We start from the raw sequence: 72089 nt of genomic DNA on the forward strand, positions 1-72089 counted from the left end.
GGAAGTTCGATGGAACTTCAGGGTCCAATAAGAAAAACAAGTTCTCGAAGTCTGGTTCGAGGGGAAGTGGGGGTGAAGCGAAATGGTGCGACAAATGTAAGAAGAAGCATCATGGAAAGTGTGAGGTAGTGACCACATGCTACAAGTGTGGAAAGCCAGGTCACTATGCCAATGAATGTACCCTCACTAAGAAAGTTTGTTATGGTTGTGGTGAGGAGGGACACATGTCGAGGGACTGCCCAAAGAAGAAGGAGGCAGCCAGACCCAACATTCCGCCAAAGCCAAAGGCGAGAGCATTCCAGATGACACTGGAAGCTGCTAAAGATGAAGCTGATGTCGCTTCAGGTACCTTTCTCGTAAACAAATTGCCTGCCCAAATTTTATTTGATTCTGGAGCCAACTACTCCTTTATATCGCATGAATTTGGTAGAAAACTAGCCTTGCCTGTTGATAGACTAGATAATGCTTTATTAGTCGAAGTTGCTAGTGGCAAGTTTGTACCTGTTAGCCATCGTATGAAAAACATCTTAATCGACCTTAATGGGAATAAGTTCCACGAGGAATTATTGCTTATCGAACTTAATGGTTTCGACATCGTGTTGGGAATGGATTGGCTTAGTGCCAATGATGCCGAGATATTATGCAAGAAGAAGATAGTGAAGGTAAACCCACCAGGGAAGGAATCATTTATGGTGTATGGGGACAAACGCCGAGTGAATTCTGGAATCATTTCCCTAATGAAAGCCAGAAAATGTTTGACCAAAGGATGTACATCATATTTAGCATTCGTGATTGATGCTAAGAAGGAAAAGAAGGTGATGCAGAGTATTCCAGTGGTGTGTGATTATCCGGAAGTATTTCCCGAAGATCTTCCTGGATTACCACCTGATAGACAAGTAGAGTTCAGAATAGACTTGTTACCAGGAACCACGCCAATAGCAAAAGCACCTTATCGATTAGCACCAACGGAGATGAAGGAGCTGATGATGCAACTTCAGGAATTGTTGGACAAAGGTTTTATTAGACCTAGTTCATCACCCTGGGGAGCTCCGGTGTTATTTGTGAAGAAGAAAGATGGAAGTATGAGAATGTGCATCGATTACAGAGAGCTAAATAAGGCAACAATAAAGAATAGATATCCGTTGCCGAGGATTGATGACCTATTCGATCAGCTACAAGGTTCAAGTTATTTCTCAAAGATCGACTTGAGGTCAGGATATCATCAGCTAAAAGTGAGAGAGCAGGATATAGAGAAGACTGCGTTCAGAACTAGATATGGACACTACGAGTTCTTGGTTATGTCGTTTGGACTAACCAATGCTCCGGCAGCATTCATGGATTTAATGAATAGGGTTTGCAATCCGTTCCTTGATAAATCTGTGATAGTGTTCATAGACGACATTCTGATTTACTCGAAAGGCCAGGAGGAGCATGGCAGACACTTGCGAGAAGTGTTAGAAGTCTTGAAGAAGGAGAAGCTGTATGCTAAGTTCTCCAAATGTGATTTTTGGATTCGTGAAGTCCAATTCTTGGGTCACGTGGTCAACCAAGAAGGGATAATGGTTGATCCAGCGAAGATCGAAGCTGTGATGAAGTGGGAACAACCGAAAAGTCCCACGGAGATTCGAAGCTTTTTGGGATTAGTCGGATATTACCGAAGGTTTATCCAAGGCTTTTCTTCGATTGCTACTCCATTGACAGCTTTGACCCACAAAGGAGCTGCTTATGCTTGGAGTGAGAAGCATAAAGAAGCATTCGAGAAGCTAAAGAAGAAACTATGCGAGGCATCGATACTTTCTCTACCCGATGGAGTTGAAGACTTCGCTGTTTATAGCGATGCGTCTGGGGTTGGATTGGGTTGTGTTTTGACCCAAAGAGAAAAGGTGATAGCATATGCGTCTCGACAGCTGAAGGAGCATGAAAAGAATTACCCGACTCATGATTTGGAGTTGGCAGCGGTAGTTTTCGCTCTGAAGATATGGAGGCATTACCTCTATGGCACTAAGTGCAAACTTTTAACTGATCATAAGAGTCTCCAATATCTCTTTAATCAAAAGGAATTGAATATGAGGCAACGATGCTGGCTGGAATTACTCAAGGACTACGACTGCGAGATACTTTACCACCCCGGTAAGGCTAATGTTATTGCTGATGCTCTCAGTCGGAAAGTCAATCTTGAAAGGAAAAGGCCAAGAGCGTTGAGAATTGAAGTTGTCTCGACCATTGTGGAAAGTATAAAGAAAGCTCAAGAGGAAGCTTCTGAGAAAAATGACCGAAAGGAGGAACGTTTGGGTAAAACATTGGTGTTTGGTACAAACGGTCATGGACTGAAGGTATTCCAAGATCGTATTTGGGTACCTAAGTCAGGAGGAATTAGAGATCTTCTGATGGAAGAAGCTCACAAGACCATGTATTCGATTCATCCCGGTAGCACTAAAATGTATAGGAACCTGAAACCCTACTACTGGTGGCCGACGATGAAGCTTGATGTTGCAAAGTGTGTGGCTGAGTGTGTGACTTGTGCGTGAGTCAAGACACAACATCAGAAACTGTATGGGAGTTTAGAACCTTTATCTGTGCCTATGGGTAAGTGGGAAGACATTGCTATGGATTTTGTCACTAAACTGCCTAGAACAAAGAATGGTCACGACATGATTTGGGTGGTCGTTGATCGATTCACTAAGAGTGCGCATTTCATAGCCGCCAGGGAGAAATGGTCTATGGAAAAGCTTGCGAATTCTTATGTGAAGGAAATTGTGAGACTTCACGGTGTTCCGCTAACAATTGTGTCAGATCGTGATAGTCGTTTCACCTCACGATTTTGGAAAAGTCTACAAGAGGAATTAGGTACCAAGTTGTGTTTAAGTACAGCTTACCATCCGCAGACTGATGGTCAGAGTGAAAGGACGATACAAACACTTGAAGATATGCTAAGAGCATGTACCTTGGAATTCCTAGGTAACTGGGTTGAACATTTACCATTGGTAGAATTTTCCTATAACAATAGTTTTCACTCGAGCATTAAGATGGCACCTTACCAAGCTTTGTATGGACAAAAGTGTCGTACGCCGTCTTGTTGGCTTGAGGCTGGGGAAAAGCAGTTTATGGGACCGGAGATGGTTCATCAAACTGCTGAAAAGTTGAAAATAATTAGGGAAAGAATGTTAGCAGCTCAAGATCGTCAAAAGAGTTATGCTGACAAAAAGCGAAGACCGATGACTTTTGAAGTTGGGGATTCGGTTTTGCTTAAAGTCTCGCCGTGGAAGGGACTTATAAGATTTGGTAAAAGGGGAAAGTTGAGTCCAAGGTTTATTGGACCGTTTAAAGTTCTTCAGAGGATTGGGAACCAAGCTTACAAGCTTGAACTACCAGAAGAACTGAATGGAATTCATAACACTTTTCATGTGTGTTATTTACGGAAGTTCACGGGGGAAGTTCCTGACATGATTCCACTTTAGGAGTTGAGAATTGATGAGAACAAAAGGTTGATTGAAGAACCAGAGGCAATTGTTGACCGAAAGACTAAGAAGTTGCGATGCAAGATGGTCGAGTTAGTGCTTGTCCGATGGAAACACACGAATGGGCCGAATCTCACCTGGGAGACGGAGAGTGACATGTTGAGTCGCTATCCGTATTTGTTTGTTGATGTGTGATTCCGGGGATGGAATCATTCTAAGGTGGAGAGAATTGTAACGCCTGTGTTTCCGGGCTTGCCATTTTTAGCAATGTAATGGTCTAGGTTAACCTTTGTAACCCGTTTTGAAATAATATAAGTGTATTATTTGAGTATTATGTGTTTTGTGCTTAATTGCTTAATTATGTGGTTTGATTAATTAAGAATAAAAATAAGCGTCAAAATTAAAGTGTAAAATAAACTTGATATCTTTAGATAATGTTGTATTAGTTGAAACAAGGTTTCCGAAGATATAAAGAATGCCGAAATCCGAGTTATAACGAGGAAGTTATGACCTGTCGAAGTTTCGCGACAGAACCGGCAACGCTGAATAACGTAAAAAGTGAAATTTACGTTAAAGCGATATTTAGCCTTAGTGATCTAAACGAGAATCGAAGATCTCGTTGTTAGTATCAAAGCGATAAAAAGTTAGGCGAGAACGGACGTCGGACGAAGAAGTTATGAATTTATAACGAAATTTTCTGTCCCGGCCTATTAAAAATAAATAATAAAAATAAAGTCAAAATTAGCCGACGGAGTCTAAACGAAAGTTGTAGATCGTAGTCTCACCTTTCCGTGGATATAAAGAACGTCGAAAACGGAGTTCGTATGAAGAAGATATGAATTTCCGAAGTTTATTAATTAATTTGTATTTATTTTTAATTAAAAATTCGGAGGCATTATCCGAAGACGAGTCACAGCTCTGATCCGAGGTACGCGCTGCGTACTCGAGTACGCCCCGCATACAGCCAAAGTGTCGACACTTCGGATGACGCATGCAGTGACGCAATTCGGAGGCAGTACGCGCTGCGTACTGCTGTACGCCCCGCGTACGAGGGGGTTCCAGCCTCCTATAAATAGGATGCGAGGGCAGCCGGCCAAATTGTGAAGTATTTTATACGAAATACGTGTTATGTAGTTACTTTCTTCTAACGCATAATTATGAAGTATTTTATACGAAATACGTGTTATGTGTATAGTTTTGTTGTTATGTAAGTGAATGTATATTCACTCTCTTTAATCACATAGATCTGATTTGTTTTCTATGAAATACGTGTTATGTAGGTATGCCTCATCTGTTGTGTGGAATATATATTGAATGAAAATGATATATACAGGTTTTAAACTATGTATAAAAATATATATTTTTATCTACTAATATGTTGGGTAGAACATGGGTAGATAGTTGGTGTGTAATAAACAGATGAGAGGCCTCGATGTTGTTGTTGTTGACCTAGTTATTCAGCGGAGTATGGATAACGACCACAGACTCCTTCTAGACAGTCTCGTGGAACGCTAGCAGGTTCATAACCTGTAGGTGTTGTGAACGATGTGTTCACCGGTGTACTCTATCCCCCTCATGGTTGCCTTAGGATATCTATTGTTGAGGAAACCCCTTGGCTGTAATGTCCGTCCCGATGAAAATCCTAGATTAGGTCCCTTGAGATAGATGTTGTTTTAGGGACGTAAAGTGAGGATAACGGGAATGGGTAATCGGGATAGTGATTGGTTGGTGAAATTAAATATAATTTATTTATTGTGGGTTGAAAACCCTATATGCTCACCAGGCTCCCAAGCCTGACCCACTCAGTTTTATTTGTATTACAGGAAGTGGCGCAAGGGCGTAAGATGGACGAACCATCAAGTTGTTTTGTTTACAAGTCTGTATATGTATATATTTGTTGAATGACTTGTAATGTTATTGTTTATGCTTAATGGTCTGTATCGGAACATGACACCCCGAGTTTTAATTATATAATGAAAATGCATCTCTTGATGAAATGCTTTGATAAATATTATTTTATCATGTTTTGTTTTGGGAACAAATTCCGCAACTCTTTCAAATCAAAAGGATTTACTCTGAATTTATTTTAAAAGCATAAATGAAAATCGGTCTTTTCTGGCCGTGATTTTGGGGATGTCACAGAATGCAAGTGTAAATCTTTAGACTTTAGGATGTGAGTTATGTCCCTGGTTGACACAAAAGGGTAGAGACTTGTATTGGGAGTCACCCTTGATCTTAATTGAAGGATTCAACAGTGATGAATGGTTGGTTGTGTTAACTTTGGTTGGATTAGGGGGGTTGTTGGAGCCATTATGGCAGGCATCCTAGGACAATCTTGCCAGATAGACACTTGTTCAGGAGTCGTGTGGTGTGACTGTATGAGGCTATAAGCCTTAGTAAACAGTTGGAATTTCAGTATATCGGTTATTTGGTAGGTAAGTACAAGACCAGGGAGGTCTCGGTTGCATCAAAATTATAATTATGGGACAAAATGGTGAGCCTAAGATTGTTCTAGCATTGGAGACTCGTGTTGGGAGTTGCCTGGTTATCAAGCGAAGGGTTTTTGGCGGCGACGACGGCCAAAGATTCCGTTTCCTAGTAGAAACGATAAGATAATCCAGGGTTGGAAGGGTTTATGCTTAGTTGGGTTGCGAAGTGGAGTCGAATTGGTAGGAATTCAGAATGTCGGGAAGTCAGAAGGTTTTAGGATGTCATATTTTGGGCAGAGTAGTAATGGTTATTCTTCAGTGGCTCACGCTAGTGGGGTAAGGATCTGTTCGTCGTCAGGATTTGAGAGCTCTACTAAGAATGGGTCCAGTTATAGTGTAACGACCCCATTTCTGTTATGTTATTTAATGTTTATTTTTCTAAGTATTCAAGAGGGACTCGACGAGTCTGTTGCCCGACTCATCGAGTAGAGACGGGATTTCCAGCACGTGAAAGTGGGCGACTCGACGAGTCCATATCCTAGACTCGGTGAGTCCGCCAGTCTGGAAGAAACCCTAGATCCACGGGTTTTGCACCCTATATAATCCCCCTTATGCACCCAATCTGGCCTCCCTCACCCTCAGAACGTTTCATAGCAATACCTTAACCTATCTTGAGCGTTTTTGGGCATTTTTGTGTAAAGAGTGAAGATTGGAAGAGAGGAGGAAGGCTAGATCCAAAGGAGAAGAAGGGGAACAAGATCTTACATCCATTTCATATTCATTTGAGGTATTAATCGGACTCTTTCTGTTCTTTGGTTGTTTCTCTTTAAGAATCTCATTTAGGTTACCTTTTTGCCCATTTATGAGTTTAATCTAGTAAGGGAGCTTGTGTAAGTGATATAGTTTTCAGATCTAATCATATTTCTATCCCAAAACCCAGATCTTATACCTTTATTGAACCTTGTTGCATATAAACCCTAGATCTAACCTTATTCATTCATTTTAAGCCTATAAACCTCTTTAGGAGTATATATGCACGTAAAAATGGAACCTTTACGTGCAAACTAGGCCTTAGGAGCCCAGATCTATCAGTTGGATGCGTTGGTTTTGAGCATAATCATATGAATAATAATTTCATGCATGCGACTCGGCGAGTCATTCTTTGGACTCGGCGAGTCGAGTCGCAAGTCCAAGACAGTCTTCATACCTCTAGATCATACTCGACGAGTTGTTCATACAACTCGGCGAGTCACAGCCAGAGTGTTCATACGTTGAAGGAGGACTCGACGAGTTGTTCATACAACTTGGCGAGTCGGGTGCAAATTGACTAAGTGATAGCATTGAAGGGGAACTCGTCGAGTCTATGCCAGACTCGACGAGTAGTAGCGATCAGAAGCAAAGAAGCGAGGGTGAGGACTCGACGAGTTGGTGACCCAACTCGACGAGTTAGGTCAACTTTATGTTGACTTTGACCAATAGGGTTGACTTTGACCAGGGGTAAAATAGTCATTTTACCCTCAGTATAGTTATCAGTATTTGATTCAGTGTGTTATGGAAATTGTAGCCGTGGAGATACCGGAGCAGCAGCAAACATTTTCCAGAGCAGTTCATTTACCAGCCAGTTTACGAGGTGAGTTTCCTTCCAGTAGGAACGGGTCTAAGGCCACAATGCCGGCCCGTTTAGCTAGTAGTAGTTTCCGGACTTCGGTCCGATGCAGTTTTTAGTATGTTTGATGCCTTCGTGGCTCAGACAGGATTTATGTGCTATGTGTTATGGGCTACGGTCCGATGCAGTATGCATTTTATGTGTTCATGCTAGTTGATATGTTTATGCCATGCTATGTTATGCTCAGTCAGTTTCCGGACTTCGGTCCGATGCAGTTAGTTCCGGAGTTCGATCCGATGCAGGGGACAAGGTGCCAGTCAGTTCCGGACTTCGGTCCGATGCAGTTTCCAGAAATCTGTTCGATGTAGAGGGCAAGGCCCTTGTTAGGTCCGGACTTCGGTCCGATGCAGTTTCCGGACTTCAGTCCGATGTAGGGGGCAAGGCCCAGTATGTGTTTATATGTGGTTGTATGGTATGTGGTAGTTTATGGGAGCTCACTAAGCTTTGTGCTTACAGTTTCAGTTTTGGTTTCAGGTACTTCCGCAAGTAAAGGGAAAAGCTCAGAATGATGTCATCGCACACACCACAGCTTCAACTTTATTCCTGGGAGTTTTGTTCAGATACTTAGATATGATTTGATACAGTTCTTGATATGACATTTTTATTATGGCTTTTGAGATACCCGACATATGGTTTTATTATATGACATTCAATGTTATGACTTTTATTATTATTTAAAAACAAAATTTTTGGGTTGTATTTTTGGGTTATTTCATATAGTTTTGGAAGGCTGTTGTATGTACGAGTTGACTTCTCAGTCCGTATCGAGGTTGTGGAAGTATCACCTATGTTGTTTGGCGTTTCCGGAAGGTAGTAAGGAGTGATTTTGAGGATGAAATCTAACTTAAGTGGTGGATAGTTGTAACACCCATTTTCGTAGATGAATCGATTTAGGTTTCAAGGAGTTAAAAGGTTGGATTTTGGAAGAAAGGAGCCTCACAACATAAGACATGGAGACTCACGACGTGAGAATGGGCTAGATGAAAACGTTTGTTCGGGACTGGTCTCACGATGTGATACATAGAGGCTAACGTCGTGAGAGCTGAGGCAGTCCAAATCCATGATCATTTTAGGGTTTCCTTCATATTTAAGTATCTCTAAACTCATTTTATGGTTTCTTATCAGCCCCAAACCCTCTTTCACCTTAGAAAAATCCTAGTCTTCATACTTGCTTGATCTTTGGTCATTTTGGAGCTTTTCTTGGCTTGGAAGAAGGAGAAAAGAAGAAGAAGGTGATATTGTGTTGAGGATTGCAAGGAATCGTCATCATCATCATCATCTTACATTGTTTCTGGACAATTATAAGTATCAAAGATTTCTCTTTTATTGTTCTATGATGATAAATCTAGGTTTTGTCCCACTTTTCCTATTGGTTGTGCAAGTTTGATGAATGGTGTCACACCCCGAAAACCAGAGGCGGAAACGTCTGCGGGGTTGACTACCACGTTGTGTATAAAATCCAATGTACATAGTATTCACAGTAAACAAACATTACATTACATATATATGAAAGTTTACATGTGTTTCAAAAGTAAAGTTATACAAATATACATATGCATCATATTAACAAAACTTGAGACGAGTCTTCTACGCACTCCGTCTTCGCCAAAAGAGATCACCGGGTACCTGTCTAACTTGGACCTGAGAATACAAGCGGTTTGAAAATCAGCATAAAGTTGGTGAGTTCATAAGCGGTTTTGTTTTGTGAAAATGTATCGGTTTCCTTTAGTTTCCGAAAAGATTTGTTATCCAAGAAAATCCCATATTTTCTTATGTGAAGTTGGTTAAGTTATCGTTTGTTACCAATTCGATTATGTATTGTATTTACCCCAGGAAAATCCCATATTTTCCTAATTGTAAGATCAATAGTATATCACTAAGTATAGTTTAGCACACAAAACTATATAATGAAAATCTTGGGATCACTATCCCGAAAGACATATAAGTTAGTTTGAGATATTCGAAAGTACGGTTCAAGATCATGGGACTATTATCCCGAACTAACACGAGATAAGTTTATGTATGTATGTAAATATAGATTTGAAACCATGGGATCACTATCCCGAATAAGATACAAATTTTAGAACCCATGGGATCACTATCCCGTATAAGATATAGATTTAGAAAACCTTAGGATCACTATCCCGTACAAGTTGTAGACATAAAACCATGGGATCACTATCCCGAACTAGATACCAACTAGTTTAGTTAATACCATGGGATCACTATCCCGAAAGAGATATAAGAATAAACCATGGGATCACTATCCCGTATATAGATTTAGAAAACCATGGGATCACTAGCCCGTATAAGTTATCGATATTAAACCTTGGGATCACTATCCCGTATAAGATATAGTTAGAGATCATGGGGAAAGACATCCCGTACAGATAGTAGACATAAAACCATGGGATCACTATCCCGAACTAGACACCAAATAGTTTAGTTAATACCATGGGATCACTATCCCGAAAGAAATATAAGAATAAACCATGGGATCATTATCCCATATAGGACATAGATATATAATAGTTTGATAATACCATGGGATCACTATCCCGAAAGAGACATAGAAACAATACCATGGGATCACAATCCCGAAAGAGACATAGAATATAGATACAAAACCATGGGATCACTATCCCGAACGAAATAAAGATCCTGAACCCAAACTGTGAATAAGCTGGTATTAATACATATTGTGAGTCGGGTAACCATACTGATACGACAACGTGACCTCCTTGACGTTTGTCAGACGTCGAACGATATCCAGAAATTTGTCACCCTAGGCGTGCCCGCCTAACTGTAGCTAGCAGTTAAGGTGTGGGATTGTCAGTCCCGAATAGATCTATTCACAAATTCCGCGCTCTCCCTCCAGGAGACTCTGGTTACACTTCCGGAGAGGATTTACTGATCATCCATAAAGGGTAGTGACTATCTCACAAGCTAGTACTAAACTATTCACAGGGTTCTTATAAGATATTGACATACAGAAAGTTATGAAACTTAGTACAGTAAAGTATAGATACATACATGAAATCATCGGATAATACATTCAAATGATACGGAGATAAACTGAACAGACATAGTTTATCTAATAATTTAGTACAGATATCAGTATACGATAGAAAGCACAGTAAAGACCCCCAAATTATTCCCATAATAATTTGATTAGTTTGATTGTTTCTTAACTAAAATCCATTTAGTTGAAATCCAGTAGTCATTCCTTATGCTCAGCATAATACATAAGGAGTGAAAGAGTTTATAGATTTGTCAGATAATGCTTGAAACACATCAATATTGTGATTGGAAAACGGTTTTAGTTTGCTTGTATTCCCCCCTGAAAACATTGAAAACAGTGAAAAAGCCGTAGGGGTATGAACTCACCGAACGAGGTACGAGACGGTTTGGATGCTAAGAGTTGATCCGGAACTTGTAAACACACGAGGTTCCTAATTATCATGTAAAGATACACATTTGTATCTAATTAGGACTTAGATTGATTGTCGGATAGGGACAATTGCTTCAGGTCGCGATAACACTCCGATACAAGTGTTTGGTGGGACCCGGGTGGCGTTTAGGGACATGAATGGCACAAGGGACTTGGGAAATGAGTTGTGAAATCAAAGGAACACTCCCATTAAGGGATTTTACGGCCAAAACACCCTTCCCCATGAGTTTACGGCCGTAAACTCATGATGGGTGATTTATGGTGCCTTTTGGACTTCCAACACTTAGGGAATGATTTCTAGACTTGGTTTAAGGACTTGGAATGATTCAAAACACCAATTTGACCCCCTTTAAGGGAGTTTACGGCCTAGCATGGCTCCAAGGCCGTAAACCCTTATTTGTCCAAGAAAATGGTGTTAATTGTTGCTAGAACAAATCACATGTGATTGGTAGAATTAATCCAAGGCCTAACATGAGTTTGCATGTGATTTTTGAGGTGTTTGTGGAGTTTACGGCCCATGAAGCTCCCTTCATGGCCGTAAACTCTAATACATGGTGCTCCAAGGTGTTTCAAGGTCTAGAACTTGCATGAAAGGACTTCTAAAATTCATCTAAGGGCCTTAGGGGTGTGTAGTTTGCATTCTAACACCAAAATTTTTGGAGTTTACGGCCCAAGAACATGTCTTGGCCGTAAACCCTTAGAAACCCCATAAATGTTGTGTTTTTGGCCCTCAAAGTATTTTTGGTTGGTCCCTTGATTTATTCCAAGGCTTTTGGTGGTGTTGGATGGCTTTCTAACACCTTAGAATGAGATTTATGCCAAGTTTAGTGGAGTTTACAGCCCAAGAACTCTCCTTGGTCGTAAACTCATCTAAGTCCCTCAAAATTTATGTTTCAAGTGTCCAAATGCAAGAATCAAAGTCCTATAATTCATATCTAAGCTATAGGGGTGATTTGGAAGGGTTTAAGGGCATAAAAACCCTCATTATATGAGTTTACGGCCCAAGAATATTCCTTGGCCGTAAACTCCTCTAAACATCACAAAATGCAAGTATTACATGTTTAGATTACTTATTTTAAAGTCCCATAGCCATATCCAAGGTCCAAACTAGTCAAGGAAGGGTTTAAAGGCTCAAAACCCACCATCTTGGGTGTTCACGGCCTAAGCACCTTCTTAGGCCATAAACTCATGTATTTTGTCCAATTTCATGTTTAAGTGTCTAATTTGGAAGCTAAACATGCTATAGATTAAGGCTAGGAAGGTACCTTAAGGATTTGAAGCCTTAAAATTGAGTTTTGGACACTAAATCTTTGGATTTTGGAGAGAGGTTAGAGAGAGAGTAGTGAGAGAAGGAAAAAGCTTCAAATGAAGGCTGAAACTTGTTTATATAGCTCCCAAAATTTGCACACGGTGGAATTCTATCCGATACCTACGCTAACCGCGGCTTTTGGTCGCACCCGATTGAGTTTCCGTCACCCGACGGGAACATTTTAAAAACTCGTGAAATAATCATTTTGGGCGAATAACATAAGTTCCTGAGTGCTTTAGACACTCATTAGGATAAAATAAACATATAAATTATACAAATAATTTCAAAAGGGAAATCGGAACGAATCCGATAACGGCGACTTTCCGGGTAGAACGGGTTTTGGCGACGAACAAATTTCGGGTTGTTACATTATCCCCCCGTTAGAGGGAATTTCGTCCCGAAATTCAAAGAATAGGATATAGATCATGAGTTTGAAATGAAACTCGAACGGATTCGATATTTTGGATCATCACTTTCTCAAGTGGAATCGGTCTCCACGAAGATTTCAAAACATACGATGTGGAATTAAACTTTAGACGTTCGAATGAAATTCCCGGAAACTCTTCGGGACAGACCTTTAGTAGGAAGAGCTACTAACTTCTCGTTTTTAAACGACCACAGAAATGAGGTATGCGATAGTTCGTACCAGGAAAACTCTGGAGTTGTAAAGCATGACACAATACGATAGTTTGATGCCGAAAATCATGAGAGTTAGGTCGAGGAAAAGATATAGACAGGCGACCCTCTCGAAACCAAGATAACAACATGAATGGGACTCCGTCATTCCATGTTAAACTTAGCATCAAGGTATTATCGCAAAAGGTTTATCATTTAACCAAATGGAACAGAATAGTCCTCTGGACCGAGGATTCAATCTATAGGCGCGAAGTTAGTGTTCTCCATCTCATTGGTTAGTCGTCTCGATGATGCACATCTCGATCACACACGAGGAATCGGGCTTAGAAAACATTCGAATAGATGGATAACAGGTTTCCCTTCAATCACAAGAATCGAAGAGAGTTGCATGTATAAGAGTTATCAAAGAGAATTATACCTGCGGCGACAGAGGGATCAGTGGTGGTAGTTGTCTTGGGGCAATTCCTCTTGAAGTGCCCTGCTTCGCCACAATTGTAGCAGGCTGGACTGATTCCTGCTCCCGCTGATTGGTTCATTGACTTGGACGGTTTCCTGCAGGTTCGAGACAGATGGCCCTTCTTGCCACAGTTGTCGCAGCTCTTTTTGCGACACGGACCAGGGATGTGGTGATGGTAATTGCACTTACCACACCAAGGAAGATTGCCAGTGTATCCACTGGTAGGAGTTTGGGCTATAGAACCGACAGCTGAGACAGCAATAGAGGCAGTAGCAGCATGGACTGCTACCGTTTGCTGTTTCTTGGAATACCCCCTCGTACTCTGGGCCTTTCGCTTGTTCCAAGATTTCTTTCTACTTTCACCTCCACTTGTGTCTGACTCAGGAGTGGTAGTTTCTTCATCATAGTTGTCTTCGTGATCGATCAAGATTTTCGCAAGACATTTAGCAATGTCGTACGTGTCTGGCTTCGCAGCCAAGACATTCCCCTTGGTTGGCTGGGTCAATCCCCAGATGAATCTTTCGATCTTTTTACTCTCCGGGGTAACCATTCCCGGACAGAGTAACGCCAGGTCATCGAATCTTGAAGTATAAGCAGCTATGTTAGAACCTTTCATCTTCAAGTTCTAGAGTTCGTGTTCCAGTTTCTGGATTTCGCCCCGAGGGCAATACTCTGCGAGAAGAAGCTCCTTCATAGCTTCCCAACCCATGGCATTCGCTACAGGTAGAGTTAAGGATTTGACTCGGCCGTTCCACCAAGTCAGGGCTTTATCGAGGAAAGTACAGGCAGCAAACTTGACTTTATCAGACTCCGAACAGGCACATATTTCGCATTCATGAAGTCTTTGTAGGAACCCCCTCTTCGGTGTTCCTAGCTGCCTTCTGGGTTTTGAGGTTGGGGACCACCTCCGGAGCTACCGGGATTCATTTGAGACATAGTTGCCACCATTGCAGCAGTCAGAACTATTTGAAGTGATGCGAGATCAAATTGAGGAGAAGGTGTTGGCGGAGGAGGATTATCATTGTTCTTCGAGCTGGGTCTCTTTATCGGAGGCATCTTGATCTATAAAGATCAGGAAAGAGAGGATTATAAGTCCTCTGAATTGAATCAAGAGATATTGAACAGGGGATATCTCATCAAGACAGATATAGCATCATACTAAGCGATAAAGCAAGAAGGAGTTATCAAGGCAGAACATTTTATCGCTAACGGATTGATCAAGTAACATCGCGTATACGAGGGTTTTCTACGAACGATTGGTTCGAGAAATACTCCCATAGTATTTCATGGTTCGTTGCAGCGACGATTCGTTGTTTGAGATATTAGGTAAGTTTTAGGCATTTTGCGAACCACAGTCACTCATAAGCACATGTTGGCCGTGTCTCGAATGAATATAGTTGGCCAGGCTATATTGACCGTAGACACAACTACATAACTGCCCAGGTTTAACCGCAGTGTACACTAGATGATTCACAATAAAAAAATTCCCAAGTTTTTTTTCTACACATTTTTTTCTACATATTTTTTTCTACATATTTTTTTGACGAACAAAAAAAATGAATCACTAGATGATTCATTTGTAAGATGATTCACAATAAAAAAATTCCCAAAAAAACATATTTATGATTCATTTTTAAGTAAATTAAGAAAAAATTCAATTTTATGACAATTTTAGTGAATAACAACAAAATCATTATATAAATGAATCATCGAGATGTTTTTTTTAGATTTTTTTCTTGTAAATCATCTTACAAATGAATCATCTAATGATTCATTTTGTTTGTTCGCGAAAAAAATATGTAGAAAAAAAAAACTTCTTACCTTCCTACCAAAAATTTCCTTCTTATTTGATCTTAACTATATATATATATATATATATATATATATATATATATATATATATATATATATATATATATATATATATATATATATATATATATATGCTCGTTTTGGGATCGTGAGCCTAATCGAGCTTAGTTGTAACATCCAAAAAATTATAAAGTAAAATTATCATTTTTAGTTCAACCATAAACATCATTCAATCATTCAAATGTATATTAGAGTATAATTCTCAAAATCATAGAGTGCGGAAACATTGGTGGATGCGTTGCGATCAAGCCGGGCCCTTCCCTCGCGAACCGGGATTACCTTAAAAACATTTTAAACATAAACCGTAAGCATAAAGCTTACTGAGTTCCCTAAAATACCACATAACATGCATATCTGCCAGCTCAGGATTATACCGAGTCTATTTCAACTCATGTGTTGGCTCAAGCCGTACCGGGTATATTTCACCCACATGTCTATTTCAACTCATATGTTAGCACGAGGCTGTACATGGTTTATTTCACCCTCCGAGTCTATTTCACCCCACATACATATAGCAAACATGCACATAGGCATACATACATACAACAGGAGTCACAAAGACTACAAGCACATACAATCCTAATGTCCTACAGTATATTGAGCAAACTCACCTCATTCCGTTGACAATCCAACAGATGCTCGAGCTACTAGACTGAAAATCCCCGCACTAACCAATCAAATACAATTATGATCAATAATCAAGTCATAAACCATAATCGGGAATTAATTCACTGATCACAACTCATAGGGTAAAGGACTATTTTACCCTTCCCCTCAACTGGCCTAAAGACCAAAGCCCAAACTCAATTGCACTAAAAGTCCAATAACCGACCCAAATCCGAAAGATGTATAAGGCCCAATTCCATAAAAGCCCAACCAAAAGCCCAAAATGTCAGCTATCCATCCTCACGCCATGACCGGTCCTTCGTTACGTCGTGAGATCCCGCTCCGTTCGATTCCATCTCATCCCGACTCAACTCAGTCAACTCAGACATAAAAAGTCACTGGAGCTAACCTCACATCGTGAGAAACATTCTCCCATGCCGTAAACTCCAATAAGCTAACCAGAAACGGGATCATTCAACCCTCATGTCATGAGACCCCAAGTCTCACATCATGAGAACAGTCTAAAGCTAAAAGTCCAACTTTTTAGTCCTTAATCCATTTAGCCTTGAACCTTAGTTTTCTAAATGGTCTTATAACTCTATTATACACTGGAAAGTTGATGCTTTTGAGACATATATGTCCAATACATGTCTAGATCTCATTTAGGTCAAAAGTTAAAGAAAAGACATCCAACTTACATGCAAGGTTCCAAAAATCAACCATTCACTAGATTCGAACTCCATATCACTCTTAAGACCCTAATAACACATAAAGTTGCCAACTTTATGGTTTCCATTTGTCACACCCCGAAAACCAAAGGCGGAAACGTCTCCGGGGTTGACTACCACGTTGTGTATCAAATCCAATGTACATAGTATTCACAGTAAACAAACATTACATTACATATATATATGAAAGTTTACATGTGTTTCAAAAGTAAAGTTATACAAATATACATATGCATCATATTAACAAAAGTTGAGACGAGTCTTCTACGCACTCCGTCTTCGCCAAAAGAGATCACCGGGTACCTGTCTAACTTGGACCTGAGAATACAAGCGATTTGAAAATCAGCATAAAGCTGGTGAGTTCATAAGCGGTTTTTTTTTGTGAAAATGTATCGGTTTCCTTTAGTTTCCGAAAAGATTTGTTATCCAAGAAAATCCCATATTTTCTTATGTGAAATTGTTTAAGTTATCGTTTGTTACCAATTCGATTATGTATCGTATTTACCCCAGGAAAACCCCATATTTTCCTAATTGTAAGATCAATAATATATCATAAAGTATAGTTTAGCACACAAAACTATATAATGAAAATCTTGGGATCACTATCCCGAAAGACATATAAGTTAGTTTGAGATATTCGAAGGTACGGTTCAAGATCATGGGACTATCATCCCGAGCTAACACGAGATAAGTTGATGTATATATGTAAATATAGATTTGAAACCATGGGATCACTATCCTGAATAAGATATAAATTTTAGAACCCATGGGATCACTATCCCGTATAAGATATAGATTTAGAAAACCTTGGGATCACTATCCTGAATAGTTCACAAATTTAGAAACCATGGGATCACTATCCCGTATATAGATTTAGAAAACCATGGGATCACTATCCCGTATATAGATTTAGAAAACCATGGGATCACCTGGTTTCTAAGGGTTTACGGCCAAGACATGTTCTTGGGCCGTAAACTCCAAAAATTTTGGTGTTAGAATGCAAACTACACACCCCTAAGGCCCTTAGATGAATTTTAGAAGTCCTTTCATGCAAGTTCTAGACCTTGAAACACCTTGGAGCACCATGTATTAGAGTTTACGGCCATGAAGGGAGCTTCATGGGCCGTAAACTCCACAAACACCTCAAAAATCACATGCAAACTCATGTTAGGCCTTGGATTAATTCTACCAATCACATGTGATTTGTTCTAGCAACAATTAACACCATTTTCTTGGACAAATAAGGGTTTACGGCCTTGGAGCCATGCTAGGCCGTAAACTCCCTTAAAGGGGATCAAATTGATGTTTTGAATCATTCCAAGTCCTTAAACCAAGTCTAGAAATCATTCCCTAAGTGTTGGAAGTCCAAAAGGCACCATAAATCACCCATCATGAGTTTACGGCCGTAAACTCATGGGGAAGGGTGTTTTGGCCGTAAACTCCCTTAATAGGAGTGTTCCTTTGATGTCCCAACTCATTTCCCAAGTCCCTTGTGCCATTCATGTCCCTAAACGCCACCCGGGTCCCACCAAACACTTGTATCGGAGTGTTATCGCGACCTGAAGCAATTGTCCCTATCCGACAATCAATCTAAGTCCTAATTAGATACAAATGTGTATCTTTACATGATAATTAGGAACCTCGTGTGTTTACAAGTTCCGGATCAACTCTTAGCATCCAAACCGTCTCGTACCTCGTTCGGTGAGTTCATACCCCTACGGCTTTTTCACTGTTTTCAATGTTTTCAGGGGTGGAATACAAGCAAACTAAAACTGTTTTCCAATCACAATATTAATGTGTTTCAAACATTATCTGACAAATCTATAAACTCTTTCACTCCTTATGTATTATGCTGAGCATAAGGAATGACTACTCGATTTCAACTAAATGGATTTTAGTTAAGAAACAATCAAACTAATCAAATTATTATGGGAATAATTTGGGGGTCTTTACTGTGCTTTCTATCGTATACTGATATCTGTACTAAATTATTAGATAAACTATGTCTGTTCAGTTTATCTCCGTATCATTTGAATGTATTATCCGATGATTTCATGTATGTATCTATACTTTACTGTACTAAGTTTCATAACTTTCTGTATGTCAATATCTTATAAGAACCCTGTGAATAGTTTAGTACTAGCTTGTGAGATAGTCACTAACCTTTATGGATGATTAGTAAATCCTTTCTGGAAGTGTAACCAGAGTCTCCTGGAGGGAGAGCGCGGAATTTGTGAATAGATCTATTCGGGACTGACAATCCCACACCTTAACTGCTAGCTACAGTTAGGCGGGCACGCCTAGGGTGACAAATTTCTGGATATCGTTCGACGTCTGACAAACGTCAAGGAGGTCACGTTGTCGTATCAGTATGGTTACCCGACTCACAATATGTATTAACACCAGCTTATTCACAGTTTGGGTTCAGGATCTTTATTTCGTTCGGGATAGTGATCCCATGGTTTTGTATCTATATTCTATGTCTCTTTCGGGATTGTGATCCCATGGTATTGTTTCTATGTCTCTTTCGGGATAGTGATCCCATGGTATTATCAAACTATTCTATATCTATGTCCTATACGGGATAATGATCCCATGGTTTATTCTTATATCTCTTTCGGGATAGTGATCCCATGGTATTAACTAAACTATTTGGTATCTAGTTCGGGATAGTGATCCCATGGTTTTATGTCTACAACTTGTACGGGATGTCTTTCCATCCCATGGTTTCTAAATCTGTGAACTATTCGGGATAGTGATCCCAAGGTTTTCTAAATCTATATCTTATACGGGATAGTGATCCCATGGGTTCTAAAATTTGTATCTTATTCGGGATAGTGATCCCATGGTTTCAAATCTATATTTACATACATACATAAACTTATCTCGTGTTAGTTCGGGATAATAGTCCCATGATCTTGAACCGTACTTTCGAATATCTCAAACTAACTTATATGTCTTTCAGGATAGTGATCCCAAGGTTTTCTAAATCTATATCTTATACGGGATAGTGATCCCATGGGTTCTAAAATTTGTATCTTATTCGGGATAGTGATCCCATGGTTTCAAATCTATATTTACATATATACATCAACTTATCTCGTGTTAGTTCGGGATGATAGTCCCATGATCTTGAACCGTACTTTCGAATATCTCAAACTAACTTATATGTCTTTCGGGATAGTGATCCCAAGATTTTCATTATATAGTTTTGTGTGCTAAACTATACTTTGTGATATATTATTGATCTTACAATTAGGAAAATATGGGGTTTTCCTGGGGTAAATACGATACATAATCGAATTGGTAACAAACGATAACTTAAACAATTTCACATAAGAAAATATGGGATTTTCTTGGATAACAAATCTTTTCGGAAACTAAAGGAAACCGATACATTTTCACAAAACAAAACCGCTTATGAACTCACCAGCTTTATGCTGATTTTCAAACCGCTTGTATTCTCAGGTCCAAGTTAGACAGGTACCCGGTGATCTCTTTTGGCGAAGACGGAGTGCGTAGAAGACTCGTCTCAACTTTTGTTAATATGATGCATATGTATATTTGTATAACTTTACTTTTGAAACACATGTAAACTTTCATATATATGTAATGTAATGTTTGTTTACTGTGAATACTATGTACATTGGATTTGATACACAACGTGGTAGTCAACCCCGGAGACGTTTCCGCCTTTGGTTTTCGGGGTGTGACAAATGGAAACCATAAAGTTGGCAACTTTATGTGTTATTAGGGTCTTAAGAGTGATATGGAGTTCGAATCTAGTGAATGGTTGATTTTTGGAACCTTGCATGTAAGTTGGATGTCTTTTCTTTAACTTTTGACCTAAATGAGATCTAGACATGTATTGGACATATATGTCTCAAAAGCATCAACTTTCCAGTGTATAATAGAGTTATAAGACCATTTAGAAAATTAAGGTTCAAGGCTAAATGGATTAAGGACTAAAAAGTTGGACTTTTAGCTTTAGACTGTTCTCACGATGTGAGACTTGGGGTCTCATGACATGAGGGTTGAATGATCCCGTTTCTGGTTAGCTTATTGGAGTTTACGGCATGGGAGAATGTTTCTCACGATGTGAGGTTAGCTCCAGTGACTTTTTATGTCTGAGTTGACTGAGTTGAGTCGGGATGAGATGGAATCGAACGGAGCGGGATCTCACGACATAACGAAGGACCGGTCATGGCGTGAGGATGGATAGCTGACATTTTGGGCTTTTGGTTGGGCTTTTATGGAATTGGGCCTTATACGTCTTTCGGATTTGGGTCGGTTATTGGACTTTTAGTGCAATTGAGTTTGGGCTTTGGTCTTTAGGCCAGTTGAGGGGAAGGGTAAAATAGTCCTTTACCCTATGAGTTGTGATCAGTGAATTAATTCCCGATTATGGTTTATGACTTGATTATTGATCATAATTGTATTTGATTGGTTAGTGCGGGGATTTTCAGTCTAGTAGCTCGAGCATCTGTTGGATTGTCAACGGAATGAGGTGAGTTTGCTCAATATACTGTAGGACATTAGGATTGTATGTGCTTGTAGTCTTTGTGACTCCTGTTGTATGTATGTATGCCTATGTGCATGTTTGCTATATGTATGTGGGGTGAAATAGACTCGGAGGGTGAAATAAACCATGTACAGCCTCGTGCTAACATATGAGTTGAAATAGACATGTGGGTGAAATATACCCGGTACGGCTTGAGCCAACACATGAGTTGAAATAGACTCGGTATAATCCTGAGCTGGCAGATATGCATGTTATGTGGTATTTTAGGGAACTCAGTAAGCTTTATGCTTACGGTTTATGTTTAAAATGTTTTTAAGGTAATCCCGGTTCGCGAGGGAAGGGCCCGGCTTGATCGCAACGCATCCACCAATGTTTCCGCACTCTATGATTTTGAGAATTATACTCTAATATACATTTGAATGATTGAATGATGTTTATGGTTGAACTAAAAATGATAATTTTACTTTATAATTTTTTGGATGTTACAACTAAGCTCGATTAGGCTCACGATCCCAAAACGAGCATATATATATATATATATATATATATATATATATATATATATATATATATATATATATATATATATATATATATATAGTTAAGATCAAATAAGAAGGAAATTTTTGGTAGGAAGGTAAGAAGTTTTTTTTTTTTTTCTACATATTTTTTTCGCGAACAAACAAAATGAATCATTAGATGATTCATTTGTAAGATGATTTACAAGAAAAAAATCTAAAAAAAACATCTCGATGATTCATTTATATAATGATTTTGTTGTTATTCACTAAAATTGTCATAAAATTGAATTTTTTCTTAATTTACTTAAAAATGAATCATAAATATGTTTTTTTGGGAATTTTTTTATTGTGAATCATCTTACAAATGAATCATCTAGTGATTCATTTTTTTTGTTCGTCAAAAAAATATGTAGAAAAAAAACTTCTTACCTTCCTACCAAAAAAAATTCTTACCGGATCTATATATATATATATATATATATATATATATATATATATATATTAAAAAATATTTCTATTTTTATATATTAAAATTAGTAATTATTTTATTAATAATTATCATTTTAACGAGTTAAGGTGTACCGTGTACAAGCCGAATCCGAATCTATATAAATCTATACAAACCGAGCCGAATCCGAATCTATATAAATCTATACAAACCGATCTCAAGCTCCATACCATAAAACTCAAAACAAGCCGAACTCGAACTTAAGCTCTAAAATTTTTAAACAAACTGAGATCGAGGCTAGTTATTCTTGATTCGACTCAACTTATTTGCAACCTTTTGACCGTCTAATCTCCCGTTTAAATTTATCATCTTATATATTCGAATCATATAAATATTTCTTATTAAAAATATATATGATATATTAATGAAGTGACAACTAATTCTATACTTTTACATATGAAATAATTAAAAGATGGCATGGGCCATCTACAAAATCCACGACCCATTACATTATCGTAATTGTCGGTTAAAACCATTTTAAAGAAAAAATATACCATTATTGAATAATAATTTCATGTTATAATAAAATAATATTTGGATGTGTATTTGTAACCGTGTATTATATTTTTTTAGTGTTTGATTAAAGCAATTATTTTTCATGGATCAAGTAATTATTTTTCTGGTAATTTATTTATGATCACCTATATTACCAATCTTCTTAAATCTTAATCCTAAATTAATTTAAAAAAGAAAAAAACTAGTATACTGATAACTTTATTATGAAGAAAAACAAGCATCGAACAAAAACCGGTACAAAAATAGGCAATAAATTTCTACATTTGAAATTAATAATTCAATGACACATAAAAAATATATTTCTATCATTTTCTGTATTAAACTTTTAAGCAATCGAAATTTACCTAATAATTAATTCTCTGAAAATTACATATATTCAAATCCCGTTTTTTTTTTTAACTTATCTTGTTAAAACACATTATTTAATTTTACTTAATTCATATTATATAATCGGGTTTAAAACATTGATCTTGGCCTAACACTACTCCAATTATTATTTATAGCTTGCGTATTATCTTAATTAATTTAACTGTCCCACGCAAACACACAAAACGCGCCCATTTCATTTCTTTCACATTTTGTCCTTTTCTCCTTCAAAGCTACACAGACACACCTATAGCTCACCGGTCACCGGACTACATCTACCCTCCGGCCAACTTTCCTCTTCCTCGTCTCTCACACATCTTTACAGTCTCCGGTGAACATGTGGATGCGTACATCTTAGTGAAAGAAGCTCATACACGTTTGTTGCTTCGAATTTCGCAAAAGGAGTAGGTCGCTGGTTAGTTCTGGTTTACCTAATTTTCTAACTTTCCAAACCCAGATATGTCTGTTAGAATTAGATTACCTTCTTTTGTGACAACTTATGCCCAAAATCGGAGCAGTCGTGGTTGGTGTAAGCGCGGCTCCTTTGATTGATACTGAATTTTTACATGTTTATTTTGTTTTTAGTTGTGTCTCGTTGCTTAATTTCTTATAATTTTGTGAATTTTGGTGTTTGGTGTACATTCGACGATTTGAATTGTTTCCTATGAACTTTGTGAAATTAGTTTTGTATCTGAATTTCGGAATTTTAGTCGAATTTCAACAATATGAAGCGGTTCGTACGAATGTTGGAAGAATTGGTTTGGATAACCCAAAAACAGAAGGAAGAAGACCTGTAATTAACTTGTGATGCTGTTCATAAGTACTTTTAAAAGTTCCGAGTGATCTCTTTCGTTTCTTTTAAAGTGGGTATCTGGTTAGCAGTAGTTTATATGCCTAAAACCTCCATGTTCATGTGTATGTTTTCACAACACATATTCTGTTAACTGTTAACTTTAATCTTTCTGTACTGAATAAGTTCTTATCGTTTTCAGATAATCTTGTAAGAGGGATCAAGTTATACTAACTCAAAGCCTCTAGATCTTTCATCAATCTTCAGTTGGTTTCTTTTGCCTATCATGCCAGTTGCTGTTAAGGATCAACAGGATACGTACAATCACAGAACATACTTTCCCAGTGAGGTACTCCTTTAACTATTGTCAGTATTTAACGTGTTTGTTTTATTCTATCATGTCCTATATGAGAATACCTTTTGTCTTTATTGTCTTCTTGAAAGATCTATAATTGTTATCGAGTTTCTGAAAGATAATGTCCCTTACTTTGCAAGGAACATGCTGGAAAATCAACTCTCAAAGCTGATAAGCAAGGTGAGCATTATTCAATCTGCACTTATACTTGTAAACTGGGAGTAGTTACCATGATTAGTTTATTATATGCATAGCTAATAGAGTATTAGTTTTCTGCAGTTACCCCACCCAAACCCACATGCCTTAAAGAGGAAAAATCATTAATTTGTACCAAAAATTCACAAACTATTGAAAGTCTTCTTCCTGATGAAGAAGATCTCTTCTCCGGGGTTCTTGATGAATTGGGTTGTACTACTGCTACTATGAATGGTGATGATGAAGATTTTGATCTGTTCAGCAGTAGTGGAGGCATGGAATTGGAAGAAAATTCTAAATTATATTTCACTCAACAGAATCCTGCAATTACTAAAGGACTTAATAACACTGATCAAATTCAAATCAGTACTTCAGACTTTTCAATTCCCTGTGAACACCCTACTTTCCATCATCAATCACTACCCATCAGCCATGAAAGTTTCTATAATATGTTGAATCCATACATCCCACAAATGGAACACATGTTTAGGGGTTCACCTTATAACACCTTCCAAAATCATCATCATCATCTAACCCCTGTAATCTGGTCACATTCTCCTCCATATGTTCATAATCAAAACATCTGTGCTCATAGCTTCCCCAATCTTCATGGGTTATCAGAAATGCTGCCACCTGTCTTCTCATTTTCACCTATACACAAACAACAAGCAATCGGAATCGGAATTGGAATCGGAATGGAGGAGTCTTGTAAACCAGATGTTGTTATTCCAGTAGCATCTCCTAATTCCATGATGTCATCATCTCCACATATTAATAAAACCCATAAATCTCCCAAAAGGGAAACAGAAACTACATTGCCATTATCTTTTATAAGGCCAAGGGGAAGAACAAGAAGAACCTCACATGGTAGACATGAAACTGTTTCCTGTCACACTCACACAGATGACAAAAAATATGAACTTGATATTCAACGTGTCTTGCGTGGTGAAGACTCTAGAACAACATTGATGATCAAAAATATTCCAAATAAGTAATTGTTTCTCATTCTACATATCATCAAGATTCAATATGTTAGGGTTTACTTTAGGGTTTATTAAGTTACGTATTATTGCAGGTATAGTTCAGCAATGCTGTTGGCTGCAATTGATGAACATAATCAAGGAACTTATGATTTCATTTATCTGCCTCTTGACTTCAAGGCAAGTATTATTTCACATTTTTTTTTATACACCCATAATCATATTTTCTATAAAAGGTGAAGTTTCATGTATACTTTTTAACAGAATAGGTGCAATATGGGGTATGCATTTATAAACATGATCGATCCACTTCAGATAGTGCAGTTTCACAAGGTGATGTTTGTTGTCTTTTCAGTTGAATTAAAAACAATATGAAATAATGTTGATATGTTTTTTCAGTCATTTCATGGGAAAAAATGGGAGAAATTCCACAGTGGAAAAGTGGCATGTCTTGCATATGGTCGAATTCAAGGAAAAGCTGCTTTAATTGCACACTTTCAGGAATCAAGCTTGATGAATGAAGATAAATGTTGTCATCCTATTCTCTTTACCACAAATGGCCCAAATGCTGGCAATCAGGTATCATAGATTTTTTCATTTGGACAAAGGGCATTCACGTCTTTTTACATATGCAAAACAGCCCCTAACTTTATTTATGTGTGTCTGTGTAGGAGCCATTTCCCTTGGGTCCAAACATGAATTCTAGGCGACACAAGAACAGGTGTAATGTGCGCCAAATGAATGAAAACCTAGAAATTTCATCGACTTCGTATGCGTGTCAAATAAAGAACTCCATATAAAAAAGGGGAGAGTGTTTGGATAAAATATAAATATCCGTAGTTGTTTGAGTAGTCACTATCTTGATCCATTTTTTGTTATTTCAAAAATGGATCAAATTCCACTTGTCGCAACTCTTGTGTTGATCCATTTTTGATAAAAATTTAAGGAATTTTATTACTTGGGTTTTTTCATTACATGAGTATGAGGTGTACTTTGAGTGATGATTGTGTTAGGTTTTCTATCAACACACATAATTAAAAGGCGCGGAGGAAAATAAAGGACAAAAGATTCGAGCTTGATGGTTCTAAAATATCTATAAAGAATATGTTTCATTTTAAACAGGGTTTGATATAAAGTTTTATGCAAAAAATATTTCACGATATGATAAGATTACTGGTGATCACTGATCAATGGGTAGATTTTGTGAACTTTTTTCCAGCTTTATACACTTAAATACGATATATGTAATATTCATAATTTGGGTTCAATAGAAAATTGACACAAATGTATTATTTCGTGTTCATTTTTATACCTTGGTGTAAGAGAACCGTTTATGCGTTAAAAACCAATGAAATACTAAGGTTAACCATTTACTATGAATGTTATATATTTTTAATTAAAGGGTATTCTTGTTTTTTACGAGCTCTCTTGAAGAAGGTTTACCATTTGGTGAAAGATTCGGATACGCCTGCTGAACAACGTTGCGAACCTTCTCCTTGCTGCCCTAGTTGAAGCCCGTTGTACTTGAACTTGGGGCCTCCCATATAGGAACGCCTTAATCAAGTGAACCACTAGATTACGGTTACTAGAAATGTTATCTTATTCGTAATTATTGTATAGAAGAATTATAAAATCGAATATCTTATGATATCGAAATATGAAATTTTGTATACGATGATGGGTAGTATTGCATTTAAATGACAAGAAAGGATTATATCTATAAAAAAATATATAGTTCATTCAATATATGTATTTCCTATTGGTGCATATTATTGGTGGTATAGATCTTTGTACATCATGGCCCACATTAACGACTCTAGTTTGTATTTATTTTTACCTTGTATTCTCTTAGAAATTATGATTAATGAGAGACAATATTTCACAGGGAAAGTCATATTATAATATTATAATATGGTTTCAGAACAAAATCTTATCAAGTCTTTGTAAATTCTAGCATTCCTTTCTCTTCGATATTCTAGCATTCCTTTCTCTTCGATATTCCTTTCTCTTCGATATTCTAGCATTCCTTTCTCTTCGATATTCTAGCCACCTTCAACCCTAGTGTGTCAGTCTCTCTTCATTGACAACTCCTCTATGAAAAACTCGTAATTGAGAAGCCATACGACATCATCAACATCAAGTCTTACATCCCTCTCATTTTTTATTTGATCATTTCTTATTTAGATTGTTTGAACTATGAAAAACCCATTGCATTGGTTTTGGTGTTGTTGATCATCCCGACGAACCAAACAAAAAAAAATCCAATTACTTTTAACAAATTTGAAAGAAACGACATTGATTTCATTGTGAAATTATGGATTTTTGAAACGATTTTACAATCTCTTTTACGGATGAACTTGAAGAAGGTATGGAAGAATCTTAAAGCACTTTTTTTGTGACAATAAAGATGCAAAGGCAATTCAATTGTACAACGAGCTACACAACATCTCCATCAGTGATTCCTCCAATACTGACTATTGTACCAAAATCAAGTCGATTGTTGACCTTCTTGATAATACTGATGACATGATCCCTGAGAAAAAGTTAGTCTCCTACACCATCAAAGGGCCCTCCCCTAAATTTGACTATATAGCTAGTATCATCTGTCGTCGCTCACCACAACCATAATTCTTGGAGACTATGTCACTTGTTGAAGAATAAAGAATGGATAAAGTCCATCATCGGTTGCTTCCAACCTCTCACAATGATCACTCGACAACTTCTTTAGTCTTTACAACCAAGGAATCCAACAAACTGTGGCCGTAGTGGAAGATGTTGTTGTCGCGATCAAATTACATTTTCTCCCTCATTGCCACAACATACTTCCCACTACATATTTGGGTGTGGGTATGGCTGGATCTCGTGGAGCCTCCACACACCATCGCTTTCCTTCTATCTTGTTGGGCCAAACCCAAACATCACTACTGATTTCCATAGTAGGCCACCAGCCCATTACCAACTTCCGCCAACAACCATAATTCAATAACGAATGCTCCACCAGCCACTAGGCTAGTCCTTTAGTCCCCACCTGTACTGTTACTCGGATAAACCAAGCTTGCCTCCTCCATGGACATTGGTTGCTAATACGAGTCAAACTTTTCAAGATCAAGCAACTTCTCTCACTCAAATGTTTAATACATGTCTCTTAACAAACTTGATATAGTACATGTAATATAATGCACTTCTCATCTTCATGTCAATTTAGATAATATACACTCTGTTACTAATAATTGAATTTATTCTTTGGTATTAATTGGTGATGTATCAATTTTTTTTGTACTAAAACAGGATACCACCCTTCCTCACCATTATTCATATGTATCATTTCTCTCAATCACGTTCTTATAACATATATAAAATTTATTTTTTATTAATTTTTTACTCATGACATTAAATGTTTTATTGAATTTGATGAATTTGGTTTTTCCATGAAGGTTTATCGGACTCGTCAAACCCTCCTACAATGTGACAGCTCATGGGATCTTTATCCCGTCATAAGCTCGTCTCCTTAAACTCTTATCTCTATTAGCCCAACTATATGGTATAAGCGTCTTGGTTACCCTGGTCATCTCATTTTTCATATTTTGGTTTCTAGTCATTTTATTCATTGTATAAAAAGAAATCTTCTATTTTGGGAAGCATCTCAGTAGGCAAACATGTTAGCTTCCATTTACTTTATTAGATTTTTTTGTGTATTTTCCCATTTTAGCCAATTAATTAAGATGTATGGAGTTCTCCATTGCAAAATGCAAATTAGTAGTGATATTTAATATTATATCATATTTCTTAATCATTAATCTCATTTTCTACGGGTATATTTGTTACATTTCAAATATGATATTTTCTTTAAATTCCTCCATTTTTGTGCTCACATTAAAACTCAATTTAATCGGGATATTCAATCCTTTCAATATGAAAACAATGATAAATTTGATAATACTCAATTTCATCATCTTTGTGACTCAGAGGTATCCATATCTATTTCTCTTGTGCTCACACTTCCCAACAAAATGAGAAATTAGAAAGAACACTAAGGACCATAAACACCATGATTCATACTAGTGTTTTTCAAACACACCTTCTCTCGCCTATTGGGTTGAAGCCTTACATAGAGCTATCTATCTCCTCAACATTATTCCATCCATGATCCTAAAAAATATCACTCATTTTTGTAAACTCTTCCTTTAAAAACTTACATATTCCCACATATGTTTCTTGATATATCTTTGCCACGTGCACATCACCACCCAAAACAAACTTTCCCTACTAACCACCATGTGTCTTCCTTGGATACCACTCCTAATATCGTGCATATATGTATATTAACCTTACTACTACGAAAGTCATTATTTTACGTCTTGTGGTCGTAGATGAAACCAACTTCCTCTTTGGTTCATGACACCTTTTGGTCCATGACACCTGATCAACCACCATCATATGAGTTTTGTAAATACTTTTGATCTCATTTCTATTATATAATTTCCTACGTATCATACACACACCTAAACTAGTCATCTCCATTCCTAATGCAAAAAAAGAAATTATGAATCATCAAGTAGGAGTAAATTTAAGGTTAAAACTAATTCTAATGTCAAAATTAGTTCAGGACATAGTCAAAAAGAACCTATGGTTGCTTAAAATTACCCTTAATTTTATGGTTTAAATATGTATCTGATAACGCTTAAATTATACTTATATTCCGTGCACTATCTTAGATTTGTATGATTTAAATATGTGTTCGATAACATTTAAATTATACATAATGATCTTACTCCAAAGTCCAAATCAACATTTTGGCAAGTGAAAGTGGTAGTAAATAACTAGTGATACCGAATAATCTAACTCTAGCATGATATCATCCAACTTATGAATAGAGAACTCATCTACATCTTCTAGGTCCACCTATCTTACTCTGCCTTGAATGTATCTTATTATTGGGAAGTTTGTGAACTTCCTACCATGTTGGAGCTTAATAATGAACATGGTGGGATAACCTTTTGTAAAAATCAACAACATATAACAAAAATTAGCGCTTATTAGTCATTTGTAATGCCCATTCATGGTACGTATTAATTCATTAAATGTCTTTTATAAAGAGCTACTCGGTGAGTAGTAGTCCTAACTCGTCGAGTAGATGCCAAGTTGGACGCGAGGTTTAAGTGATCTACTCGGCGAGTCCGCACCTGAACTCGACGAGTAGGCCAATCTGGAGGAAACCCTAATCTTTAGGGTTTGTACCCTATTTAAACGTCCTTATATCCCCCATCCCAGCCTCTAGCACCTTTAAAGCGTTTCCCTCTCAAAACCCTAGCCCTCCATTGGTGAGCTTGAGTGATTCCTTCTTAATTTTGAGTGTTTTGGTGTATTTTTGGAAGTGTAGAAGAAAAGAAAAGAGAGAAGGTGCAAAGGAGAAGAAGGAGATCCAGAAGCTAGCTTCCATTTGCTACTTCATCTGGTAATAAAGCCTCTACCTTATTCATTTTCCTAGTAGATCTTTATATATGCTTGTTTTGCCACTTTTGGGACATTTCAAGGTCCAAAATCGAGATTGGAGCTCCCTTAGGGTAGTGAGCTATAGATCTTGATATCATTAAGCCCCAAGAGCTCAAAGTAGCTACCTTTATGCAAAGCATGGCCTTGTTCCAAACCTTAGGTTCCCATTTCTAGCTTATTTTGGTGTTTTAGCTTCATACCTCAATGCATGTACCTAAAGTTGGCAACTTTACGTGTTATATCGACCCTAGAAGCTCAGATCTATGAATTGGATGCACTGGAATCGATTAGAATCAACTGTTTAGTGAGGACATGCATAGGACTCGAGGAGTTGTTCTTGGACTCGGTGAGTCGGAGCGCAAACCCTCCTGATATCTCCGATTTTAGAGTTGTGAGTTGAATCAGCGAGTGGAAGAGGACTCAGTGAGTTAGAACAAGGATCCAGAAGTAGAGGGACTCGGCGAGTCGAGTCGCGAGTTAGATAAGTGTGAGTCCGGGAACTCGGCGAGTTCATAGTAGGAATCGGCGAGTAGAGTCAACTAGGAAGTTGACTTTGACCAAGGGTAAAATAGTCATTTTACCCTGAGATTAGTTATCAGTATTTGATTTAGTGTTTATGAGATTTGTAGTCGGGGAGTTCCGGAGCAGCAGTCAGATAGTCTTAGATTTAGCACCTCAGCAGCCAGCATTACTAGGCGAGTTTCCTTCCAGTAGGAACGGGTCTATGGCTACAATGCCGACCCATTTAGTTAGCAGTAGTTTTGGACCTCGGTCCGATGCAGTAGTTAGATTGCTTGATGTCTTTGTGATTCAAGCATGTTTTGTGTTATCTGTTCCGGACTTCGGTCCGATGCAGTATGCAGTATATGTGCTTATACTAGTTGATATTAGCGGTGTAAACAAGCCAAGCTGAGCCCGAGCCTGACCAAGCTCGAGCTCGACTCATGAACAATTTAGTGGGCTCGCGAGCCTAATCGAGCCTAAACGAGACTCCACACACACACACACACACACACACACACACACACACACACACACACACACACATATATATATATATATATATATATATATATATATATATGCTCGCTTAGGCTCGCGAGCCCATTAATTGAAGCTCGGGCTCATTTAATAAACAAGCCTCATATTTAGGCTTGAGCTCAACTAAGGCTCGTTTAATTCGAGCTCGAGTCGAGATTTTAACGAGTCGATCCCGAGTAGCTCGGCTCACTTACACCCCTAGTTGTTATGTTTATGCTATGCTATGTTATGCTCAGTCAGTTTTCGGACTTCGGTCCGATGCAGGGGACAAGGTCCTAGTCAGTTCCGGATTTCGGTCTGATGCAGTTAGTTCCGGACTTCGGTCCGATGCAAGGGACAAGGTCCCAGTCAGTTCCAGACTTTAGTCCGATGCAGTTTTCAGACTTCGGTCCGATGCAGAGGGCAAGGCCCTAGTTAGTTCCGGACTTCGGTCCGATGCAGTGAGCAAGACCCAATATGTGCTTTATATGTTATTGTATGGTATGCGGTAGTTTAGGGGAACTCACTAAGCTTCGTGCTTATAGTTTTAGTTTGGTTTCAGGTATTTCCACAAGTAAAGGGAAGAGCTCGGGATGATGGCATCGCATACACCACCGCTTCAGTTTTTGTCCTGGGAGTCGATTCAACTTTTCGTAGATATGATTTGATACATGCTTGATACAGTTTTCTCATGATACTTTATTATGGTTTTGAGATATTGACGTATGAGTTTTTATTTTATGATACTGATATAATGATTTAGTAATGATTAAACAAAATTTTTTGGGTCGTATTTTGGGATGTTATATCATTGGAGATGGTTTATTAGGTTTTGAAAATTTCCACTAAGAAACATAACAGATTACCATAGAAATTCCTTGCATCAAAATCTTGATAACTTGGCCTAACTATCCCTACAATGAAGATCAATCGAATGAGTATGGTTGTTTGATTAGGGTTTTCTCAATAATGAAGAGGGTGTGGTGGATAGTCAAAGGATTGATTAATAAGATTTTGTTGAGATTCTCTTTAGAGATGATTATAAAATAAACACAATAAGATAGACAAATGGAAAGACGAAAATACCTCTGGGCTTATAAGCACATCGTAGAAATTAACCGTAAGAAGTAACACATGGGACCAAAATCATTAAAAAAAAGAATCCAAAAGTGCTTGTTTCCTCTTATATCAAAAAATAAAAATAAAAAAATGGCAACCACATGGACCATTTTGCAATTTCCTCTTATATAAAATATCAATAGTGCTTGTTTAAATATACGAAGGCGGTTCGAGGATTTGTGGGGAGCGGTTATCGGAGAAAGAGACTCTGTTTTACTTCCGGAGACCGATGGCTGCTTGTGCCAATGGCGATGACAAGAGCGACATGGAAGAGCAAGAGGAGACTTTGGTGGCTTTGATTGAGCACCGTACCAAAGAAGTGAACCATCTCCGTATGCGTGTAGCCTATTATGAGTCCGAGGTTTCGTTACTCCCTCACTCTCTTCACATTTTACTTACGATTGATTTGCTTTTTGGTTAGGCGCATCACTTGGTCAAGTTCAGTAGTAGAATTTGGAGTTACTTGTTTTGTTTCAAACACCGATCTTCGGGTTTAGGGTACATATGTTCATCTGAGCTTTTTCTACTTTGGGAAAACTTATTACATTGTGTTAAATTAGGGATTTAGATGTATGAAGTCGCTGAAAACAAGTAAATGATGAAAATCACTACTTAGAATCAAAAAGTTGGTCTGGTTGTGCATGCAAAAGACTTCTTTATGAATAGTTAAATAGGTTTACTGATCATGTGCACATATATGAACTCATAATTATCAGTAGTTTAGTTTTGCAACATTTGTCATTTCCATTTGGGGTATACATGAATACGTATTGTTTGTACAAGGTGATGATCTTCTTCTTGTATGCCTAATTAGTAGCCAATGAGTTTGATTACAGTAATAGCTAATATTTCTTTTAAGAAGGTATGCAGCTTGATGAATCTCTGAAAAAGTTGGAGGAAACACAACGTCAATTAGCTCGCCTTCGAAGTCGAAGCTGTGATCCATCTACAAGATCTGTTGGAAGAAATGTAAGAGTCAAAAAAGAAATATCAAGTAGTCCTTTAAAGATCTGTGAAGATTCTTTTCATAACCTTTCTGCTGAAAGTAATGGAAGCTCATGTGATAGCTATCAAGAGGCATGTCTTAAAACCATCAAAACCAAACCAAAACCTCTGCTTGTTATTCCTGGTATGAATCCAAAAGTGATGACTGAATACAACCAAGCTTCAAGTGAAAGAAAAAGTCTTGTGAAAGAAAAAGGTTATGGAATCTTACCTAAACAGGAAGCTGTTGAGAGTCAAGCCAGAGGGACAAAAAGAAAATGTGGTAATTCTTGAATGATTAACCTTATCTTTCTCTTACCATTGTCCATTATTGATGTAAGATAAGTTTGCATACTTTTTTTTTTTTTATGAGTTTAGAGACTTATTGTTTACTATGTTTTATGAATTTACAGAGGAAAATGAACATAAAGATTTGAGTGAGGTGATATGCAGCTCTTCTTCACCATGTATAGTCAATTGTGGCACATCCAACCACATCCCTAGTCAACATAAGAGAAAACTGAGAAGTCTTGTCCTTTGTCCAACAAATGATCAACTTTTTGTTACCAGGTATTTTTCCCTCCCTAATTTGAAATCAAAATTTTCATGTTATCTCAAGAATTCAACTTTTGACCCTTTTTTGAATTTTTTTTCAGTGCTTTGGATGGTATTGTAAATATGTGGCAAATTCAGGACAGAGGGTATGTTTCAACCAAATCAGATCTTGTTTATGTATTTGGTGATGCTAATTTTTTTTAATTAATCAAATTTGTTGGTAATCTGAGGTTAGGTCACATGCGAATCTTGTTAGTTCAATCAATTGTGCATCCATGAAACAAAGAAGATGGCCTGAAGATGTTGCTTGGCATCCAAATGGAAGCAGTTTGATCTCTGTGTATAGTGCTGATGGTGGAGACTCTCAGATAGCAATCTTGAACTTGAATGAAAGAGAAGAGGTAAAACACTAAAACTTAGAGTAAATTACAGCAATGGTCCTTGTGGTTTGGTGGAATTAGCAGGCTCGATCCAATTTCAATTTTCGTTGCATGGCTCGTCCTTTTGGTTTCATTTTGTGTGCAGTTTTGGTCCTTGAGTCATTATATCGTTATATCTAACTACTGTGGCTGTTAGTTTTATAAATATGACCATTTTGCCCTTGGGCCAAACTAATAAAAAAACACTATATGGTCCGAATTTGTAATTTACTTAAACATATAGATATGCATATGCATACATGTAGTAAATTACAAATTTGGACCCTATGGTGTTGTTTTTATTAGTTTGGCCCAAGGGCAAAATGGTCATATTTATAAAACTAACAGCCAGTAGTTAGGTTTAACGATATATTGACTCAGAGACCAAAACTGCACACAAAATGAAACCACAGGGACAAGCCATGCAACAAAAATTGAAATTGGATCGAGCCTGCTATTTCCACCAAACCACAAGGACCATTTCTGTAATTTACTCAAAAACTTATTATTTTTATGGATTTGAATTTTTTTTTCCAGGTAACATTTAAAGTAGATCAGTGAATTTATTTAGAGTAAATTACTGAAATGGTCCCTATGGTTTGGTCAAAATTACACGTTTGGTCCCTAACTTTTTTTTGCACTCGAATCGTCCCTGTGGTTTGATTTTGTTGCGTTTTTCGTCCCTTACATACATAAAGTTAGGGACCAAACATGCAATTTTGACCAAACCATAGGGATGATTTCAGTAATTTACTCGTTTATTTATTATTTGTTTTTCAGGAAAGTGAGGTGAGATTCTTGGAAGATAAAGGTCATGTTAAGGGCATTATAAACAATGTGATGTTCATGCCATGGGACAACAACTGTTTCATTACTGGTGGAAGTGATCATGGTGTTGTTCATTGGACTAAAAAACACAATGATAACAACTCATGGAAACCTAAATTGCTACACAGAAGCATCCATTCTTCAGCTGTTATGGGAGTGGCTGGCATGAAGCAAAAACAGACAGTAGTTTCTGTTGGAGCAGATAAGAGAATCATCGGCTTTGATTTACACACTGAAAAACCAGATTATAAGCATCAGATAGAAAGCAAATGCATGAGTGTTGTACCTAATCCATGTGACTTCAACCTTTTCATGGTTCAAACCGGGTAAATTGCAATTGATTGATTCACTTATATGCTTCAAACCGGGTAAAAAGAAACAACCTCTTAATTCTTATTCTGTGCTAATGTTTTTATATATTTGCAGTACTCCACAAAAGCAACTAAGATTGTTTGACATAAGGTTGAAGAATACAGAAATACATGAATTTGGTTGGAAGCAAGAAAGCAGCATGTCTCAATCGGCTTTAATCAGTCAGACGTGGTCCCCAGATGGTTTATATATAACTTCAGGTTCAGTGGATCCCATGATTCACATATTTGACATTAGGTTTAATGCTAATCAACCCTCGCAGTCTATTAAAGCTCACCAAAAACGTGTCTTCAAAGCTGCATGGCATCACTCTCTTCCTCTACTCATTTCCATATCCTCAGATCTCAATATTGGATTGCATCATATCACATAAACTATAAATCTGGTTTTGGGAAATTTTCAATATTGGTATATTGAAATTTTTTATGTAACTTTGTAGAAGGGAACATGGTTGTTGCAGAAGGAAAAGAACTAGCATGAGATTTTGGAAATGGTATGCAAGCTTACAGAAAAGCTAGAACTTATAACTTAGTATGGACCTCACACACGCACAGACAGACACTTTTTGATGATGCGTATATGTAGGGTTTGATGTGAACTATGATAAAGGAGAAAATTAAAAGATAAAAGCTAAAAGCTATAAGCTATGAGTAAATTATGCTTGATATTAATGTTTGGTATTGTGGAAAGAAAACTTAGAAATTGGATAGTATGGACAAAAACATTAACTTTTTAATTGAAGATTCGGAGCTGTGCTTTTTAAAAGGTTTCTAAATAATAAAAATAAAGGTATGTAATAAATAAATAAATAAATAAAATAATAATAAGTAATAGTATAATTTTTAAAATTTTAGATAATTGATTTAAAAAAAAATATTACATAATCTTGTATTAAACCATTAAAATAAAGAAATAAAGTAAACAAAAACAATGATTAGAGGGTTGATGAAAATTAAATAACGTGCAAGTGTTCCAAATAAAAAATTTTGAAGCGTATATAATGTATTCAATAACTTGCTAACATCACCAATTGTGTTATTGGGGTGTGTTCTCATCTTATTTTGTTTCACCTCAATGTGAGGGATTCCTCTCTCCTTTCCATCTAGGAAATAATCAATAATATTATTTTAAGCCGGTTATATCATACTTATCATATTTTTTAAGTGTTACATTATTTGTTACCAAAGCCTACAAAACTGGCGGGTATCGTACCTCATTTTACAGCACTTTTTTTTAATTAACAAAATGTAATTAATTAAAAACATATTTTTTCTATTTATTAATTGAGTAACATGTAATTAACTAAAAAACTTAATTAAATTAATTGAGACGATTACATTTCTAAAAATGAAAAAAATACATAAAAACAATTACAATCCTAAAAAACAACAAAAAAACATAAACACGATTACAATAAAAAAAACAATTACTATTTGTAATATTTTTTCATGATGTCCGTTGTAGCCTTCAAAACCATATCGAGTTCGTCTCCGTAAAGATGGTCAAAAGGTTTTGTTAAAAATTCCATATCATGACTTTTTTGCTTCTCCTCTTGAGGTTGTTGTTTTTCCTCTCTTGATCTTTTTTTCTCCTCAAACTTCTTCTTTTCAAAACTCAAACGAGCCTCAAAATTCAAATTATAAATTTCCAAACTACTAGAAATTCTATTTACTTCAGCCCATCTTCTCGTTCTTGATGTATTTGACAACGATCCTCTCTTTTTTGTCCTATCCCGACCCATTGGACAAACTACTTCTTCAAGCTCGAACTTATCCACTTTGTTCAAACCAACCCCAAAATGCGCATCCGATGAAGTAAAGTAAGTCGTCATGGAAACTTTGGTTCTTTTCGAACTATCTTCTTCGCTATCATACTCTTTTATCCATTTCGCGGACTTGAATAAAAACCTCCAAATTTCAAGAAACTTAAACGACTTATTATTATTATTATTAACAAGAAAAAATTTAAGAGCCGTCTCTAAAATTTGTTCATCGCATTCTCCACTTTTCCGTTGAGTTAACAAATTGTTATAGATGCCGTTAAATTTAGTGATAAATTTATTCATCTCGCAAAACTTGCTAGTACATTGATCTTTAGTGTGATACTATCCACAATTCATGACCTTAAGAAAATGTTCCCCTTATGCGTCGCCAAAAATGGTCATCTTTTTGCGCATTTCCTTTCTTGGAATCCTTCGAAATATTGGCCTATGATTGTGCTAAAACCAACTCTTTGTCTGCTTGCCATAGTTGAGACACAATCTTCTCTTTACGAACTGATGTTTTTTTTTTCTTTTCCATGTTTTTTGGGGTTTGATGATTCGGATTGGGGATCGACTACCGGTTCAGGATCTGGTTGAGTTTCCTGGACAAATTCGTCTTCTTGTGACTGACCGTATTTCTGGAGAGGGGGGGGGGGGGGGGGGGGGGAGTGTTGAAACGTGGTTGGGCTAAGTGGTTGTGTTGTGTAATATTGTTGTGGTATTTGTTGATAGATAAATTGTTGAGGTTGGAGTTGGAGGCGGGGAGAAATTGAAGACGGATCCATTTGTGGTTGGTGAACCAACGACTTAGCCGGATGAATATTTGTACGCGATTTGCTACGAGCAGTAAATTGAGGGCTAAGTGGTTGTGTTGTGTAATATTGTTGTGGTATTTGTTGATAGATAAATTGTTGAGGTTGGAGTTGGAGGCGGGGAGAAATTGAAGACGGATCCATTTGTGGTTGGTGAACCAACGACTTAGCCGGATGAATATTTGTACGCGATTTGCTACGAGCAGTAAATTGAGGGTTGTTTGGATTCATTTTTGAAATGCAAATGTTTTAAAATTTGTGTAGAAGGTGGTTTGTGTGTGAAAAAGATAAAAGAAATGTTGTATTTATAGTGTTTTTTGAAAAAAAAAATTAAAAATACAAATTTCTAGCTGTTGGCATCGGCTAGAAACGTCTCCTCCCCCATTTTTTCGTGAGGCAAAGCTATACCCGAACAAACATTTACTGTATTTTTTTGCACCTCGGGGGTGTTTACTGCATACCGCATCTTACTGCTGTATGCGGTACATAGTGCACTGTGTAACCTTACTTTTTATATGGGAAAGGCTCTTATACTATATAAGCGAAAGACGCTCTTATACTATATAAGCGAAAGACTCTCACCATGGTTGGGAAAGGCTTTTACCTCACCGGCTCACCTTCACCGCATCTCCACACCCCATATATAGCCTTACTAGGGAGATCACCTAAAAAGTAAGATCAAAGCTAAATGAGATCCAGACTCATGCTATCGTTAAAGGACTCAAACCCTTATGTGTTATTTGCCTAAAAGTTATGATAAAAACCATAACCCAAATAACTAGTTTTGGTAGAATAATTCAAAATTATCAAATTGATGACCAAAAATACAAGTTTGAGTAGTTAACTTTTGGGGTGTGATAAAAAACCAAAATCGAATAACTAAACCGAACTAAATGATGTTTGGTTTATTTGGTTTATTTGGTTAATTATGTTTGGTTAATGTAATAATGATACTTCATTTGATTTTGTTTAAATTTTCATTATTTTGGTTAAACCGAAAAAACTGAATAAGTTTTTTAATTAATTTATATTTTTATAGTTTATATCTACAAATTAACATTTTATATTTTAATTAATAGATTAGTTATTAAAAAAGATTCATTACTCAGTATTTAATTATTAACCATTATAAATCTATAACTGTTTATATATTATATTAAAAATCAACAATTAGTTAGACAAATGTCGATTAACCTTCGATTATTTCTGTCATCTTTAGATATGATTAATGTTATATTAACCAACCTCTAGAACTTGAACTTGTATGACTACATTGATATTCCAAGATAACATATTGTGGAAGAATAAATATAATATATTATGTATTAGTGTATTTTTTTTTTCATTTGGTAAAAGATTTTTAATTTTTTTTACCTTTAGTTTAATATTCTTTGTACATACAAAATTTGATTCACTTTAACCGGTACCGAATAAACTTAACTGATTAAACCGAACTTTATTTTGTTTGGTTATAATTAGCTTTAAGAAGTAGAAAAAGAAAAGGAAAAAAAACCAAATTGATTAAACAAAAAACCAAAAAAATCGACCGAATAACACCTCTAGTTAACTATCTTGAAATAAACCTCTTGTTAACCATCTTGAAATAAACTTTAACGACCCATATCGAACAAATATGCAATTTGGGTATTAAGTGTTGTTATCTTTCGGTGAAATTTCCTTATTACAAAAAAAAAGAACGGATTTTTGGTACTTAATCGTTAGTAAAACTTCATGTCATTTGCCTTCTGTATTTTTTTCCGTAAAGGAAAACCCAACAAATAAGTCAAATATTTGCAAATCCCTATACTAATAAAAGTGTAGTTCTTTTGTCATGTGTCATCATATTAGACTTTTTAATTAATGTGTTGCGACTTGTCAATATATTAATTCTCCATTTTAAATTTTTTTTACCTCCTCATTAATGTTATGCTATTTGTCAATGTATTTATTCTCTATTTTAAAATTTAAATTTTATATTAATGTTTTCATTCATTCACAAATAAAAAATATCTAATATATATTAAAAATTAATATTACATATTTATTTGAATTTACGATTATAATTTCACATAACTAAAAAAATATCTCTTAAATTAATTATTTATTTAAAATAACTGATTAATAATGTTAAGTTTTTACTATAAAAGTTTAATTAATTTTTATAACTGTGGTTCCCACGGGTTATAAACTAATATAGAATGTATATGAAGAAGACATTGGCGGATTATGTAGTTCATATTTACATAAATAACTTAAATCCAATTATTTATTTATTTATTTATTTTGTGAATTGGTACTCGTTTTCTTTAAAATTAATATATATTGTACAAATGGCTTTTATGTGTGAAAACATGTGTAAAATTATAAAAGACTAATATTTTATTGGCTTATAAAAGACCTAATATTTTAGTTGTTTTTGTTTAAACTTAACTATTTTTTTATTTTTTTTATTTTCTTTTTTATTTTATTATTATTATTATTATTATTATTATTATTATTATTATTATTATTATTTATTTTTTTATAAAAAAATCCATACATTTTGACCAATATTTTTGGTTTGACTTATATATCCGGCTTTTAGATGGATTAAACATAGATCTAATTTAATTTTGTTAGATTGGTCTATTTGGATTAGTTCTCCATTAAACTGTATTTTGTAATCGTTTCTCTAGTATCTTACTTGAGTTGTTTTGGTTCATTTGGTTTAATCTATGGTTGTTATTCTAAAAAAGAAGGTAAGCTTCGAATAATTGTTTGCTTACGTGGTAATAAATGATGATCTAGAGCATTTCTTAACTTAGATATGAAAAACATATTGGGGAATGACATATAGATATCAAAATACATGTTGGAACAAAAAACGTTGGGCTAGGATTAGCCTTTCCTGTATTAGACTGATTGGTCTAGAAGCTTTGGAGAGTCAAAAACTCATATCAATAGTTTTGTTTGTCTTTATTTGAGATTTATTTATAATTGAATCAGATTTTAACTTTTCAATTTCTTTCCGTTTCTTGTGTATATAACATGACTCGTACATTTGATTAAATAGTATTAAGTACCGATTTGTACCTTAATCTATAAGGTTAATACCATAAATGCATTAAGTTTTCAAGAAATTGTGAGTTTTACCTTTTGGTGTTGTTTTTGGGTTCATTAAAGCTAGATGTTGGATTTAATTTATTAATTTATGCCCTTGGGCCAACCTAATAAAAAACACCATATGGTCCAAATTTGCAATTTACTTAAACATATAGATATGCATATGCATATACATATATACATTCGGTAAATTACAAATTTGGATTGTATGGTGTGCTTTTATTAGTTTGGTCGAAGGGCAAACTGGTCATATTTCAAAAACTAACAGTTGAGTAATTAGATTTAACGATTTAATGACCTAGGGATCAAAGCTGCAACAAAACAAAACTATAAGGACGAGCCATGCAACAAAAATCAAAATTGGATTGAACCTGCTATTTCCACCAAACCACAAGTCCATTTCTGTAATTTACTCAAAAACTTATTATTCTTATGGATTTCAATTTTTTTCCCGGGTAACATTTAGGTAAATTAGGAAACTTATTATCCATGTTGCAGGAAAATGTGGTGATATTCTTGGAAGATAAACCTCATCTTTAAGTGATTTATAAACAATGTCAAGTTTATGCCATGCGACAACAATTGTTTCATTACTGGTGGAAGTGATTATGGTGTAGTTCATTGGACTCAAAAACACAATGATAACAACTCATGGAAACCTAAATTGCTATGCAGAAGCATGCATTCTTCAGCTGTTATGGGAGTTGCTGGTATACAACAAAAACATATGATACTTTTTGTTGGCGCAGATAAGAGAATTATCGGGTTTGATTTACACAATGAAAAACCATATTATAAGCATCAAATAGAAAGCAAATGCATGAGTATTCTACCAAATCCATGTATCGTCAATCTTTTCATGGTTCAAACCGGGTAAATAGCAATTGATTCAATTATATGCATTTTGTATTGTTTATAATAGGGTAACGTAGTTGAATGGTAATGATGTGAGGATAAAATATTGTATATATGAAGTTCTTTTATTTTCTAGACATGATATAAAATCTCGATGCTCGACCTTGACCATCTTGCAGGTCAAGCTCCTCTCGACATACCATGCTATCTCCCTCTTCATACACGACCACCAGTATCTCAATATAAAATCTCGATACATCTTGGTGGCTCCCGGGTGTATAGAAAAGCGAGACTTATGAGCATTCTCCAACACTGTCTACATGATCCCACCAGAAACTGGAACCAAAACTCGACCGCATTGGGTCAACAACCCTCGACTATCCGTGACAAACCTGTCGATCTCATCCATGATCCTTTCCTATTTCTAATTCTCCTTTCGAACTCCCTCTGCCGAGCCTCTCTGATCAATCCCAAAAGCGTAGAATCAACGAATATCCTCAAACACACCTCCCCAATCGAAGACCCAACCGAATTGCGGCTTAAAGTATCTACTACCACATTCACTTTACCTAGATGGTAAAGGATCTCACAGTTATAATCCTTGACCACGTCCAGCCACTTGCGTTGCCTCATGTTCAAGTTCGGATGATCCATAAGATATCTCAAACTCGTGTGATCCGTATAGACAATATAATGGATCCTATATAGACAATGTCTCCAAATATTGAGGGCAAACACCACTGCCCCCAACTTCAGGTCATGCATGGGATAATACGTGTAATGACCCAAAAATACTGACATAAAATTTCGTTTAATTTATAAATAAAGGATCATCAATTAACTGCTTAAATAAAACAGGTACATTATAATCAGAGTATAAATCCCAAAACAAGTCAAATGCGGAACAATAAGTGTGCATGCCATGCAGTAAACCCGACCTCTTCTTTTGAAAACTGAAGTACCTGAAACATAAACTGAAAACCGTAAGAACAAAGCTTAGTGAGTTCCCCAAGATACCACATACCACACATACAATAAACATATAGTAGGCCCCGCTCATCATCGGGCCCCACCCGATATCGAGATGAGCTCGGTAAAATGGGACCCGCCCATCATACAATAACATATATCAAATAAACACATACATATGCAATAATCACATAGATACATAGCTTCCAAATATTCATCGGGCCCCGCCCGACATCGGGCCTTAGCGCGGAAAACAAATAAACACATACACATGCAAGAGTCACAAAGATAGCTAGCATACTAACAACATAACATAAACATTGGCTGGCATTGGTGCCTTCGACCCGCTAAACCCGATGAGGAAATTCACCTCGCACTGCTGAAGTCCAACAGATAAAACTCTAGCTGTTGGCTGACAGATCCCCAGACTGTCATCATCAAAACAACACCCAATTAATGATTGGGATCTAATGCATAACCATAAATCCATACTTAGGGTAAAAAGACTACTTTATCCCAACCTAGCTTGATCCAAGCCAAGGCCCAAACTCACACTTTAAAGGCCTAAAAGCTAAGTAATCAACCAAGGGCCACCATATGGCCCAATTTTCCAAATTAGACCCAAGCCCCTCACATGGGACTTACTCCAAAGCCCATCCAAATATTCTACTCCATATACTTATTCTTAGTTGGCCCATCAAGAATCCAAACATCTAAGCCCAACTCAAAACCTAACACAATTAGGGTTTTCACATAAAATGACGATTATGGTTAATTAAGAACACTTAACCCATTAAGGAGTTAAAACATTAAGTTCGTCACTTTACTAGGTTAACCATACAATGTGGTTGGGCTTAATTCATAATTCCAATCCAATGGTCCAAAATGCGGGTCCCGATAATTCCAAACCCAACGTACCCAAAATTGAGGTTTTCTAAACCTTAATCAGGGTTTCCAACTCAATCGCATGCCAATTAGTCCAATGGTAAAGTTTTTAGGTTAATTAATGTTAAATAAGTCGGGCACCACCCACTACCACCTCAGGCAGTGGTGGTCAACAGCGGCAACCACCGCCTCGCGGTGGTGGTCTCGGGTTTTCCTTGATTATTTTAGCCAAAAACACATTTATACAAAATCACAAAACAAAATACACACATATTGCCACATTCAAAACACACACACACACAACATATCCACCCTTGTGCAGCAGGCGGTGGTCGGAGTTGATAGTCACCACCTCACGGTAGTGATGATGGCTCTTTTTTGATTCCCGATCACACCACACACACCAGCAGACACACACGTCATTGCACGATATTTGAACACAACCAACCACCTGGTGGTGTACGATGAACAATAGCAACACGGAACGACAGTAATAACAACGCTAACGATCAACGATAGCGGCGTCGGAAGAGGCTGAAGCATAATAACGACGAAACGAATAAAAGGGTTGATATTGCGAACGACAACGATGGCAACGGAAGACAAGGGCGCCTGCTCGGTCTTCGTTGACGACAAATGGAACAATCGACGTCGCTGGAAATGACAATGACAACGTCCGGGGATGGCTTCGTCTTCACGAAAGCGGTGCAACGACGACAACTCTGGTCATTCACGACCCCCGTATCGGTGTTCACAACTCTATTTCCGGTCTTCGACGGTTCTCCCTCGATTGCTCACAACGTTACTGGCAGCGAGCTGTGGCGGTCAACATCCAATGGCGAAGTAGCAGGTGGCGGATGAGGGTGTTCCAAAGATGGCGACGACTGGAGGAAAAATGAGGGTGGCGGATGACTTGATACATGATTAGGGTTAGGGTTTGTTTGAGGTTGCATAACAAATGGTTAACATGAAGAGGGTGACAGGTTATGACCCCGTCAAATTGAACTTAGATCCAATATTTTCTTTCAGTCCCTCCCCCGTAGATCCTTTCCAATTTAAATCCACAAATTACCCAACAACCCCTCCTCTACTAAATAATTTTCATTTGTGATCCAAATGTTACAGAAATGGACTCCAACTTCCTGAAATGATAGCATTTAACTCCTTATGGCTCACACTGGTAACTTATTACGGAATTAGGGTTGCTATTCATTTATTAATTTTATCTATTTATTTATTTAACAGACGGGATGTTATAATTCTCCCCAACTTAAATTAAATTTCGTCCTCGAAATCATTCCTTACCAATCCTGTCACGGCAAACCACTCGCGTGACATGGCCACGATCCCGAGCATACCCCATGTAACATCCATACAAATCATGCCAAATTTAAACTTTTTAAAACATTTTAAAACCAAGATTATTACAAAACATGTTTCCAAAATAGTATAATGTCAGAGTATCCCATAATCAAATCATAAAAACATGAGATATGACGAGTTGTACGATCACGCCTTCACCTTCCCGCGAGCGTCAGAAGTACCTGAAACAATAATCGATGAATGTAAGCTCGAAGGCTTAGTGATTTACCCCCAAAATACCAACGCCATATAGATATAACCATATAATATAACATATAAGCAAACAACATGCATATGGAGCCTTCAGCCTGACTAGACCGCCTAGCAGGCCTTCATCCTATCTGGACTGCTCTCCGAGCCTTTGACACATCTGAATCGCCTCACAGGACCTACATCCTATCCTGACTGCTCGTCGGGCCTTGGGCCTAACTGAACCCCTTTGTAGGGCCTTCCGTTTATCCGGACCGCCTTGGGTATGTTGGCCTTCAGCACAAAGCAGGACCGCCTTAACCCAACCCCCAATCAACAAACATATGCACATACATATCATACGCTAGCATATATAATAGTCAAACCGATATAATAGATCACTAATCATAACAACATCCTATATATCAGGATACCGACCTAACCAGGTCACTAGCATAACATCATCTTATATACCAGGATACCGACCTAACCAGGTCACCAACATATCACCATCCTAACTACCAGCATGTAAATTAATGAGCACATCATGCAATAAACCCATATACAAATACGATAAGGTCCGACATTGGTGCCTTAGACCCAGTTGATATAGTGAGGATAACTCACCTTGCAAGTGTCGAATCGAAGTGATAAGCTCAACTCACGAACCACAGAAACGGACTCCACCACTTATGTTCATCATAGAATCATACCCATAAATTTTCAATTTACCAAAATACCCCAGAAGTCAACTAGTCAACTCTTGGTCAAAGTCCAAGTCAATGGTCAAGGTGAACAGTCCATGTTGACCCAACTCGCCGAGTGCAGTTCACCGACTCATCGAGTCCTTCCTGAAATCGAGAAGTCATGAAATCCCACATTGACTTGTTGAGTTTCCTTGCAACTCGTCGAGTTCATGCATGTTCAAAAGTCGGGAAAACCCTAGCTGACTCATCGAGTTTTCCTACTGACTCGCTGTGTCCAGGCAGAAATCCTTGAACAAAAATCTTCTTTGGACTCGCCGAGTTGACCAATCAACTTGTTGAGTCCCTTCAGTCCTTTCTCCATTCAGATGCTTTTTAAGTCATTCCAAAGCTCCATAATGTAGATATAAGCTCCTAAGGCATACTTCTTATGTAACGTTGCAAACTTTACGCACATGCAAGGTGATAATGACCCAAATCAAGCTAAAGAAAGGTTCTAAGGGATGAAGAAGGTATTGACTTACTAAAGGCTGGAACTTTATGATCTTGCATGCCAAGATAAGCCTAGATCTGAAGTTGCAACTTTAGATCATGCCTAATTGATAGTTTCCTTTTATTACTTCTTTTCATAGTTTATTTTTAGTTAAAACCATCTCATTTTAGTTAATTTTCATGCATATTTTCTTTTTTTGTTATTTTTCTCCTTTATCGGGTGCTGTCCAGTCTTTTGAGCTTATTTGTAGGATTTATCGAAGACTTTTTGTTATTGGAGGTGTTGAAAAAGTGTGGGACTGCTGGAGGCTTGCAATTAGTTCATGGACTTGAAGTGGTGCAACTGGGCTTGGTGTCAACATAAACAAGAAAGCGTGTCAGACTTAAATTTCGGGCGGGACGACGAGAATTCGATCTATAGAAGACTAAAGAAGAATTGGTGCATCTTGGAAGAGCTTTGGAATGACACAATTAGGCTATCAAGAACTTGCACAAACGGGATGTAGCATAACTTAGAAGATTGGGCTAGATGGTATTTGAAATGGGCCAAAGCATGCATTCAGTGTGACCCACGCGGTCCGTGTGGATCCACACGTGGTCCGCGTGAAGAGTGGTGAAGTGAACCCGGGTTTTGACTTGTTGACTCTATTTGTGGAAGGTTGGTGGGTCAATCAACTCATGGACTGATATGGCAAGAGCTTTTCTTGATAAGTTCTATCCCACTTCAAGAGTCTCAAGTCTTATAAATGAGATTTGTGGAATCCACCAAGGTCAACATGAGACTTTTCATGATTATTGGGAGAGGTTTAACAACTTGTGCTATAGTTTCCCACAATACCAAATTCCGGAACAACTCCTCATTCAACTCTTCTATAAGGGATTGCTACCAATGGAGAGAAGACTAGTTGATGCCTCAAGTGGTGGAGATGTCTTTAGCAAAAATCCACAACAAACAAGACAACTTTTCAACACCATAGCCACAAATTCACAACATTTTGGCCCTCGCCAAGATATGAAGAGAGAAACTCAACAAAAAGTCAATGAAGTGGGAGCATCAAACCTAGAGTCTTAAATCAAAGATCTAACCTCCGCTGTCCAAAAGCTAGCCATGGGACAAACTCCACAAGTGATGGTTTATGGAATATGTGCAACAATGGGTCATCCTACGAATATGTGTCCCATTCTCCAAGAAGATGCGGAACATGTGAATGCTACGGGAGAATTCCAAAACTACGACAACAAGCCATCCGGTTACCAAAATGCATATAATTCAAGTTGGAAGCCAAATCCCAACATGAGCTAAAACCCAAGACCATTGCCTCAAAATGCATTGGTTAGACCTTCCTATCCATGACCACAACCTCACTACCAACACCCGAAACCACACTATCAATCCAAACCACACCCTCTACATCACCAACAACCTCCTCAATCCCAACCAAGTAGCTTCGGTATGTCCCTTGAAGACATTGTCAAATCCCTAGCTGCTAGTACCCAACAATTCCAAAAAGAGACAAGGACTAGTATCTACAACCTTGAATCACAAATGGGAGATATAGTTACATACATAAGCAAGTTGGAGTCCCGTGGTAAACTGATGGGTTTTATACAAACAATCCTATGTGTGCATGCAACCCTAGATTTGGATCTATGTTTTCACTATTAGATACACAACATTATGAACACATGAATAAAACCCTAATGTAGCTTGATATTTTTGAAATTCATATATAATGTTAGATCACATACCTCTTGTTGTTATATTACAATAACAACTTAAATCTTCAAACCCTAAGTCTTGAAAGCAAGCACCACAAGTGTAGTGCCTCTAATGGCTCACAAACACCACAAGCAATTGGAGAGGCTATAGAGAGAGAATGGGAGAGGTAGAAATCGGCCTAGGGATCTCTTAGAAGCAAGTGGGATGCTTTCTTAAGGCCTAGGGGTCTTTATATAAGGTTGAGATTAGGGTTTCACTCCTTATCCTTATCTAGTTGCTTGCCCACCAAGCAATCATAAGATAAGCCTTAACAACCCTTATCTCTTGGACCTCTTGGATGATTTCAAGAATATCCTATCCCTTGAATTCGTCCAACCTTTAACAAGGATAACCATTGCCCTATTTTGCAACTATCACATAATTATAATTCAGCCCCTCTAGTTTAATTAATTACACTTGATCACAAAATTAATTCCTAATTAATTATTGACCAATATTAATTAAAAAATATGATTTCCCTTTAATATATTATTCTTATAACATATTAATAAATCAGAATAACCTCTTTCTCTATTTATTTCTCCAGTCAAGTTGCTTTGGTGAAGGTAACCCAAAAGGACCATGCACAACCGGGTCAAGTATTTACCAAATATGGTTACGGGCTTAGACACTAATCCAACATAAACTCCATTCTCAAACCGAAAAGAACCTAAATGTCAATGTGGTGACCTTGAGAAGTGGCAAAAAAACCGGAGAAAGTAGTTCAAAGAAGAAACCAAGGGATGAAGAGGAAGACATAAAAGTCATTCCCATTGAGGATCCTATTGCCAAGAATGATGCACAAGTCGGAGCCCCAATAGAAGACTATCCCTCTATTGACACCAATAGCCACTCAACCGCCATTCCCTTCCCGACTTGCAACTTTGAAGAAGAACATGGAGGAGAAAGAGATTTTGGACACCTTCCGAAAGGTGGAAGTGAATATTCCTTTACTAGATGCAATCAAACAAATTCCTAGATATGCAAAATTCTTGAAGGAGATTTGCACCAACAAGAGAAAGTTGAAGGGGAATGAGAAAATCTCTATGAATGAAAACGCATCCACGGTTTTACAAAGGAAACTTCCACCCAAATGCAAAGACCAGAGAATGTTTACGGTTCCTTGCAAGATAGGAGATGTCACTTTTAGTAGTGACATGCTTGACCTTGGTGCTTGTATTAATGTCATGCCCTATTCGGTGTATGAATCATTGAATGTTGGTCCTTTAAGTGAAACCGGTGTCATAATCTCTCTTGCGAATAAATCAAGTGTCTTTCCTAGAGGTGTTTTGGAAGATGTCCTAGTGCAAGTGAACCAATTGGTCTTCCCGATAGATTTCTATGTGATTGATCTAGCTAAACAAGTATACTCAAATCCAGGTATAATTTTACTTGGGAGACCATTCTTGAAGACAGTTAGAATGAAGATTGATGTATATGCGGGAAGTTTAACAATGGAGTTTGATGGTGAAACAATAAGTTTTAACATTTATGATCCTATGAGATATCCTAGTGATGTTTCATCCTTGTGCTTTATTGATGTTGTCGAACCATTAACCCAAGAGTTGTTCAAGTTGTCTAAGGGTGACATGTTGGAGATGATTTTGAGCAAAGGATTTGATTGTGGTAAGTTAGCCAAGAAGTTAAAGCTCTACTCATTAGATCCGGAAGTTGAAAGATTGATCAACAATTTAGAGATCAAGAAAACCACTCAATCTAGTGTGAAGCAAATTGAATTACCTCAAACTCACACCAGATTGCCACCCTCCCTTGTTCAACCACCAGAGTTGGAATTAAAAGTCCTTCCTCAACACTTGAAGTATGCGTACTTGGGAAACAACGAGAGTCTTCCGGTCATCATTTCACCTCACTTAACCGAGTGTGAAGAAGAGAAACTCCTCAAAGTATTGAAGGAACATAAAGAAGCAATGAGTTGGATGATTGTGGATATCAAAGGGTTGAGCCCGTCCACTTGTATGCACAAGATTTTGATGGAGGATGAATTCAAGCCGAGTCAGGATGCACAAAGGTGATTGAACCCGCCAATGATGGAAGTTGTGAGGAAAGAGATATTAAAGCTTCTTGATGCGGGGATGATCTATCCAATCTTGGATAGTAAATGCGTGAGCCCGGTGCAAGTGGTACCGACTAGGAGGGGGATCACGGTGGTCGAGAACAACAAAGGTATGATGGTCCCCACCCGTGTGAAAAACCGGTGGAGAATATGTATTAACTAATGCAAACTTAATGCAAGCACGAGAAAATATCACTTCCCATTACCTTTCACTGACCAAATGTTAGAAAGGTTGGTCGGTAAATCCCATTATTATTGTCTAGACGGGTACTCCGATTTTCACCAAATCCCGGTGGCACTGGAAGACCAAGAAAAGACAACCTTCACATGTCCATTTGGCACTTTTGCATACTGTAGAATGCCATTTGGATTGTGTAATGCCCCGGCCACTTTCCAATGTTGCATAGTTAGTTTCTTTTCGGAATATCTTGCAAATATAATTGAAGTTTTCATGGACGATTTTTCGGTATACGGAAACTCCTTTCAAGAGTGTTTGACTAATCTCACCAAAATTTTGAAAAGATGTATTGAAACAAAATTGGTTTTAAATTTTGAAAAATGCCATTTTATGGTGAGTCAATGTCTTATTTTGGGTCACATTGTGTCAAAGAAAGGAATTGAGGTTGATAAGGCCAAGATTGATGTTATTCAAAGCTTACCTTGCTCGACTTGTGTTCGGAAAGTTCATTGTTTTTTGGGCCATGCAGGTTTCTACTGGAGATTCATCAAGGAATTTTCAAAGATAATAAGATCAATGTGCCAACTCTTGCAAAAGGATGTTGATTTCGAGTTCAATGAGGCGTGCAAAGAAGCTTTCGACAAGCTCAAAGAGTTGCTTACATCCGTTCCCATCATGCAAGCACCAAATTGGGATCTTCCCTTTGAGATCATGTGTGATGCAAGCAACTATGCAATAGGAACCGTTTTGGGTCAAAAGAATGGAATAACCTCCCATGTGATCTACTATGAATCCAGGACATTAGACAATGCTCAAAGCAACTACTATACCACGGAGAAGGAGCTATTGGCCATAGTGTTCGCTTTGGAGAAGTTTAGGCAGTATCTACTTGGCACCAAAGTAATTGTGTATTCGGATCACGCAGCTCTCAAGTACTTAATGAAAAAGAAAGATGCAAAACCAAGACTCATCCGGTGGATTTTAGTATTACAAGAATTTGATTTGGAAATCCAGGACAAGAATGGATGCGAGAATCTTGTTGCCAATCACCTAAGCCAGATCACTTCGAATGAGACTCCTCTCCCGTTGCGGGACGAGTTTTCGGATGAGTATCTCTTTTCCCTTACTCAATCTACTCCTTGGTATGCCGATATCATTAACTTTTTGGTCATGAAAAGGTACCCCGACACACTCACACGTGCTCAATAAGATAAATTGAAAATTGATATAAAATATTATATGTGGGATGAAACTTATTTGTGAAAACATTATCCTGATCAAGTTATTAGGCGATGTGTGACCTAACAAGAGCATCAATCCATATTGAAATTTTGTCATGAATTTGCTTGTGGGGGACACTTCGGACCTAGTTGGGCCTTGAGAAAGGTCTTTGAGTGTGGACTATTTTGGCCAACCATGTCACGCTACTGTTACTTGTTTTGCAAAAGTTGTGAATGGTGCCAAATGATGGGGAACATTTCGCAAAAGAACCAAATGCCATAAAATCCAATCCTTGTTTGTGAAAATTTTGATGTATGGGGGATTGATTTCATGGGTCCATTTCCCGTCTCATTTGGCAACGTTTATATCTTGGTCGTGGTTGACTATGTTTCTAAGTGGGTTGAGGCCAAAGCCACGCGATCGGATGATGCCAAAACGGTTATCGTCTTTTTGAAATCTAATGTCTTTGTGAGATTTGGTGTGCCTAGGGCTTTAATTAGTGATCGAAGGATGCATTTTTGCAATAAGATGATGGAGGCCTTGTTGAATAAGTACAACGCGACCCATCATGTCTCTACCGCTTACCACCCTCAAATGAACGGTCAAGAGGAAATTTCAAATCGTGAGGTGAAGAGTATTCTTGAGAAAACGGTGAATCCTTCAAGAAAATATTGAAATTTCGAGGCTTGATGATGCCTTGTGGGCTTATTAGACCGCGTACAAGACCCTGATAGGAATGTCTCCATTTAGGTTGATTTTTGGAAAACCATGTCATCTTCCCGTGGAACTGGAACACCATGCATTTTGGGCGGTCAAGCAATGCAACTTCAACATTGATGTGGAGGGAAGGCATAGGAAGCTTCAACTTCAAGAGTTGGAGGAATTGAGAAATGACTCTTATGAAAACTTGAGAATTTACAAAGAGAAAATGAAGCTTTTCCATGAAAAGTCCATTACCCGCAATCATTTTGAGCTGGAACATAGGGTTTTGCCTTATCACTCGAGATTGAAATTATTTCCTGGAAAGTTGAGGTTGAGATGGATAGGTCCATTTGTTGTGCTAAAAGTCTTTGAGCACGGAGCGGTTGAGATCCAGAGTGAAGAAACAGGGAAAATATTTAAAGTCAATGGACATCGTTTGAAACCTTTCTATGACGGTTTTAACGCAAATGTCTTATATGTCATCGAATTGGATGCCTCGATATATTGAAATCGAAAGGGAAGGACGTCTCGCCAAAGACGTTAAAGAAGGACATTTTTGGAAAACTTCAAGTTTTCATCTTTTCTAATTCCGAATAAATGTCGTCTATAGATCCTTTTTGCATTTCACATTTCTTCTTTTTCCTTTTTGCAATAAAAGAGTGTCAGATTTTAAGGCCCGGTGTTCGTTTTGGTCAAAGGGCGAAAATTGAGGAAATGGCTGCAAGATACACGCGGATTGTGTGTACTCAGCGGTGTGTTCGCGTTAATAAACAAATGGTCCACCTGTGGTACCCAAAAATTTCCGCGTCCAACATCAAAAGGCAGAAGGATTTCATGTTATTTCACGCGGACCGCGTGTACTCATGGGTCCGTCCGCGTCTTTATACAAATGGACCGTGTGTGCTAAAAAAGATGACCGCGTGAAAAGTCAAATAAATGGTCCGTTTTTAGCACCTATACGCGGACCACGTGTACTCATGGGTACGACCATGTGTTTATACAAACGGACCGCATAGGCTCCCTAGATTCGTCCGCGTGTGAAGAAGGCAAATAGAAGTGTTTCGGGGTTATTCACGCGGACCGTGTGTACTCGCAGATGCGTCCGCGTGACATGTTGATTTTTGTTGACCCGTAATTTGACCAATTTTGACCATGAATTTAATCCCTAAATCAACCCAGTCGGCCCTCTTCTTCCCTTCTTCTTCTACTTCTTTTCCCTAAACTCTATTAACACACCTCCATCTCCACCACTAAAACCCGATTTCTCGTCAAACCGCCGGTCGGAATTACATGAGACCACCGCCATTCTTCACCATTTTCCATTCCCTACAAACCCCACCCAAAATCCGTTTCGATTCATTGCTGTAATTCTGGGCGCTACCACCACCATCTCGCCACTTTCCGGCTATTTTCCCGCCAACTCCGGCCACCTCTCGCGCTTCCGACACCACCATTGTGATCCTCTTGGTCAAGGATACAAACCCCACTAAAAATATCTCTCAAAGCTCGCCGGAAAATTTCACCGCAATCTCAAGCTGTTGCCGGATTTCTCAAGTTTTCGCAGTAAAATTTTTCTCACGGGATATTGAACAAAACTTAAAGCTTGGGGTGGAGATTTGTAAGAACTTCAAATTCTGATTTTTTGTGCATAAAAATATCACGGGTACATTATTTTCTTGAGTTTAACTGACGAATATGCATGTTTTAGAACAAAAATTTATATGGTATCGCATCAATTGAGTCTTGATAATGTTTCTTTCATTGAGTGTTGAATCATTGTAGAAGTCCATAGGGAATAGATTGGTGATTGGAATTGAAATACATTTGTTGGGATTGTGGTTCGTGTAGTATTTGTTTTTCATGCATGTAGACCATGTCTACATCTAGGAAACGCCCAACTGCCGCTAGAGGCAAGGCCCCCGCCAGAGCTCAAAATGATGCACTCGACATTTCAAGATTTCAAGATGCCAAGGCGGCCTAAAATTACACGAAGAGCTTGCCAAGAAAGGTTGCCTCCACCAAATTCGTGTGCAAACCCACACTCATCATATTAGGGGTTCTCGAGGGGGTCACCCGAATTTTCTGTGTGGGAAAACCTTCTTAATCTCATGGCACACACTTACGAGCTCCCTACTAGAGAGTTTCTTGTCGATTGCGGGTTAGATAGCGAAAAGAAAAAAGCCACATTCCAACTTCTGGGGGACCAAAGTTATATTGATTTTACAACAATAAAGGAAATCTTGGGCTTGCCTTCCTAAAACACATCCACAGTTTTCGACATCTTGTCTGCCAAGTTCAACCACGAGACCTTTTGGACGGAAATCACCGGAAGGATATTTTCGTGCGCCAGTCGAGATAAAGCAACCTCCATCATTCACCCATGCCTCCACATTGCCCATCGTATCCTGGTGTGCACTGTTTTTGCCCGAAAAGAGGCCGGCCAGGTCACAAAAAATGAGCTTTTCTTCCTTTGGTGCATGAAATGACATGAAAACCCACCAATCCCGGACTTTGCTTCATTCTTTTTCCATAAATGCGCACTCATGAGAACCAAAGCGTCCGGTGATATTTGCATTAGTGGGTTTGTCACCATTTTAGCCCGCGGTCTTGACATCGAGCTCCCAGACGAATACCAACTTGTTGACAATAAAATGCTTTTGGATGAGCGTGCTGTAGAAAACATGTACCACATCCGTTTCCGGAGAAGGAGCAGTTTTACATGGTATTTCCCTCATGGGGTTGGATATCTTGTTCTCCCGAACCCTCGAGTCTCCAATTTCACCCCCCACGATCGCACTCAGTGGAGACTCGTGAGGACCATCACTTAGTTAGTCAATAAGGATGCGCTCCAGGCTCAAGATGATGTCGAGATGCATGTAGATGAAGAGTCCAGTGATGAGCCCACCCATGATCCACAACAAGCCCAACCCCAAGCACCTCCCGGTTACTACGCGCTCCCCCCAATTTTGCCGAACGGTTCGAGGCTCTTTGTGTCTCCAACCAAATCATGTCCCAGCAAATGCACCATATGTGGGGGTAACACCAAACACAAAACCATTTCGAGAACGTCCCACTTCCTCCTCCCTATCCATACCCTCCACCTACCCATCCTTATCCACCTCCACCTTACCCTTACCCCTACCCAATACCCATATCCTCCTCTCGACCCCCCGGTCTAGGTACTTCCACCTCGCCCTAAGCATTGAGGACAATGCTTATTACTAAGCTTGGGTGGGGTATTCCCTTTTCATTTTGATTTCTCATGCATTTTAATTAGGTTGCATAACATTTTAGCCTTAGACTACATTCATTTTTTTTTCTAAAAAACTCAAAAAGATTTTATTTTCGTCTTTTTCACTTTTTATTTTTGCATGGCATTTAGCTTAGGGAATTGGCATTCCTGCATTTTTGTTATCTCTTTATTCTCATCTACGGACATCTTTACTTGAAAGACTCGACACACCTTAAATACAATTCTTTTGGAAACTCACATAACAAATAAGAATCGCTCTTAGGGACCTTTAGTTGTTGCATCTTCTTGTATATACGTGGGGAGAGAGTGCAAGTAGTTATGCATATGAACCGACCTATGTCAAGTGTGGCTAAGTAAGGGGACAACTTAGCCTCGAGCCGACTAGTCCCTCACTTGCATTTTTCTCACAAGCCACAATCAAACCCCAAAGAAAGGAATAAAAACTAGATTGTGATATGATCTTTAGTGTCTAACTGCTACAATTCACATCATATCGCATTACTTCATGATTTAGAAACGTTTTTCCCACTCGATCTCAAATTAGCCTTAGTGTAGTTACGCTCGTTTGGCCTCTTGTTTGGGTTAGACTTAGATTCTGCTTATAGTTGTATCCATTTGTTTGCTTTTGTAAATGTTTAGTATTTTTTTCGGATTTTAGCTCATGTAATTAGTTTCTAGTTTGATGTTTTTCTAGTTAGATATCATTTTTGCTGGCAACTACGATGACGCCTTTTCTCATCGCGTGCTCGATTCTTCGCTTTACATGATCTTATTTTGGTGGAAGCACCTATTCTTCTAGATGATGATGGTTTGCAAACCTTTGTACATAGCTCGTTCCTTGCCATTTTTGGCCCGAGTTATCTTTTTGCTAGTTTTTATTTCTTGGCGTGGGGTTGAAGTTGTGAGGAGTGAGGAACATTCTAACTGAGGGACAATTTCTTATGGCATGTGGGCTAGATTGGACCACGAAACAATGTCACGTAAACCATAATAATGAAGTATGCATGCTCATTTTGCATCTTGATCAGCATGTATCCCTTGCTAGAAAGGTAACAAAAGCTCGTCCCTTAAAGCGATTCTTATCCCTAAAATGGATTATGTCTTTATTTTAAGGGCGTGTCGTGAATTTCCACCTAAGATGTTCATTCTTTTTTTTCTCTAGGATATTTCATCCCAAGTTCATTTTAGTATTTTCTTACTTGAGGACAAGTAAGGTTTAAGCTTGGGGTGATTTGATAGTTTCATTTTTATCACTTCTTTTCATCGTTTATTTTTAGTTAAAACCATCTTATTTTAGTTAATCTTCATGCATATTTTCTCTTTTTGTTATTTTTCTCCTTTTACCGGTGCTTTCCAGTCTTTTGAGTTTATTTGCGAGATTTATCGAATAATTTATATTATTGGAGGTGTTGAAGGAGTGAGGGACTTCTAGAGGCTTGCAATTTGTTCATGGACTTGAAGTGGTGCAACTGGGCTTGGTGTCAACATAAACAAGAAAGCGCATCAGACTTAAATTTCAGGCGGGACGACGAGAATTCGAGCTATAGAAGATCAAAGGAGCATTGGTGCATCTTGGAAGAGCTTTGGAATGGCACAATTGGGCTATTAAGAACTTGTATAAGTGGGTTGGAGTATAAAATAGAAGATTGGGATGGATGGTATTTGAAATGGGCCAAAGCATGCATTCAACGTGACCAACGTGGTCCGCATGGATTCATACGCAGTCCGCGTGAAGAGTGGTGAAGTAAACCCGGGTTTTGACTTGTTGACTCTATTTGTGGAAGGTTGGTGGGTGGCTTTTGGAAACTTTTTGAATCCGAAAATGAACCTCTTTTACTGGAGATTTGAATGTGACAACCTGAAATTTTCCAATCTAATCAAACCATTTCAATCCAATAGAAGTAGAGCAGTTACAGTAGAAATTCAGACTTAGAATATAAGTTTGGCAGTTTCAGGGTTTTACACCTAAAGAGATATTAGGAGAGAGGTTGCACTAGGATTTTGTGCAACACTGAAATTCCATTACCCTAGATCATTGGAATCCATTCCGAGAATAGAAATATTTTCTGCCAAAAATCTCAGGACTATAAATAGAATCCTGAACCAAATTGGTTCATTAGTTGAATTCCATTTAGAGAAAAACCAATTTCTCTCTCACGGATCTTCGGGTTTTCATCCCAGATTGTGAGTCTACTTCCCTAGATGTGTTTTAATACTTGTTATATACTTAATAACATTATTTACATGTCCAAAACACAAGATCCGGGAGCTTACGGCCCAAGAACGTTCTTGGGGTGTAAACTCCAAAACAAGGCCTAAAGGCCATCTAGTCCCAATTCCTTGTTAGGCAACTAGGTAAGGACTTTATGTATGAACATTAGAGGCTATAAATCAATCAAAACCATATAGTTTTAGGAGTTTACAGCCAAGGATATGCTCTTGGGCCGTAAACCCCTTTTTCAAGGGTTAAAAGTGCCCTAATCACCCCAAAGGCTTGGACTCTATTTTTGGCAAATACCTTAATGTGTTTAGGACCTAGGAAACATAAGAAAATCACAAGTATTGAGGAGTTTACGGCCAAGAGTGGTTCTTGGGCCGTAAACTCCCATAAAAGGGTCAAAGGACACCCTAAACACTTCCTTAGGCCATGAGACAATTTGGGCATGTACCTAGATGAGTTATGGACTAGCTAAAACATTTAGAACCCCATGTGTGAGGGAGTTTATGGTCCAAAAGGTTCTATGGCCGTAAACTCCAAGAAATGGTACCAAATGGTGCCATAAACTCTTCCAAAGCCAAGTGCAAAAGCCTAGAATTGTTCCTAGTTATTATAGAGACTTGAAAGCACCATAATCACCCTCCCAAGGGAGTTTATGGCCGTAAACTCCAAGGGAAAAGGGTCTTTGGGCCGTAAACTCCCCAAAGGAGTCAATATGGTGCCTAAACACTTGTATAAGCCTTGAATAAATTCCCACTAGAGTTGTAGTAATTGTAAGCATCATTTCAAGACTTGGTTGAGAGTTTACGGCCAGGAGCTTACTCCCCTGGTCCGTAAACTCCAATGAATATGGTCTTTTGACCTTAAACTCCAAATAGGGGCATTGCACTCCTTTGTTGCAACCCTTTAGCCTCCTAGCACTTGACCAAAGGTGTTATCCTCGCGCTTAAATGTTATTACTTGTGTAATTAGTGTTATAATCACTAATTATTTATATACATACGTTTTCATATGTAATTAGGATCATTGTGTGTGTCTAAGTCTCCCCTTGACACCAAGCACTTGTCCGATCCTTCAGTACGATAACAGTCCGTGAAATTCCAGTCACATACTGCAGGTGAGTTCATACCCCTTAACTAACGTTTTAAACTATTATTAAATGTTTTTATGGGGGGGATACAAGTAGAAACATGCTTATTATGTCACTCACAAGTGATTTGTAAGTAGGATTATATTTACTTATTACATCAATCACATGTGATTAATATACTGCATTTAAATGATTTGGCTACTCGTTAGCCGTTTTACCAAACCGTTTCCTTCAAATGACTTTTATAAACATTTTATATATTTTAAACTACTTATTACACTGTACATCTTACTCTGTACATTACCTTTCAAACTTATTTACAACTGCGTTTCAAACAAATGTTTCCTTATACTTAAAATTGTTTTATCAAACTTATGCCTTCAAATTGTTTTATAGATTGGCATCAAGTCGATCTTTCTTGAAATAATATTTATGTTTCCAATGTCTTACAAAACTTATATATGCTTTTATATTATAAATTGCATGCCTCTATATGTATAGTTATATAAGAAATGTTTAAAAGACTTAGGAAGGCTATCCACCCTATTTCCTTTTCGCGCCTTGAGATGTGGTCTGATGGGATATCGGGTAATCGTCCGAAAGTCGTTTAAATATTAGTTATATATCATGTGTACATATATAGTCATAAAAGGTCCTTCCAGTTCAACATATGCCCATGCGTAGCAAGGGTATACATCCATGTCCATACTTACCAGATAGATTACTAGTAAACTACCATATGGGTAGTTTAGGAAGATACTAGAATAATTACTAGAACACGATATCATACAATGAGTCAGTTCATTCATGAGTCAATACTTTCTAGAACTTTTCAGTACATTACATATACAACTATACTAGGACGAGAACATATACAACTATACTAGAATGATTACATTACTATACTTTCTAGATAGAGAGAACACATATTACAGCTAACACATGTAGAACATTACAGTACACTACTGTACTATTACATGATCACACTTACATGAGTACAATTACATGATCACACTTACATGAGTACACTTACATATACATAGAATAGACGTCACTTGGGGCTATAGCACGGAACAAGTTCAGGATCTAACTATACTGATGAATCACACCGCAATTGTGATAGTTATATCGAGTATACATGATCATTAGTAATGTGGATGCTCACAGCTTGCATCATGCAGGGGTCGTGGGTAGGTCCCAAAATCCCTTTGATAGGGGAGCGTATAGTCTGGGATCTAGACATCACATTATACCTTATCCCTCAAATAAGGCAGGTGAGTATCGATGTAGTTATTTATATCAAATACTACAGTACTTGGAAGTATTACCCTAGATTTAAGGTAATAGGTACGGTTGTAGTTTGGCACTACACCATAGTACTACATTGATTTTTCCATTACATATTTTTAGTGATAACCTCACTTAAACATTAATGTACAAACTATATTTTTGGATAATGATAGTTATACTTGGAAAATACATCCTCTTACAAGAGACACACACACACACAAAACAGTTGGGTCTTGGTAGAAGACACCTTCATATACTAGAAGGAATCATCGGGATTCTATGGTTTTTCAAACACTTACAATCCATATACACTTACAAATTCTTACATACAAATTAAGACACTAAATACTTATGATCTCACCAGCTTCAAAGCTGATACTCGCTTTCAAAATTACTTGTATCCTCAGGTCATCATAGACAGGTACCGATGCAAGGAGAAAGGAAGATGGAGCTTGTTCAAGACTTATCTTTCATTGTGATTTATGCTTTAGTGTTTATCAAAATTTGACAGAACATATTTGTATAATAATTATATTATCAATGCAATGGATGATGTTGTTGCTTGTTTACTACTTTACATTGTTGTTGATATTATACATGACGTCCTCCGCCTCAGAACGTTTCCGCCGTTTTTGGTTTTGGGGTGTGACAGATTGGTATCAGAGCATTGTTTATAGTGAATTAAGTATATCAACCCATAAAAGATATACTAACTATAAATACATAAGGGTTAAAAATACTCTGACCAAGAGTTTATACTTTAAATAGTAAAATATTTAAGTAAGTATACGTGTTGCATTCATACTAAAATCAGTGTCACTAGGACAGTATAAAAAGAATCACGATTGTTGGGCAACACAAGTGGGCTTAGAGACATATGGTCAAAACTGGGAAGATATAGCCTGATCACCTATATTATCTGAGGGTTGACTAGCATGTGCCTAAGTTTAAGTGTGTGGTTGCAACAATGCAAAAATCTTACCAACCCTACCACAATGAGAACAATAGAACATAACATTAAAATTAAAATACTATATGAGTATTTTTTGTTACTATAAGTACTTTATACTTGAGAACTAAAACGGGATCTTCATTACTAAGTTGATAGTTGCTAAGTGGATACACTAAGGCTACATGTAATTAGGATGTTATAGACTTAGAATATGTGATAATTTTGCCTTACCCCTATTTTGTGTGAATTTGGAATTAAGGTCACTTATTCGAAGGTCTATCCTGTTTAGATTACACATAGCTGGTATGCACTTCACAAATAGCGATGTAACTAATGAAGGTTTTCTAAATAATTATACATAGATAGTTCGTCTAATAATTATTCTCTTACCCTAAATTCTCGCATAGAAAACATAACTGGACTCCATCTCCTCGACAAACCAGTATCTTCCTAAAGAAGTCATAGCTGGTTGGTTTGGAGAATAACCAGAAAATGATCATCCTTTTCCCCTTGAATGATCACCATGACGAAGACCTTTCGTATGATGCTAACTCCGAACAAGAGTTTGAAAACCTACCCCGAGCAGCTCCCTTTCCAATTCCTAACCCTAGTCCGGATTTTCATGGCCCGACCCCCCTAAGTGAGGGGAATGCTTGGAAATGAGGAGCCAATGATAAGATCAGTCTGTGCTATTTGATGGCGACCGAAGCTTTTACGACTTGAGCAATGAGGGCTTAGCAGATATAGTCTTGCCAATCTTGGTCCGTAGAGAGGCCCGAAATGAGATTCAAGGCAGGACAGCCCTACATCAGATCACCGAAACTGTCGCCGATGCGAGAATGCATACCCTCCGTACCATTCGTCTAGAATATGCTCACGGGAGATTAGAGAGAAACCATGAAACCCTGCTACAAGCACTGGCCGAATCACGAGCCAAAGTCATAGAGCTCCGGGTACGCCAAATGGTGTGCGAAAGACACCTACTTGACATGGAACGTCAATTGGCTGAACTAAGAGTTCACCAGAGGGATGACCGTCGCTAGTAGTAGACGCTTTACTTTATTTCCTTATAAAGAGGAATCGTATTTTTCTGTCTATGCCTGATGTGACCTTTACAAGGTCATTTTTCCAGAATCTCTACATCGTGAATATCAATGATATTGACAGCCGACTATCTTCTGTGTCATTCTTCATTCAAGTACTCTTGTCATTCATTCATAAGAGTCTATCTGAATCATGCTTTAGTCAAGTCATTGGACTATAGCAAAATAGATCCGGGGACATTTCCAAGTCTCTTTCAGGTTGGATCTTTTTATTCACCAACTTACGATACCTCGGCTTGCACAACAAACGTTTTGAGACCATTCTACGAACTCACTTCTACTCATTACTAGGACTGCATCATAGGGATGTAGGTCAAACTTTCGAGATCATACTTTTACTCTTTTCATGAACAATCTAAGTACATCAGGGTCAACCAGAATCGCTCACAAAATCTTTATTCATTCGTGTTAACAGAATCATGTCGTCATCCGGAAACAACCAGCCAAGCAACGAGACCTCTACTTTTCCTATGGACGCCGCTACCTTTCAAACGGCAGTTACAGCTGCCGTAGTGGCTGCCGTAACCGTGGTTCTTGCGCACCGTAGCGCTAACAGCACAGTCAATGCTACTGATGGGAATGAAGTTTCCAATCGTGGTATCCATCCAGGAAGTCACGAAACGGTAACGGCCTCAGGCCCGCAAAGCCAAAAACCAAAGAACAAGAAACGGAAGCGTCAAACTCAGAAAGAACACGAGAAACCCCGAAAACTTTCCATGCAACAACAGCAAGCGGAAACCTCTGCCATCCTAGTACCGAGCAGACCATACAAAGGAACACTCCCAAAGTGCGACCGGTGCAATTACCACCACGAGGGAATCTGCCGAGCCTTGCAATGCAATAATTGCCACAAGATGGGACACATTGCTCGCTTCTGTAGAATTACCCCCACCACGGGAGCAAGCCTCCTTTGCTATAGTTGTGGTGAGGCAGGGAACTATTACAGAAATTGCCCAAAAAGGGGAGATCAATGAAAGCAGCCGTGTCCCCATAACTCCTACTCGACATTTCACTTCCACCACCAATGTGGGTGCTGTCCATATATGTTACCAATGCGGTGAAATTGGACACCTCCAGAAGGATTGCCCGATAACACAAAACTCTGGCGCAGACGGGAAGATTCTCAGGATCACAGCCGCAGGAGAGCCTGCTCCGGAACCACGTTAAATGTAATTTAGGCGTTTCGTTGTAACAGACTTATAAACTATCTAAAACTAGTGCAACTAGAGTCTTACCTTTTGCGAGATCCTGTCTGTATAGGAATTCTCGTGCTGCGTATACTTGTCTTTTGTAGTATATCTTATTCGCAACAATAGTCTTATGGTAAATCTAAAGTACTGTAACTCTGTTCATGGTTGCACGGTTGTGCTTTGTCTATAAACGTCTTATGTTCAAATCGAATGTCTTTAAGTTTCAGTATGATTTCGACATTATCATACGAATTGATTCAGTTTGATCCTCATGAAAACAGCTTCATACATACATCTCTTTCTTCTAGATCACTTTTCCAGCGAAACCGTCACATCAGAACGCCGAAGTACTCATTCCAGGAGTACCTCTTAGTTATTTTCTTTCCGAAGAAATCCCCGAAGTACCGCTCGTGCAGTACATCAAGTTCAATCCAGGAATTCATGCGGATGATCTATCACTGAGGAATGTATACATAAGAGTGTTATATAATCAAGGTTCTACAGGTTTAGAATTAATGATTTCGCCTTAACTCTTTTCCTCATTGGGATGTGAGGGTAAGGAAGAATCAGTTATTCGACTACCTTTTCAATCTTAATTATATACGACTCGTATACACGAGATTGTGATTGTGAAGCCCTGTATGAATTCTAAAATGGACTTCAGGACGGAGAACTGCCTAAGTATACGAGTAATCGCATCGTCATGCGAACAAACTTAGAACCCAGTACGACTCCCGAAAACAAATTGCCCTATAGTTTAAACACTCACGGAGATACAAGAACAGTTTGGACAACTTAGCGAACTACACATAAATAGAATTAGAAGACTAGGTTTCTCACCCTAGAGAACCTCGGTCATATTCTTCCAGAGATCGACGGATCGCATTGCATGTACCTCGGTTATCGAGGACTCCGTCGAGATTTTTCATTAGAAATCGTTATCTCTGCAGCGCGTAGACAAAATGGTTTAGCAAACGCAAAGAAAGAAACTACTTCCAGGAATGGATCCGGGATCTAAATATCACCAGTTCGAGTGTTAGGGAAAGATGTCCGGAAGACTATCTCTTAAACTCGATGAGGACACTTCGAGTCCGTAGTGATACCCTTCGGATAGGACCAATACACCCATAGCTTTTATGAGCTAAAACGAGTAGGGTACGTCTTTCTTACCTGGATCAGTTCGTCATTTGTCCATGTAATGACTTACTTATCTACCCTTGTAGTAAGAAGGAACCCATGGGAAAACATTTCCTTCAGAGGAACTTTTAGCGATGTTCTCAAAGCACGAGTTTTGAAATTGAAGAGTCAAATTTCTAAAGACACACTGTTAGTAATGTGAGAAATTATGAGCACTCTTACCATTTGTCAAAAACCGTTGAGCATTTATCGACATCAGAGACGCCGACATTATTTCGCCAGATTCTAGGTCTTACCGACCTACCGCTTTAGTTCATTCAGAACTCCTCGCAAGCTACAGAAACTCGTACGACTTTGACCCAGCAAGGGGTGGCCTTTGACTGGGAGGTTACGCAAGAAAAGGAACCTTTGAGATTCCAAGTGAATGACCAAGTTCTTTAGGATAACTCACTCTGAGAATGGCTTAATACGCTTCGTAAAGCGTGGAAAGCTAAATCCAAGGTAGACAGGACCTCCGAGATTCTTATCAAAATCGGTCCTGTGCCTCGCACAAACTAGACCTACTCCGCGAACTCAGTAACATACTTTCTACTCTTCGCTTCTCGATCGTGAAACCATACCTTTCCGTTAGGACTCTTGCAAGTCCACTCGTCGCGATCCTCGCCTTCGTATTAGAACCGTAGCGACCCTCGACCGAGAGGTCAAGCGGACGAAGCAACGTCGTCGCTAGTTAGTGAAGGTTCGTTGGAATGCCAACCGAGAGCCCGATTTCACTTAAGTGCGCTAGAACCAATCTATTAGGAAGTTTTCTCCTCACGACTCGATTATTCGTGCATACTTCCTTGCCTAAATTCTAATTTCGGGACGAAATTCCCTTTAACAGGGGGATGATGTGACAACCTGAAATTTTCCATTCTAATCAAACCATTTCAATCCAATAGAAGTAGAGCAGTTACAGTAGAAATTCAGACTTAGAATATAAGTTTGGCAGTTTCAGGGTTTTACACCTAAAGAGATATTAGGAGAGAGGTTGCACTAGGATTTTGTGCAACACTGAAATTCCATTACCCTAGATCATTGGAATCCATTCCGAGAATAGAAATATTTTCTGCCAAAAATCTCAGGACTATAAATAGAATCCTGAACCAAATTGGTTCATTAGTTGAATTCCATTTAGAGAAAAACCAATTTCTCTCTCACGGATCTTCGGGTTTTCATCCCAGATTGTGAGTCTACTTCCCTAGATGTGTTTTAATACTTGTTATATACTTAATAACATTATTTACATGTCCAAAACACAAGATCCGGGAGCTTACGGCCCAAGAACGTTCTTGGGGTGTAAACTCCAAAACAAGGCCTAAAGGCCATCTAGTCCCAATTCCTTGTTAGGCAACTAGGTAAGGACTTTATGTATGAACATTAGAGGCTATAAATCAATCAAAACCATATAGTTTTAGGAGTTTACGGCCAAGGATATGCTCTTGGGCCGTAAACCCCTTTTTCAAGGGTTAAAAGTGCCCTAATCACCCCAAAGGCTTGGACTCTATTTTTGGCAAATACCTTAATGTGTTTAGGACCTAGGAAACATAAGAAAATCACAAGTATTGAGGAGTTTACGGCCAAGAGTGGTTCTTGGGCCGTAAACTCCCATAAAAGGGTCAAAGGACACCCTAAACACTTCCTTAGGCCATGAGACAATTTGGGCATGTACCTAGATGAGTTATGGACTAGCTAAAACATTTAGAACCCCATGTGTGAGGGAGTTTATGGTCCAAAAGGTTCTATGGCCGTAAACTCCAAGAAATGGTACCAAATGGTGCCATAAACTCTTCCAAAGTCAAGTGCAAAAGCCTAGAATTGTTCCTAGTTATTATAGAGACGTGAAAGCACCATAATCACCCTCCCAAGGGAGTTTACAGCCGTAAACTCCAAGGGAAAAGGGTCTTTGGGCCGTAAACTCCCCAAAGGAGTCAATATGGTGCCCAAACACTTGTATAAGCCTTGAATAAATTCCCACTAGAGTTGTAGTAATTGTAAGCATCATTTCAAGACTTGGTTGAGAGTTTATGGCCAGGAGCTTACTCCCCTGGGCCGTAAACTCCAATGAATATGGTCTTTTGACCTTAAACTCCAAATAAGGGCATTGCACTCCTTTGTTGCAACCCTTTAGCCTCCTAGCACTTGACCAAAGGTGTTATCCTCGTGCTTAAATGTTATTACTTGTGTAATTAGTGTTATAATCACTAATTATTTATATACATACGTTTTCATATGTAATTAGGATCATTGTGTGTGTCTAAGTCTCCACTTGACACCAAGCACTTGTCCGATCCTTCAGTACGATAACAGTCCGTGAAATTCCAGTCACATACTGCAGGTGAGTTCATACCCCTTAACTAACGTTTTAAACTATTATTAAATGTTTTATGGGGGGGATACAAGTAGAAACATGCTTATTATGTCAATCACAAGTGATTTGTAAGTAGAATTATGTTTACTTATTACATCAATCACATGTGATTAATATACTGCATTCAAATGATTTGGCTACTTGTTAGCCGTTTTACCAAACCGTTTCCTTCAAATGACTTTTATAAACATTTTATATGTTTTAAACTACTTATTACACTGTATATCTTACTCTGTACATTACCTTTCAAACTTATTTACAACTGTGTTTCAAACAAATGTTTCCTTATACTTAAAACTGTTTTATCAAACTTATGCCTTCAAATTGTTTTATAGATTGACATCAAGTCGATCTTTCTTGAAATAATATTTATGTTTCCAATGTCTTACAAAACTTATTTATGCTTTTTATATTATAAATTGCGTGCCTCTATATGTATAGTTATATAAGAAATGTTTAAAAGACTTAGGAAGGCTATCCACCCTATTTCCTTTTCGCGCCTTGAGATCTGGTCTGATGGGATATTGGGTAATCATCCGAAAGTCGTTTAAATATTAGTTATATATCATGTGTACATATATAGTCATAAAAGGTCCTTCCAGTTCAACATATGCCCTTGCGTAGCAAAGGTATACATCCATGTCCATACTTACCAGATAGATTACTAGTAAACTACCATATGGGTAGTTTAGGAAGATACTAGAATAATTACTAGAACGCGATATCATACAATGAGTCAGTTCATTCATGAGTCAATACTTTCTAGAACTTTTCAGTACATTACATATACAACTATACTAGGACGAGAACATATACAACTATACTAGAATGATTACATTACTATACTTGCTAGATAGAGAGAACACACATTACAGCTAACACACGTAGAACATTACAGTACACTACTATACTATTACATGATCACACTTACATGAGTACAATTACATGATCACACTTACATGGGTACACTTACATATACATAGAATAGATGTCACTAGGGGCTATAGCACGGAACCAGTTCAGGATCTAACTATACTGATGAATCACACCGCAATTGTGATAGTTATATCGAGTATACATGATCATTAGTAATGTAGATGCTCACGGCTTGCATTCATGCAGGGGTCGTGGGTAGGTCCCAAAATCCCTTTGATAGGGGAGCGTATAGTCTGGGATATAGACATCACATTATACCTTATCCCTCAAATAAGGCTGGTGAGTATCGATGTAGTTATTTATATCAAATACTACAGTACTTGGAAGTATTACCCTAGATTTAAGGTAATAGGTACGGTTGTAGTTCGGCACTACACCATAGTACTACATTGATTTTTCCATTACATATTTTTAGTGATAACCTCACTTAAACATTAATGTACAAACTATATTTTTGGATAATGATAGTTATACTTTGGAAAATACATCCTCTTAGAAGAGACACACACACACAGAACAGTTGGGTCTTGGTAGAAGACACCTTCATATACTAGAAGGAATCATCGGGATTCTAGGGTTTTTCAAACACTTACAATCCATATACACTTACAAATTCTTACATACAAATTAAGACACTAAATACTTGTGATCTCACCAGCTTCAAAGTTGATACTCGCTTTCAAAATTACTTGTATCCTCAGGTCATCATAGACAGGTACCGATGCAAGGAGAAAGGAAGATGGAGCTTGTTCAAGACTTATCTTTCATTTTGATTTATGCTTTAGTTGTTATCAAAATTTGATAGAACATATTTGTATAATAATTATATTATTAATGCAATGGATGATGTTGTTGCTTGTTTACTACTTTACATTGTTGTTGATATTATACATGACGTCCTCCGCCTCAGAACGTTTCCGCCGTTCTTGGTTTTGGGGTGTGACAGATTTGAAGCATTTTTTCATTATAAACACTTAGAAGAATAACTCCATTTTGCTCTCAAGAAGGTTTTGGAAGAGTTGGATGACTTAGAAGATTGGTGTAATTTCTTTCCATCTTGCAACTAGAACAATGTTTGGTACCATTAAACTACCTTGTATTTCTTTTATTTTAGCCATCCTTGGCTAGATTTTCATTTGGTTGATTTGGGCTTAACCCATGGATGATTTGTATTTGAAGACTTATTATTATCTTGTGTTTGAAGTTTATGGAAATGTTTTCTAGTTAAACATCTTTTTTTGTTTATTTATCTTTGATCATGAGCTTAGATGAATGAATGCTTATTTTTGTTGACTAATTTATTGATTAAGTAATGGACCCTAAAATTAGTGAGCAACAAATGGTTTATATGTTTGTTTTCATTTCATTTAGACCACGGAAATGTTCCCTCCATAATGATAATGTAAGCATTTGATTATCTTTTGGACTTGGTAATTCTTAGAACTTAAAGCTAATTGATTTTCACAAGATTATATGCTTCATTGATCTTGTGACTTTAATTAAGGGAATGTGTTAGAGCTCCTCTAACCAATCTAATATCCATTTAGTCTAATGATAAGTCAACTATGTCATCCATGTGGTGTATCCCATAATCAACCAATTTTACTTCATTGAATTTAATCAAATCCTTTACTTGTTTACTTGTTATATTTACTTTCTAGTTAGTTTTAATTTTGTCAAACAATCAAAAAGACCAAACCCCGCATTTTTAATTTATTTTCATTTTACAAGTATTTTTACAAAGAGACTTTTCATAGAGTTATAAAATTGAACCAATCCCCATGGATATGATCCCTTTACCACTATACACTATTTAGTGTGTAATATTTAGGGTATTAATTTTGTTGGCCTTAACAACCACCACTAATACCCAAAAAAACATATCAACAAGGCCAAAGTGACCCTAATCTCATACATGCATAGATCTAGATAGAAGAAGGCCAAGGTAACAACTTGTTACCTAAAAAATGATGCTAAGATGCAGAAGAACTCGGATCTACAGCCTTCCTCTTGTTCCAAGCTTGAGTACTTTAAGATCTTCCTTCCACATTCCACCACAAGGCTTAATATCACTCCACAAGAGGGAAAAACAAAGATTTAGGGTTTCTGGATTCAAAGGAGACTGTAAGGGAGGCTAATGACCCTTTAAATAGGGTGCAAAACCCCGAAAATTAGGGTTTCATCCTCCAGCTCCAACTCGTCGAGTCACGCCTCCGACTCAGCGAGTTGGTCACTTAATCACGCGGCCAAAACGTTCCTACTCGATGCCTCAAAGCATTTAACTCTTCGAATAGATCTTTCAATATGAAAAAATAAAGTTGTAAAATTAATACACGAGAGTCGGGGTGTTACAACACAGCCGTGCCAGGGCAACCGCCAACCGAAACCAAACTTCGCACGGACATACAATCCGCAGATGAACAAATTCCTTGCAACAATAACATTTATTCATTTTGAAACCTGAAGTCTCGAGATGGTTTGACTCACTGACAGAAAATCCATGCTGAACTATTATTGTTGAATCCAATCCACTGATCTCCTAATTGTCTACTCAACTTCTGATATTCGAGGTTCCTTTTGGAGACAAAATCACTAACCATTTATCCCTGCAGAACACTTATAATTGACCAAGACTCAGATAATCCTTCAAGTGGAAGACTCATCCCTTCAACGGTTAGACTCATACGAGAGTTACGCAACATGGTCAAATCATCTAATCTGAGATTATCCAATCCCAACTTCAAGTGACCTGACATCTCCTCTGAACACAAGATACCCTACACATAAGTTCCAAATCAATAATATTGCCTTAAGTTATCATGATGCCCTTTACCAATAGAACCATTCCAAGTCACAATCACAAGAGCTTGATCTATCATCAAAACTGAACTCATTCTTTACTGTTGAACCCTTCGATTGATGACCTTGGCATATAGATACCCCAATCCTCAACCCACAGAAATGAAATTTCTACACGAAACTCTCGTGATACCTGACTCGAGATCTTGCCTATAAACCAACCCGAAGCATGACTCGTAAATCGAGATCCACAGATCTGCACTTGCATCTCACCCAAGACCTTCTGATAACGACAATCCTTACTAGAACTAGATATACAGGTTCCCAAACCAAAGTTGGGACTACCAGTCTCACACCTGGCCCAACCACTAGGTCCCCAATAGTCCAAATAACAAGGCTACCCAACCTATAAACCTCTCTGCAACACACACTAACCACCCACCAGATTTTGTAATTTAAGATCCAAATCCTTGACCCAACGGTCTCGACC

At 37.8% G+C, this 72089-nt stretch overlaps 4 protein-coding genes across 7 annotated transcripts; all 4 read left to right on the plus strand.

Annotated features, from left to right (window-relative positions):
- Positions 1-23200: 23200 nt before the first annotated feature.
- Positions 23201-26322, plus strand: ML1 (MEI2-like protein 1). Of its 4 annotated transcripts, none has more exons than XM_078991088.1 (8): positions 23201-23460; positions 24038-24184; positions 24331-24370; positions 24470-25376; positions 25461-25545; positions 25630-25698; positions 25765-25944; positions 26037-26322. In XM_078991088.1, the coding sequence occupies exons 2-8, from the start codon at positions 24122-24124 to the stop codon at positions 26163-26165; spliced, it is 1473 nt and encodes a 490-aa protein (XP_078847214.1). In that variant the 5' UTR covers positions 23201-23460; positions 24038-24121; the 3' UTR covers positions 26166-26322. The 4 variants fall into 4 exon arrangements, with proteins under 4 accessions (XP_078847214.1, XP_078847215.1, XP_078847216.1 ...); XM_078991089.1 differs by lacking the exon at positions 23201-23460 and adding an exon at positions 23519-23960; XM_078991090.1 differs by lacking the exon at positions 23201-23460 and having other exon boundaries at positions 24046-24184; positions 24460-25376.
- A 6824-nt stretch (positions 26323-33146) lies between these two features.
- LOC145042633 (uncharacterized) lies at positions 33147-36686 on the plus strand. The gene is made up of 7 exons (XM_078991092.1): positions 33147-33358; positions 33868-34264; positions 34395-34551; positions 34638-34682; positions 34772-34937; positions 35736-36109; positions 36210-36686. Exons 1-7 carry the CDS (start codon positions 33227-33229, stop codon positions 36526-36528), a joined length of 1590 nt encoding a protein of 529 aa, XP_078847218.1. The 5' UTR covers positions 33147-33226; the 3' UTR covers positions 36529-36686.
- A 13256-nt stretch (positions 36687-49942) lies between these two features.
- Positions 49943-51079, plus strand: LOC145040056 (uncharacterized). Its single transcript, XM_078988044.1, has 2 exons — positions 49943-50285; positions 50427-51079. The coding sequence occupies exons 1-2, from the start codon at positions 49943-49945 to the stop codon at positions 51077-51079; spliced, it is 996 nt and encodes a 331-aa protein (XP_078844170.1).
- A 2176-nt stretch (positions 51080-53255) lies between these two features.
- On the plus strand, positions 53256-53729 carry LOC145040058 (uncharacterized). The gene has a single exon (XM_078988045.1). It carries the CDS (start codon positions 53256-53258, stop codon positions 53727-53729), a length of 474 nt encoding a protein of 157 aa, XP_078844171.1.
- Positions 53730-72089: the final 18360 nt, after the last annotated feature.

Source organism: Lactuca saligna, chromosome 4 (assembly GCF_052625555.1).
Source record: "Lactuca saligna cultivar CGN05327 chromosome 4, ASM5262555v1, whole genome shotgun sequence".
In the NCBI taxonomy this organism is placed as follows: domain Eukaryota; kingdom Viridiplantae; phylum Streptophyta; class Magnoliopsida; order Asterales; family Asteraceae; genus Lactuca; species Lactuca saligna.

Excerpts from the sequence above, each read along its gene's own strand:
- ML1 (XM_078991088.1), top strand. The coding sequence starts at position 24,122 with ATGCCAGTTGCTGTTAAGGATCAACAGGATACGTACAATCACAGAACA. Across the intron at positions 25,377-25,460 it reads ATCAAAAATATTCCAAATAA|GTATAGTTCAGCAATGCTGT; the intron begins GTAATTGTTTCT and ends GTATTATTGCAG. Across the intron at positions 25,546-25,629 it reads ATCTGCCTCTTGACTTCAAG|AATAGGTGCAATATGGGGTA; the intron begins GCAAGTATTATT and ends ACTTTTTAACAG.
- LOC145042633 (XM_078991092.1), top strand. The coding sequence starts at position 33,227 with ATGGCTGCTTGTGCCAATGGCGATGACAAGAGCGACATGGAAGAGCAA. Across the intron at positions 34,552-34,637 it reads GATCAACTTTTTGTTACCAG|TGCTTTGGATGGTATTGTAA; the intron begins GTATTTTTCCCT and ends ATTTTTTTTCAG. Across the intron at positions 34,938-35,735 it reads ACTTGAATGAAAGAGAAGAG|GAAAGTGAGGTGAGATTCTT; the intron begins GTAAAACACTAA and ends TTTGTTTTTCAG.
- LOC145040056 (XM_078988044.1), top strand. The coding sequence starts at position 49,943 with ATGGAGGAGAAAGAGATTTTGGACACCTTCCGAAAGGTGGAAGTGAAT. Across the intron at positions 50,286-50,426 it reads TGGTCCTTTAAGTGAAACCG|GTATAATTTTACTTGGGAGA; the intron begins GTGTCATAATCT and ends ACTCAAATCCAG.
- LOC145040058 (XM_078988045.1), top strand. The coding sequence starts at position 53,256 with ATGTCTCCATTTAGGTTGATTTTTGGAAAACCATGTCATCTTCCCGTG.